Raw genomic sequence first — 64,493 nt, 5'->3', positions numbered from 1 at the left:
AAGACAATCTCTAAAACCAGGGCAGGAGCCCTCAGGATCCCTGACTCCTCTTTGCTCTCCATTGCCATTTCTGCTTTCCCCAAACAGACCCTCTAGAAGGCACAGAATCCCCCTCACCAAACCGGGGGATGGATCTCTAGGCTCTTGGCTCCTCCTGGAGACTGGTCTGGGAATTGCATCTTGGTCTGGAGCTTTGGGAGACTACTTTTTTTTTTTTTTAAACCCTGACCTTCTATCTTGGAGTCAATACTGTCTATTGGTTTCAAGGCAGAAGAGTGTTAAGGGCTAGGCAATGGGGGTTAAGTGACTTGTCCAGGGTCACACAGCTGGAAAGTGTCTGAGGTCAGATTGGAACCCAGGACCTTCTATCTCTAGGCCTGGCTTTCTATCCACTAAGCTACCCAGCCACCCCTGAGAGAACTTTCTGGAAGAAATAGATTTTTGTGAGAGACTGAACCAAGGTGGCATCAATTGGCAGAGCCCGGCATGCAGTTTGTGGTCTCATGGACTGACTCCTCAGCTCCCTGGGTCACCCAGACGGAACATACAAGACCGAGGCCTTGAAACCAGGTCATCCTGCCTCTCTCCTGCCTTTTGGGTTGACCCTTTCACTTCACATTCGGTATTCAAGGCTGGGGATGCTGCCAGATGAATGAGGATCGAGGGGATTGGGCTCCCATCAGAGAAGACTTCATGGAGGAGGTGACTCCTGAGCTGAGCTCTGACAGGGAGGGAGGCAGAGTGGATGCCAAGCATGGAGGATTGGCCAGAGATTGGGAAGAGCAGGACGTGGAGGGGGATGGGACAGGATTGCCTGAGTTTCAGCTAAATTGAAGCAAGGGGCTGGAGGCAGCCTCACCCCTGCTATCAGGTCTCAGCTAGGTTTCTTCTGCAGCTGCTCTTTTTTTTTTTTAACATTATTTTATTTGGTCATTTCCGAGCATTATTCATTGGAGACAAAGATCATTTTCTCCCCTCCCCCCATCCCATAACTGATGCTCGATTCCACTGGGTATCACAAGTGTTCTTGATTTGAACCATTTCCATGTTGCTGGTGTTTGCACCAAAGTATTCATTTAGAGTGCAGCTGCTCTTACAGAGGCTGCTAGGACAGAACTTTGAGAGCTTGGGTTTGGGGCAGAGCTAGAACCCAAGCTTGGGCAAAGCCTCGGTGACCGAAGGCTATTCCTCCCCAGGCTCTAGGCTCTGGACTCTGGCTGACGAGTCCTATCTGTGCTAAGAGATCAGCAGGAAGCTGTTTATTTATGTGACCCGGAGCCACTACCTCCTGCAGAAACAGCATCAGGGGTCACCCACACCCCAGGAGGCCCAGGCTGGCCTGGCTCTTTCCATGATGTTGGGCCAAGAAAAACAAAAACAGAGGCACCCCTGGAGACAGAGAGAAAAACACTGACTTTCAAAGACCTCCTTCTGCTGGCCCTTGAGAGGAAAAGGAAGAATCTGCTCGGAGGGGAGAATGAGGCTCCAAGGGGCAAACCCATCACACCACCATCGGACAGGTTCCAAGTCAGGGTGACTTGTCCCACTCCTCCCCACAAGTCCCCTCAGATTTATTCAAGCAAACAGATCATAGGAACACATTTCACAATGGACCCCAGAGCCCATCTAGTCCAACCCCTGGTTTTCCAAATGAGGAAACTGAGGCCCCTGTTGAAGTGACTTGTCCGGGTCACCAGCCTCTGTCCTCTGGTAACCTCTGCTAAGCTGGACATTTCCAGCACTCCTCCCTCTGGCCTCCCTAGCCCTCCCCACTAGCCCAGATCTCTCCTTCCTGACCTACTTACTACAACTAGGGGGCCCAGCAGATAGAGGTAGATCTGGAACAGGGAAAGACCAAGTTCAAATCCAGTCTCAAACACTTACTAGCCATGTGGCCTTGAATAAATCATTTAACCTGCCTCAGTTTCCTCATCTGTAAAATGGAAGAATAATAGCATTTTTCTCCCAGCAGTGACCTGGGATCAAATAATATTTATAAAGGGAAAGTAAATGCTAGCTAACATAAATAAACAAACAAACAAATAAATAAATGTCCCCAGAAATTAGGATCATGACTTCCTGGCACAGAGTCTCAGAGTTGGACTAAATCTCTCCTCAGCCAGGATGCTGAGGTGGGGGGTGGGGGCGGGTCGGCCTGGTCTTTGCTTGAAGAATTCCAGGGAGGGAGAACTCTTCTAGAGGACAGCCCAATCGATCTCCCCCGAGTAGGCCAAATGTGGCTCCCTTCCACCGGGGGAGCCTCCTGGCTGCCGTGCCCTGGACACTGGGCCTTCTCCAGCTTAGTCCTCCCTTTCTCTTCTCTTTTCTCAAGCCTGACCCTCCATCTTAGAATCGGGACTGGTTCCAAGGCCGATGAGGGTGACACAGCAAGGAAGCTGAGGCCACACTGGAACCCAGGACCTCCCATCTCTAGGCCTGGCTGTCCATCCACCGGGCCTCCCAGCGGCCCCTATCCCTGTCCTTCTTAAGCACGGGGCCTCCGGAGGGCAGGGGTCAGAGAGACCCTCGCTGCCCCTTGCTCTGGTCTTTGTGCCAAGGCTTGGCTGCGCCCCGTGGGAGCGGAGGAGCTCCCCTGCAGCTTCTCTGGGGCCTCGCCCCCACCGCTCTGAAAACCTTCCGGCTCCCCCCGTTTGGATGTCCAGCGTCGTCTCCGAGCGGCACGGCTGGAGTCTAGGCAGTGGGGCGGCAGGGGAGCTGGGAGCTGGGCCGGGAGGATGCTGAGGGAAGAGTAGGCCTGAGCTGGGGACCAGGCAGGCCTGACCGCTCCAGTATCTGGTCCCATCCGCACATGGAGGCATCTGCGGGTTGACCTACAGGCCTTCACCGGTGTGTGCCAGCTCATCTGTGTTGGGGGGGCCAGGTGGCTGTGGGGGGAGAGGCAGCCTTGGAGGCCTCAGATGCTCCCTAGCCAGGTGACCCTGGGCAGGTCACTTCACCCTGTTTGCCTCAGTTTCCTCCTCTGTAAAATGAGCCGGAGGAGGAAATGGCCAACCAGCCCTGCATCTGTGCCAGGAAACTCCCCCAAAGAGTCAGAAAAGAACTAAACGAGGCAGGCGCTTGTGTGTGCCCTCTGCCCTCTGCCTTCTACTTGGGCCTAGGACAGAGCCCTGAAGGACACCTGTGGTCAAGGAGGAGGCAGCCAGCAGCTGGGTGGCTCAGTGGGGCCTCAGACACTTACCAACTGTGTGTGACCCTGGGCAAGTCACTTACCCCTGGCCCAACCTGAACCATTGATTCCCAGATGGAAGGTCGGGTTATAAATGGCCCAGAAAGCAGATGAGGATACTCATAATACACATCAGCACAGGATTTCACTGAAGTCAAAGAGCATTTATTCAATTAATCAATACACGTTTATTAAGAGGCAAAAGCCAGTCCCTGCCCCCAGCAGCTGGCAGCCTAATGGAGGGAGCCATATTCAGGATAAGAAGGAAAAAGTGATCAGAGGGGATGAAGGCAGCTGGGTGACTTGGTGGGTAAAGAGCCAGGCCTGGAGTTGGGAGGTCCTGGGTTCAAATTTAGCCTCAGTCACTGATTAGCTGGGTGACCCTGGGCGAGTCACTTGACTGCCTCATTTTCCGCACTCATCAGGTGAACCGTAGAAGGCAACGACCGGCCAGTCCAGTATCCTGGCCAAGGAAACCCCGAATAGAGTCGGACACAGCAGAATAACAACCGTGAAGGGGGAGAGGAGTTGGGGGGGAGGAGAAGTCTTCTCAAGGGGTTGAGCCCAAAAGAGGGAAGAGCCCCGAGGCCACAGTTAGCTGGGCTGGAAGGTCGGGACAGGGAAGACCTGGGCATGGGTGCAGGCAGGCCAGTTTGTCCCGAATGTGGGGCCTGTAAGATATGAGTGCATTCGAGGACTTGGGGGGAAGGCAGGAAGGGAGGAAGGAAGGAAGGAAGGAAGGAAGGAAGGAGGGAAGGAAGGGAGGGAGGGAGGGAGGGAGGGAGGAAGGAAGGAAGGAAGGAAGGAAGGAAGGAAGGAAGGAAGGAAGGAAGGAAGGAAGGAAGGAAGGAAGGAAGCAAACAAGCAAGGAAGGAAGGAAGGAAGGAGGGAGGGAGGGAGGAGGGAAGGAAGGAAGGAAGGAAGGAAGGAAGGAAGGAAGGAAGGAAGGAAGGAAGGAAGCAAACAAGCAAGGAAGGAAGGAAGGAAGGAGGGAGGGAGGGAGGGAGGAAGGAAGGAAGGAAGGAAGGAAGGAAGGAAGGAAGGAAGGAAGGAAGGAAGGAAGGAAGGAAGGAGGGAAGGAATTGGTTGAGTTTAAGGCCAGTCTTTGCACTTGGTCCTGGAGCCTGTAAGCTGGGTCAGTGCCTGTTCTGGCAGGGCTGGAGGCTCTGGGGGCCCCCAGCTCTCTCCTAACCTCCCTGCCAAAGCAGACAGGGAAGCTGCCCCACCTCAGGGAGCTGGAGGAGGCTGGTCAGGCGCAGCCCACTCCCCAGTCCACACTGGCCCTGGCGGGTCCTCCCCATGTGGGCATTGAGGCGAACATACCTGTGACCTATGGAATTGGCAGCCAGAAGAAGACTTGGGACTGGCTGTCAATTCATAGGTCAGAGCCCTGCGCACTCGGTCGGGGGAGGGGCCCCAGCAGCCCCTTCAGGGGTCCTCCCGGCCCCCGGTGTCCTCTTCTCTGTCCGGCGATCCCGGCGGCCCGCCCAAGGTAACAGCACCCCCACTGGAATCCAGAAGTGTCCCACATGGAGTTGCTGTTACAGGGAGTGGGCGCCACGGCTGCTCTCAGGCTCCTCTTCCATCTCTGCCAGGCCCGGGGTCAGAGTCTCTTTATTGCAGCTCTTATCGCCTGCCCTCGCCCGTGCCAGCGCTCCTTCCCCGGGCGAAGTCCGTGCTCCGGCCCCGTCGGCCTCAATAAACTGGGGAGCGGCTCTGATTTACAGCCCCCCCCCCCCGCCCTTGGCCTCTCTTTGTCCTTTGGGTTTCCTGCTCCCAACGGCTGCCCAGCCCCCCCCCCCCCCCGCCCTGCCCTCAGCCCTCCCAATGGAAGGGGCCTCCCCAGCCCTCCTGGAGCCTCCTGTGTCCCCCTCCGCAGGGCTGTGGGCTGAGGGAGCACCCCGAAAGGGGGACACTAAGCAAAGGCCGTGGGGGGCGGGGGCTGGTTCTCGGGGACCTTCTCCAAAGAACTTCAAAGATGGGGTGGCACCATGCAGAGTGCCAGCACTGGGGGGAAGATTCTCTATCCCAGCTTGGCCGCTTGGCCACCACCGCCTTGATGGGCCTCGGTTTCCCCCTCTGAAACATGGGAGCTTTGAACTAAACGACCTTGAAGGCCCCTCCTCCGTCACCTCAGGCTCCTCCCCTGCCCACTCAGTCCTGCCTGTGGCCTCAGTTTCCCCATGTGTAAAACGAGGGAATTGGATGGGATGATTCTTGAGTCTCCCAGTTAAGAATTACTCAGCATGGGAGGCTCTACAGGCGTCCCTCATGCTGTTCAGCCAACAGCGAGGAAACAGACTGAGAGGGCGAGTGACTGGTCCAAGGTCACACCGGAGGTATGGGCGGGACAGCCTGACCAGGAGCCCCACTCAGACCCCCAGAGCCCAGCAAGAAGGTCGGAGGGGGGAAAAGATACCCCCCGAAGGGGCGGCGGAGGGTTCTAACCTAGCCTCGATGGGCTGGGTGACCCTGGACGAGTCCCTTCACCCCACAGCCTCTCCACACTCTTCTTCGGCCTTGGAACCGGCACTCAGCCTCCATCCTAAGAGGGAAGGGCAGAGTTTGAGCGGGAGACAGACAGGGACGGACAGACAGATGGTGTGGGGAGAGGGACAGAGACAGACAGACAGACAGGAGCTTGGGGGGGGCACAACCTGCCCAGAACTCCTGAAGGCGGCCATGACGGCCTTTTCTCTGTCAAGGCCTTTCCGGTCCTCCCGGGAGGGGCTCGTCTGCCGCCGGTGGCCCCTCCAAGGCCAGCCTCCTCCCCACTACAGCCTGGTCCCGAAGCAGGCCCTTCCCTGGATACAGATTCGGATCCTGCCAGGCCTCCACAGCACTGGGCCCTTTGCTGCCTGACTAAGCGCTGGGGCTGATCCCAAAGCCCGGGCAGGGCAGGGCAGGCCTGAGGCTGCCCCCAGGGTCTGGCCTCTGAGTCGTATGACCTTGAGCCAGTCCCATTTCTTCTAGAAAATGGAGGGTCTGTGCTAGGGCTGGGTGAGGGGAGGGAGCAGGCAGGCCCGGCGGCTTCCTTGGGTACGAGGGCGCTCGGGGCCCTTCCCGGCTGCTCCCCGGCCTGGGGATGGAGGCGGGGGTCAGGCTGCTGGGGGAGCCCCGGGGGCTGCGGGGGGCACCTTACCTCGCCGGCCTGTCCAGGAGGGCCGCACGGCTGCCGGAGGAGGGAGTGAGCCCGCCGCCTCCCCGGGCCGGGTGGCCGCAGCCTTTTGAATCCGCGGCCCAGCCCAGCAAGGCCGGGGTTAATGATTAGCCCGCCTCAATAGGGGATCACAAGTACGGTTCGAAGGGCAACCTGGGCTTGTCCTGTGCCCAGGAGGGGGTGGGGAGGGCCTGGCCCGGCGCACCCTGGGTGGGGTCTCCCCCTGGAGTGTCTGTGGGGGTGCAGCCGGTGGGCAGGAGGGGGCAGTGGTCAGCGCCCGGGGCTCTGGAGCCTGGAGTCGGAGTTCAATCGGGCTCTCCTCGGCCACTGTGACCCCCCGCCCCCATTTTTTTCTCGCTGGGCCTCAGTTTCCTCATCTGCAGAAGCGGGCCTGAGCCCAGGGGCATTGTGGGAAGGCCTCTAATCTTATCTGTCTCCTCAGCATCCTGCCCTGTCAAGGAGTCCTTGGCAGGGACAAAGGTCCAGCCTGGCGGCCTTTACCCTCACCCCCCCACGGGGTGTCCTAGGCATGAGGGGTTCAGGGGACTTGTCCAGGGTCACCCTGTGACTCTGGGCCTGGCTCTCTCCCAGGCAGCCCCCACCCCTTCTTCTAGCCAGGGCCACAGCTGGGCTCAATCTTTCTAGAATGTCCTGGTTTTGGGGGGCCTTCCCTGCTGTCAGCCCCCAGCAGCGCCTCAACCTTCCTCTCTGGCTCATCTGGGAAATGGGCCCCCCAAGTGTCCCGAGTTCCGAGGAAACCCTCAAAGGCTCTAGAAATGTCGCTCATAATCACGAGGGCCCCCGAAGGGCTGTCGCCCCCCAATCCCATGAGGCACTGAGCCTGGCACACAGCGGACACTTCCTCAACCTTAGGGGCCAGAGCAGGGCAGTCCTGGGTTCAGATTTGGCCTGACCCTTCCTGACGGGGTCAGTCCACAGCCCGGGCCCGGCCGCTCTTCCGCTTCTGACCCGTCCAATGCCGGGTCCAGGTCAGAAGGGATGGGCTAGAGCCCGATCTGCAGCCTGCTCCGGCCCCTGGACAAGCGTGTGCTGCAGGGGGGCCCAGGCCAGAGCCCGAGGTCTGACACCCCCCCCCCCGGCCGCCCATTGCTCAGCCAGCTGTTTGGGGGGGCAGACCTGAGACTGCAGCGTCAGGGCCTTGGGGGGAGGGAATGAGTGGAATCGGGTGACCCCGACTTCTCGGGGTGGGGGGGGCAGACCTTTGAGATCACTAGAGCTCCCCCCCCCTGCCTCCACCCTCTGAGACCTTTAGCCTTCCGGCCACATCGTCAGGGAGTGGAGGCAGCCCCACCCTGGGAGGGGAACGAGGGCAGAGGACTCCAGGATGGGCCTCAGCCGGCTCCCCCAGGGGCTCGGGGACCCCCGAGGAGGCCCTCAGGCCACCCCCTGAATCCTGCCAATTCCCTTTTCAGTGACTTGAATGGGCAAAGCAGCTTCCCTGGGGCAAGACGAGTCCTGGCCCCGTGGGGCCGCCTTCCAAGGGCTCCCCAAAACGGCCAATCGCTACTTCCCCAGAGAGGGGGCTCGGGGCGCCCCTGAAGGCCTCATCCCTGACCTCAGTCCTCCAGCGGACCCCAGCCAGACGTCCCACAATGGCAGGGATGGCACTTGGTGCCCCCTGGTGGGGACATAGCCAGGCACAGGGCTGGGTCAGTCCCCCAACTTCCCCCCAGAAGCCCCCCAGTTCTCCAGGCCGGCGCTAGCCCAGGTCAGGCAACAAAGGACAGGGTGGCGGCTACGGGCACAATTTATTCCACATCATGCAGAAGCCGCGGCCCCCAGCCCGGGGGGCTCCGAAGGGGTACAGGAATCACACGTGTGTCCCCGGCCCCGGTCCCCCCTTGTAACACAGAGACACGCTTGGCCGGAGGAGCGCTGCCCCAGAAGTCCCGGGCCAGGTGGCAGCAGCAGCAGCAGCGGGGGAGCGGGGGGGGGCGCTTGAACGCAGGACGGACCCCGAACCCCATCTGTGCCCCCCGGCCGGGCCCCGAGGATGGGCCAGGGATTGGCGGGGGGCCTCGAGGAGACTCGGTTTCGAGGGGGGCCCATGCCCGCCCCGCCGCGAGCCCCGCAGCCGAGGACCCCGATGGCCAGAGAGCCGAGGGGCGCGAGCGTCCTCCGAGGCCCGGCGGGGCCTGACCGCCTCCAGCCCTCAGTCCTGGGCCTCCTCCGAGCGCCACTTGAGCGCGTGGTCCTTGTGGGCGTCAGGCAGGATCTGGTTCCGCATCCCCCCCAGCAGGTTGGACGTGGCCTCCGTGGCCAGGATGAGCGGCTTCACCACCGTGGGGGGCAGCTGGCGGATCACCCCCCCGACGGCCCCCGTCAGCCCCTTCTGCTCGTGCCCGCGGGACGCCACGTCGCAGATGGTCTGAGCCGTGTCCAGGATGCCCTGCAGAGGGGAGCGGCGGGCGTGAGGAGAGGGGTGCCGGGGGGACCCGAGAGGCGGGCGTGAGGCGAGGGGTGCCGGGGGGACCCGAGAGGCGGGCGTGAGGAGAGGGGTGCCGGGGGGACCCGAGAGGCGGGCGTGAGGAGAGGGGTGCCGGGGGGACCCGAGAGGCGGGCGTGAGGCGAGGGGTGCCGGCGTGGGGTATCTGGGGGGTACCTCGCGCACAGTGTCGTAGGCCTTGGCTACACCTTCCCGGAGGTCGGCTGGCTGTTGGCCGCGGCGGAGCCTGCGGGCCGAGCGCTTGTCCTGCAGGGAGCGCGACACGGGGGCCGCCGGGGACAGGATGTCGTACACAGTCTCGGCAGTGGCCTGGGCGGTGGGAGGCGATGGTGAGCTGGAGGCCACGCAGAGGGCCCCCCCGGCCCGCCTGCCCTGCCCTGGCCCGTTGGAGGGCCAGGCCCGGGCATCAGGGCAGCCCCTTCCCTTTCCTGGGCTCCAGGTCTGCCGGGGGTCCTCCTTACACAGGCTCTGCTGGCCTTGAAGGCCCCCACCAGGATGCCCAGCCTCCCCTGGAGGCCCGAGGCCATCAGCCCCCCCATCCCAAGAGGCTCCCCACAATGGAATGAGCCCCTTGGCTGTGGTCCCCTCGGCCCCAGCCCAGTCACCTGGATGGCCTGCACGAGGCGGTTACTGAGTTCCAGCGCGGCGGAGGCCGTAGAAGACCCGAAGGAGGCAGCCCCCCGCTGCAGCCCCCGCATGAGGCGCCCATCCCTCCGGTACTGCTCGATAGGAAGCCACAGCAGGTCTCGAAGGCCGTGAACTGGGACCAGGAGGAGCAGGGCAGGGTCGGCTCCTGGCCCAGCTGCTGCCCCATCGACAGCTTCTACCCTTTTCTTGGCCCGTCAGCAACCCCATCCCCCCTCGGGGCAGGCCCACAAGGACGGTTTCTAGACTGCCTTACAGAAATGGCAGTTTCAAGCCCCCCCCCCCCCCCCCCCCAAGCGGCACTCACAGAGCTGGACCACCGAGTGCATGGGGCCCACGCCTCCCAGGAGCCCCGGCAGCTGGTTCTTCCGGATGTCCTGCAGCCATTCGTTGAGTGCGTAGCCCAGCACCTTGTCCACGCCCAGGAGCCTGTGCAGGAGGATGGGGGGAAGGAGGTGAGGGGGGACCCCAAGAGGGGGAGGAGGGGGGGGGGGCATTGGAGAGAGGGAGGGGCTGAGGTGGGGCTCACCCATGCCGGCAGCAGAGACGCTTGAGCTTGAGCTCTGAGCAGTTGAGCTGGGCCAGGCCGATGAGGATCCCAGCGAAGGTGCCCTGAGAGGGAGAGGAGGGTGGCTCGGGGGGCCTCAGGACACCCCCGACCCAGAGGGACACCAGGCCGCCGGCCTCCTCCCCGGTCCAGCCTGGCCTCCCCCCAGCCCGGGCCCACCCCCACTTACCACCTGGTCCATGGTGACGTGCTTGCCGTGGTAGTCCAGCCAAATGGGCACCTCGGAGGTGAAGCGGAACTCCCTGGAGAGGCACAGGCAGGGGCGTGCCCGTCAGCCCTCCTGGAGGCCGCCGGCCTCTCCCGGCCTCCTTCCCTCCCAGCACCCGGCCCGGCACCTGAAGTAGATGGGCTGCTCGGCCGACGCCACAGATGTAGACGAGGAGCTCTGCTCGCTGGTCGTCGTCTCCACAGAACTGCTCATCTCCGCCTGCTCCGGCAGCTTCTCCTGGGAGGCGCCACTCCGGGCAGCGGGCTCTGGGCGAGCTGCAGGGAAGAGAGGGAGGTGGGCCCAGGCCGGAGGGGGGAGGGACAGGGGGGCCCAGGCTGGAGGGGGGAGGGACAGGGGGGCCCAGGCTGGAGAGGGGAGGGACAGGGGGGCCCAGGCCGGAGGGGGGAGGGACAGGGGGGCCCAGGCCGGAGGGGGGAGGGACAGGGGGGCCCAGGCCGGAGGGGGGAGGGACAGGGGGGGCACAGGCCGGAGGGGGGAGGGACAGGGGGGCCCAGGCCGGAGGGGGGAGGGACAGGGGGGCCCAGGCCGGAGGGGGGAGGGACAGGGGGGGCACAGGCCGGAGGGGGGAGGGACAGGCGGGCACAGGAGGCCCAGGCGGGGGAAAGGGGCAAGGCAGGCACAGGTTCCAGGACTGCAAACTGCCCTTCCAGCTCTCAATCTCCGACTTCCAGGTCTTTGTGCCCACCATGACCCCAACCTTTGTTCTCATCCAGGCCCAGCTCAGGGTCTGCCCTCCCCAGCCCCACGACGTTGGCATTTGTCCCCTCTGCCAGACTCAAGGAGCGCCGGGACGCCCCCCAGCACTGACTGCCCCCAGGTAACCCCCCCAGAGGCCCAGCCCTCACCTTCCGCCCCCGTCTCCATGGGAATCACCGGCGTGATGCCCGCAGCCAGACTCGTGAAGAAATCCTTCAGGAAGAACAGGGCGTCCTGGGAAGGGGCGGGGAGGCACCTTGAGCCCGAGGCAAGACAGCAGCCGGGCCGGGGCTAGCGGGCACCAGCCCCCCCGCAACCCCCCCCAGAGCACACCCGCACGTGCAGAAGACAGCCCTGGAGGCCAGAGCAAGGGCCGCCCCTTCCTGTCTCACCTGGTCGATGTTGAGCCTCAGTGGCATGAGGGAGACGCGGAGACAGCACTCGGGGCCCCCCAGGCCCGCCTCTGGGGCCACATGGAGGGCCTTAATGGTCAGCTGGGGGGGCACAGGAAGAGGTCACCCCTCTGGACCCTCCTCTGCCCCCCCAGCTCCACAGGGCCCACAAGGCCTCCAGCAGATCCTGCCCTCAGACCCCGAAGCCCAGGGGCCTCCCCTGGAGGCTCGCCTGCCCCCTCCCTGGGCCCCTTGGCCAGGAGACCCTGGGCGAGTCCCCCTTCCCCGGCGGGTACCATGTTGGAGTGGGCGCGCCGCGGCATCTTCTCGCTCGTGTACAGGTAGAGGAACTTGTTGATCTGGGAGGAGGCGAGGCGGTCGCGGATCTCGAGCTCCTGCACGATGAACACCTGGCGGGACAAGGGCTGCTCGGCCAGCTCGGCCCCAGGGGCCGCCGCTCTCTCTGTCGGGTACGTCTCGTGCTGGAAGCTCACCTGGGGGGATGGGCACGGAGAGCCTTACTGGCCGTGCCCAGACGTACTGAGCAAGCAGGCAACGTTGGTGCCGACCCGGTACCAGGCACTGTGCCAAGCCTGGGGGGTGCCAACGGGGCCAAAGACGTCGCTGGTCCTCGGGCTCTTGCCCGGCCCTCCGGGCACAGGTGGAGCCCCACAGTTCCGGGACCTTGGGCAGACCAACCCCACCCTGGGACTCGGTTTCCCCATCTGTAAAAAGAGGGGCTGCGCACCCCGGCCCTCGCTCCTCTGCCCACACCTTGCTGAGTTGGATCTCCATGAGCACGTGGTGCTGGCGGCCGCTGCCCCCCTGGGTACGCCATGAGTTCTGGGGCCGATTGGGGCCGGAGCAGCGCGACGGGGAGCCGCGGGGGCCGGAGAGGCTGGATTTTGTCCTGCCGGGGAAGAAGGGGGGACACGCTCGTGGCTCCTTTGTTAAGGGAGGCCCCAGATGCACCCCAGGAGCTCTGTGGTAGAGGGGGGCCCCCCCCAGCAGTAACAGATTGTGGGAATGTCACTGGGACCCTTGGGGTGACGTGCCTGGGCTCCCCTGTCCTATCCTTGGCAACAGACTTCTCGGAGGAGGTGGCATGAGCAGGAGGGATGGAGGGAGACAATGAGAGGAGAGAGACAGAGGAGGGGGGAAGGAGGAAGAGGGAGGGGAGAGAGGGGGAGGGGGAAGAAGAGGGGAGAGGAAGAAGGGGGAGAGGGAGGGAGAAAAGGGAAGGGGGGAGAAGAGGAAAGAGGAGGAAGATGGGAGAAAGAGGCAAAGGGGGGAGGGAGGAGGCGGGCATTTCACAAGGCCGCGGCAGCCAGCAGTGTGTGGGGCTGCTGGTGGTGGCGGGCACAACGTGCAGACTGGCTTGCCTGGCCAAGAAGGCTGGACAGCTCGGTGGCTGCCAGGGCAGGTGCCGTGAGCTTCCCTGGTATCTTGGCAGCCTGGGGTGGTCAGGCATTGGGAGACCCGGGTTTCGATGCCGGCCCTGAGTGCCATCCCAGCCGGCCGATTGTGGGCTTGGCAAACCCCGGGCAGCCCCGGATCAGCCGCTCCCTCCAAGGGAAGGGCCCGGCGCAGCCGCCCTCACCTGTGGCTGTGGTGAGGCCCCAAATCGCGGCCGCCATAGAGGTGCCAGACGAGGGAGACCTCCCGCAGCACCAGGCGGCTGGTGGGCACGGGGAAGTGGGCCGGGGCTCGCAGCAGGTCCGTGCTGCCTAGAGGCCGCGAGAAGTGGCCGTCCCGGACTGTGATGGGCCCCGTCTGCAGCTTCGTCACCACCGGCTCGCCGTCCCGGGGCTAGGGGGAGACAGAAGGTGGGTGACGGCCCAGATGACGCGGCCCTCCCTGAGAGCCCAGCTCCCTCCTGGCAGGCACGTACCGGAATGCCGAGGCCGGGGGCATCGAGGATGCAGAACTCGTCGCTGTCCAGAGCGTCCGCGTCCCCCTCCTCCTCTTCTTCCTCCTCCTCCGCCTCCTCCTCCTTGGAGCCGGGGCTGCTTTCACAGGGACCCCTGGGGGGCGGTGGGGGCTGGCCTCCCCCACGCTCCCCTGGGAACAGGTAAACGGACACGGGAGAGGCCTGCCGGAGGGGCCCGCCGCCTGCAGGAGGGAGAAAGGCGGGAGGTGGCGGCAGAGCCTTGGGGAGGCCCAGGGCAGCCCCTGCCACCCTTCACCGGGGCCGGCCGGTACCTGGTGGCAGGGCCAGCTCCCGCAGGCTCCGCTCCGTGTCGATGAGCGCGTCGGTCAGGTCCCGCTGGTTGATGAGGGCGGTCTCGGCCGGGGGGCAGGAGGGCAGCGAGGCCGGGCTCTCGGAGAGCTGGGACGGGGGAGGAGGAGGAGCCGCTGAAGCTCTGCCCCTCCGCCAGAGGGGTGAGCAGCCCCCCCCCCCCCCCCGGGCTCCCGGGCCAGTGCCCTGCCCTCACCTGCACCTTCTGGCTGGCGATCTCGGTGGGGCTGGGGGGCCGGGGCGGGGGGTGCAGGTCCCCTGAGTTGACCACATACTGGAGCAGGTTGGCCAGCAGGGCGCAGGAATCAGCGCAGCTGTGCAGGTGGACCACGTTGTTGGAGCAGCGCAGCTCGAAGAGGGGCTGGCTCTGGGGGAGCAGAGGCCTCAGAGGGCGCCAGACACTCCCTCCCTGCCCGGGGCTCCTCCCAGCCACGGGGCTGCGCTGCCCACTGCCCCACGGGGCTGCTCACCAGTTTGCCCTCAGTGCTGCCTTTCCAGGTCCGGATCACCAGCTCGAGCAGATCCACGTCCAGGACGCAGACGTAATCTGCAGGGGAGGGCCGTGGGGAGGGGCTCAGGCGGCTGAGCTGGACAGCCGCCCCCCTCCCCCCCATTCAGTGAGCAAACATTGGCCTGGGGACCCTCTGTGCAGACCCCCTGAGGCCGGGCTAAGGGGAGGCTGTGTTTGAGCTGAGGGGTTGCTGGGGGAGGGGAGAATGCCCCCCCCCACTCTAAAGCCTCACCCTTTCGCAGATCGAGGGGCTCGACTCCACACTTGTCAGACAGGTAGACGGCAGAGTCATCGAGGATGAACCTGGCAGGGAGGAGGCTCGGTGAGAGGGGAGGCTGGAGGAAAAGTGGGGGGCTGATGAGGGGGCCCAGCCTACCCGCCTACACTGCTGACACCTCTAGACGCCCGGCTTTTGCCCTGGCTGTCCCTCCTGCCTGCAAAGCTCTCTTCCAGTCTGCAGGATTCTGTCTAGTCTGGGGGGCCGTAAGCCACGACAGGGTAGCCTGGCACAGTGCTTGGCACTCCCATCCTTGGGAGCCCTCCCTGCTGGGCCCCCACGAGGACCTCCGGCGTCCTCAGGGACCGGCCTAGGCGGAGGGGTGGGGATGACGGATGGAGAAGGGGGGCATCCGCTCGGCCCCAGCACTCCTGGGGAAGGTCTGCTTGGAGGCCCGCCTTGGGCCTCTCTCCTAGGGACACCAGAGCCCAGAGCAAACCCCAATCCTTCCTGAAACCCCACCCGGACATCTAGAAGCTCGGTGAAAAGAGGGGCTGCGCACCCACAAGCCCCATCCTCCCTGGCTGCTCTCAGCCCACCCCTAAAGGACTCGGGGCTGCCTGGGGGAGGCCGCAGAGCTGGGGGGGGGGAGGGGGGATCGTGGTTCTGTCTGCAGGACCCCATCTGGGGCTTTCTTGGCCATTTCTGTCCGTAGCCCATTTTAGAGGAGGAAACTGAGGCAAAGGGGTTCCAGTGACTCCACCAGAGTCACTGCTAATAAATGTCTGAGACTGAATTGGCTTAGAGTTCTGACTTAACTGTCCTAGAAGACCAGGGGAAGGGGAAGGGGGGCAGGAGGGAGAAGGGGAGGCCGTGCGGGGCAGAGGGGCCCACGCAGGCCCACCTGAGCAGGAAGGTGGAGGTGTCCATGATGATGTTACTGGAGAGCGTGAAGGTCTCTGCAGTGATGAGGACCCTCGCGGGGAGGTGGAGAGGCCTGGGGGACACAGGGCAGTTAGGACCACAGCCCGAGCCCCAGGGGAGGGTCCCTGCCCCCCCTCCGGCTGCCCCCTCCCCGCAGGCACCTGTAGTCCACGGCGCAGGAGAACAAGTGTGTGTGGAGGACTGTGATGACTGTGGGCGGCAGGAAGCCGAGGATGGGGTCATCCAACACGTCCAAGAAGTCCAGCAGCTGCAGGGGGGTGGGGGGGGGGGAAGAGGATGAGGAGGAGGAAGGCGGGGAGCAGCAGGCCCAGAAGAGCCCCTCGCCAGCTCCCCGCTCACCTGGCAGTGCCAGCTTTGGCTGGGCTGGGCCATGCGGTGGCGCAGGGTAGCTCCGTGCAGCCGCAGAGTCACCAGGAACTCCTGAGGGACGGGAAACACGGGGTCAGGGAGGAGCAGCCTCCTGGGCACAAAGCTGTCGAGGTGCCCCGCACCGGGGTGGCACGATACCTTGACATTCTTCTGGGGGTCCAGGTGAATGCGCACCGCCGTGGACAGCATGCGGGGCCCCTGGCCCTGGCCCTTGCGGCCTGCGGCGCCCCGATCCGTCATCCCTTCCTCCGAGGGGTAGATGGTTGGTGCCAGGTGGGCAGGTGGGGTGAAGCTGGGCACCTCGAGCCGGGAAGGCAGTAAGTAATCGTCCACCACAGCTGGGGGGAGGGAGAGCCTTAAGGAGGGGGCCCCCAGCCCCCCCCACCCCGTGAGGCCCCGGCTCCCCCGCATCCTCGGCCCCCTCCCCGTACCTTGATGATAGAGGGCCACCTTCTCAGATTCGAGGCACAGGTAGCCGAGCCCGGGCTGGCCCAGGTACTGGGAGACGCTGAAGATGGTGCCCTGAGTCACATCGAGGACCAGCTCCCCGTGACAGTCCTCCAATTTCTTCCCCCCCTCCCCCTGGGAGACACAGACATGGCCCTGATTGGCACGGGGGGCCACGCGCTGCGGCGCCATCCCATCCCCGGCCCGCCCTGAGGTCCCAGGGCCTCCTCTCCGGCCTCAGCTCATCTTTTCTTGTTTGTTTATTAGAATTAACACGAAGGAGGGGCAGCTGGGTGGCTCAGTGGCTAGGTAGCCAGGCCTAGAGGCAGGAGCCCTGGGTTCAAGTCTGGTCTCAGACACTTCCCAACTGGGTGACCCTGGGCACTGGCCAGCTCTTCTGCCTTAGAACTAATACACAGTACTGATGCTTAGCAGAAGGTAAGGGTTAAAAAGAAAAAAGAATTAATATTAAGTGTCTGAGGCCACAACTGAACCCAGGACCTCCTTCCTCCAGGCCTGGCCCTAACCACTGCCCCGTCCACCCTCCCACTGGTCCCTCAGCCCAGAGAGCTCCTCCCACACACTGTGGTGTCTTTACTTGGGCCATTTCTTGGCCAGGAATGCCCTCCCATTTCCCCCTTCCTTTGGCTCAAGCTCAAATGCCTCCCTTTGCCGTTTCCAGTGAGGGTGGCAGCCCTCCTCATGGCCTAATTTGGCAGTCGGGCTGGGCTGTCCACAGCAGTGGCTCCTGCTCCGTGGAGGCCTTGGGGGCACCACAGCCACCCCAAGATCATCAGGGAGGACAGGGACCAGGCGACGAGTGTCAGTAAGTCAATGAACCGGAGGGCTGAAATGTCAAGGAGGAGACAGCACCGAGGTCCTGTGTGGGGCTGCCCTCCCATCCTTATGTGACATGGAGGGCAAGTGAGGCCCTGGGCTGGGGCGGCAGGGAGCCAGGTTCAAATCCTACTCAAAGCTGTTTGGTCTTGGGCCTCTGGGCCTCAGCCCCCCGGAACCATCTCCTGGGGCCCCTACCTGGTCCAGCTCCTTCCAGGGAAAGGCCGCCAATAGTCCCTTCCCACCACGCCTCCCTCGCTCACCTTGGTCTCACACAGGATGGTGATGCGGCCCTTCAGCACCGTCACCAGGGTGGAGAAAGTGCTCTGGGCCCGAGGACTCCGGGGCTCTGGCGCAGCGGGCTGTGGGACCCCTGACTCATTCACTGAGAAGAAGTGCACGTCTTCGTCGTCAGAGTCCGAGTCTGGGCAGAGGGGAGAGGGCGGCGTGGTCACCAGAAGCTCTCCCCAGCCCACCCGCCCTTCCCAGAATCCTCCGCCGGGAACACTGGGAGCCGCGGCCCTCGTACCCAGTTTAAAGGCAGACTTGCACATCTTGAAGTTGTCGTGCCAGAAGGAGGAGGGCCCGGGGAAGCCGGGGGCAGCCACAGAAGCGGCAGGGCCCAGGTCTGGCAGCAGGTCTCCAGGCTCCCACATGAGCAGGTCATTGTTGATTCTGGGGGGTGAGGAGAACAGTCGGGTGAGAGGAGCGGGGGCTCCCAGCCTCCTCTGCCCTGCCCACTGGGGGCTCCCCTCCACCCACCTGTTGTAGATGCTCTCGTAGACTTCCTTGCTAGGCAAGAAGATGTGGGCACTGGGCAGGGTCAACTCCAGGCTGCATCTGGACAGGGCCAAGGTCCGGCTCTGGAATTCTCCCATCTCCTCAGGATCACCAGGAATCACCATCTGGGGGAGGGGCCCCCAAAGGTCAGAGAGGATCCATATGATTGACCGCCCTACACTGGACCAACCAGGGCTGCCCTCCAGAGCCAACCTGGGGCGTGTGGTGGCCGAGGTCAAAGGTGAAGCCCCAAAGGGGGAGGGATTAAGTGATTTGGCCCTGGAGGGTGGCCTGAAGAGGCAGGTGCAGGCTGGATGTCAGGAGGCATTGCTTAACCCCACAAGGATCCCAAAGTGGACTGTAGGGCCAGCAGTAGTGAGCTGTTTGTCACTGAATGTCCAGCGGTGGAGGTCTCCCTTCCCCACTGCCCTCCAGGAGTTATCCCAGACTCCGCCCTGGCTCACCCCCGAGCAAGCTGTAGGCAGGGCCTGTCAATTTCACCTCTCTGGCTGCTCTTGTTAATCTCTCTCGCCTCAATTTCCCTTCCACACCATCTCCTGTGGATTTCAGTCTGTAGCATGGCTCAGCCCCCTTCTCTCCCGACTCTCCCCTATCTGGGGCAGGCCTGGGCTAGAGCCACAGGTGGTGGTGGGGGGGCTGCCTGCCTGCCTCAAGACTCTCCCACCACTCCTTCCACCTCAGCTTCTCCTACTTCCCTGGGCCTGGAATGCCCTTCCTCCTGATTTCCTTTAGGCCCAACACCTTCTACTGGAAGCCTCTCCCAGGCCCTCTTTCCACTATTTCATGACCTCTAACTCATCCTGCCTATACTTTGTTCCTGTATTGGCCTTGGTCTCCCCAGTAGGCGGGAAGCTCCCTGAGGGTAGGTTTCTCCTGAGTCCCTGGGGCCCGGCATTTCCCAAATGCTGACTGAGGTGAACCAGGAGTGGGAACAAGAGAGGGTAGAAGAGGGGGGCCTCACCTCCTCTGTCTCATACATGGTCCTCTTGGAGGAAAAGGGCGAAGGCTCAGGCTCCCGCAGCTCGCAAGGGCTCTCGGCCGACGACAGCTCCAGGTCTTCTCCCTTCTCTAGCACCAGGTCCCACTGGGAGCTGCTGTACTGGGGGTTCAGGGTCACCACTGCCCTGCCAGGGAGTGGGGCTGTCACTGGGGCATGGGAGCTGATCCTTCCCCAGAACAAAGGCTTTTATCCTGCCCCCCCCAGCTGTGACTTCGAAGACCCCAATCTGCTGGGGTGGAACCCCAAACTTACTTGGGTAGGATGTACTTGAGGCCAGGGCCCCGGGGGTCCAGGGTTTTGGAGACTCGAAGGCAGGGGACAGCTGGCTTCTCCCTGTCCTCGTAAGTCCCTGCATTGGGACAAGGGTAGAAAGGGTGGATGGTCACTCCTGTGCCAAGTCTGGGAGAGGCCATGGGGCAGGGCTCTGGGAGGGCTCCCATACCATGGAGGTCACTGCAGGTAAGCTCCAAACGGGTGGGGGCCTGCGGGCCAGGGCCATGGCTCAGCTCAGACTGGAACTCGAGGTCGTTCAGCTCCAACCGGAGAAGCTCCTCTCGCACGGCCCGGCCTGCCCAGGGATCGCGCTCCGGGCGCAGGTCAGGGATGGGGAAGCGTAGCTGAAGCGTGGCCTGGGGGGCCACGACCCGCACAGCTGTCTGCCGTTCTACAGCACAAGGAGGCTCCCCCTGGGGGAAGACTATGCTCAGAGGGACTCGGGCCTCACCTGAGTGCTCCCACTCCTGCAGAGGGAGCCTGGAGCTGGGCTGGCTGCCGGGGGCCTCAGAGGCTCAACTGAGGCAGCTGAAGGGCAGCCTGAGGCGCAGAGCCAAGGCCCAACACACTCTGGGCTCCCACTGGTCCCACACACACACTCACACACTCACACACACTCTCTCACACACTCACTCACACATTCACACACACACACACACTCTCTCACACACTCACTCTCTCTCTCACACACACACACACTCACACACTCACACACACTCACACTCACACACACACTCACTCACTCACACATTCACACACACACACACTCTCACACACACACACTCTCACACACTCACTCTCTCTCACACACACACACACGCACACACACTCACAGATACTATCTCCTGCATTCTAAGGACAGATGTGGAGACTGAGATGCCCAGAGAATGAGAATGGGAGTGGGGAGGGCAGAGGGGGGGTCTCAGGGCTCAGACTGGAGACTCCCTGAGGCCATAGTTCAAACACCATTTCTCAGAGGAGGAATCGAGCCTCAGACACAGGAAGTAACTGGCTTGAGATCATGCAGGATAAAAGTGACAGAAACAGGATTTGAATCCAGATCCCAGGACACCAGAGGCATTCTTTGCCATTGGACCTGTGCTCACATCCCAAACAGATTCTTCCTAGAACTGGGTGAGTCCTCTTTGTGCCCCCTGGGTCAATGTCAGCAGAAGTCTGAGGAGGGGGTAGCAGGGCTGCTCAAGGGAGATGGTGCCTCAGTCTCCCCACCTGCATAATCAGGGTTGGTCTCGGTGGCCTCCCCAGCTTTAACCCAGGACTCTGGTTGTGACCCGCGCCCCCACCCCCCCCAGGCCTCAAGGAGGATGAGGACGTTCTCGATACTCATGAAATCCTAACATCTGGCACAAAAACAACCAACAAAATCTGGAAATGGAGACTTCCCTCCTCCTCTCCAGCTCCTGGGCAAAAACCTGCTTCTTTGCTCATGAAAAGCTGCCTCTCTGCCAGGGCCTGGAGACCTTCCTCCTCCCCCCTCCCCAGTTCCCTCGCCAGGCCAGCCTCTGCCTCCCCTCAGGAGGTGACTTCATTTGGGCCTTGGTGTCCCGGGGGGGGGCGCCTGGCCCAGAGTGTGTGGACTGACTTACTGGTTTGAGCTCTGGCTCGCTCCCTTCCTCGCCACCCCTCTCCACTCCCCATCCCGGAAGCCATCCTCCCAGAGCGGCTCACCAGCAGGCCCTGCTCCCGGTCCACTGGGGTGGTGGCGAGATGGAACAGGGCCACGAGCCTGTCCAGGGCCCCCAGCTCCACGTCGGACTGGAATTCGGCCAGCTCCAGGGACAAGTCGGAGGTACAACGGCAGGAGACTGCCCGCCGGGGGTGGCTCTGTCAATGGGCAGAGGGAAGGCACGGGGTCGAGCCGGGGCGAGGGCTGGCCACCCCCCCTCCTTCCACGACCGAGGTGCCCCCCCACCCCCGGCTGCCCAGGGAGCCCTCCGGCCCTTACCTTGGGGACTCGGCGCTGCGTCTGCAGGTACCGCAGGTGGGCGCAGGGTCGGGCTGATGCCCCGAAGCCGGAGCCGTTGGGGAAGCTCAGGAGCTGGCAGGGTCAGAAGGGGGCACGTGAGGCCCGGCCTCCCCGGGCACCCCCCCAAGCGCCCCTTCCAGGCCTCGCTCACCTCCGTGTACTCGGGCTCGGCCGCCCCTTCGGGCCACAGACACTCTAACACCTCCAGCTGGCCGAAGAGCAGGTCGGTGCTAAACGTCCGGCCCCTGCCCCCGGCCCCTCCACGCTGCTCCCAGCTCAGCTGCACGGCCGAGCCCGTCAGCCTGCAAGGGCCAAGGCACGCGTCACCCTCCGCCCGGCCCCCAGCGCGCCCCGTGCAGGCCGCTGCCCGCCCTGTTACCTCACGTGGCTCCGGGGACAGGCCTTCTGGAAGCGAGGCCGGAGGTGCTGGAAGTCCCGGGACCCGAAGGGTCCCTCTTTGGCAGCGTCAAACTCGGCGAAGAACCGGGCGGCGAGGTCGGGGGGGCATCCAGGGGGTGCCCCGGGGGGCTGCTGCAGGGCCGTCAGCGTCATCCCACCAAGGGTCACCTTCAGCAGGGACTCTGGGCGGAGGCTCTCGGGGGGGATGGGGGCTGCCGCCTTGCCTGTGGGGGAGGGGAGCAGCTGGCATAGCGACCCGGGGCAAAGCCCTGGCGTGCCTCTCCTGCCCCCCAAGGGCTTGTTCGGCGCTCGGGAAGGACAAAACCTAGCCCGGGTGAATGGGCAGCGCACGGGGGACCATCGAGACCGTCCGCCTCCTCCTCCCCACCCGCTGCGGGGAGGCTGGCCAGGCCCGTCCCCGGGCACTGCTTCCTCGCCCTCTCGGGGACCTCCCAGCTCCCTTTGTTGGGGGGGGCGGGCGGGGCCTAGACCGGGCCGGGTCCCCCCTCACCAGGCAGGCGGCTAAGACCGTGGAGGGCAGGGTGGATGTGGGGGCGCCGGGGGGTGCCATCGCTGTGCACCGAGGAGTTCAGGTCCACGTCGGAGAGGGAGAGCTCCGAGACGGAGCGGGCGGAGGTCACGCTGCTGGTCAGGGCGGCCATGGAGAAGAAGAGATCTGGGCACGGGGGAGAGGGACCCGACTCAGAGGGCGCCGGCGCGGCCCCCGGGGCGGCCGGCGCGGGGCCCCGGGCCCTACCTGTGCTGTCCGTGCCCAGCAGAGGGTCGGAGGACAGGGCCGGGGCGCCCCCCTGCAGCTGCTGGCTCAGGTCCTGCTCGATGAGCCTCAGGTCCTCGGCCCCGAGGGGGCGGCTCTTGTTGGCCTTCTCCGACAGCCCCTCCGTCTCTAGGAGGGAAGGCAGAGAAGCCGCTCAGGCACCCGCCCGGCCGCCCGCTCGCTCTCGGGCCCAGCCCGGCCCGGGCCTCACCTGCTAGGCTGAGGGCGCTGAAAAGGTCCTGAAGCTGCAGGAGCTGTTGGGGGGCCAGAAGCAAGTGCAGGCAGCCCACCTGCCCCGACACTTCCATCTGGGGGAGGCGAGAGCCCGGTCAGAGAGCCTGGCCCGTGCCAGGATGCCCAGCGCCCCCTCCCCAGGCCAGGGTGCCCGGCGGGCAGCCCCGATCCCTACCCTGGGCCCAGGGAAGGCCTCGTTCTGCTTCAGCTTTACTGTCAGCTCCATGTACCCCGAGCAGCTGCCGATCTGCAGGGGGGGGGCCGGGGGGCTCCTCCTGGAGGGAGAGAGCAGAGGTCGGGGCGGCTCTCCTTGTCCCTCCTGCCCCCGCGCCCCCCGCCCCCAGGCGCACGCCCACCTGCCGGGGGGGACACTCCTCATAGTGAAGTCTCACGCCAGACAGCTGGAGCAGCTTGTGCAGGAAGGCGGGGGGCTGGTGCACGTCCACGGGCAGAGCCTGGCTCGGGTCCCGCACAGCCTCGTCACAGTACTCCAGCCTGGGGATGAGGGTGAGCCTCAGGCCAAGGGACCGACGTGCCTGGCACCCGCGAGGGGGGACAGAACGGCCCGGCCCCAGCCTCGGGGGCTCCTGCTCGCGCCTCGGCCTCGGCAGAGCAAGACGGGCTCCGTGGAGGCGGCGGCCTGCAGGCTGGGCACCCCAGGGCAGAGGTGTGGAGGTGGGAAAGGGCTGGGCACGGCTCCCCACCTCTGAATGTGGACCTCGAGGGCCATGTTGCTGTCGCTGCCGCCGCCGGGCGTGTGCTCCACCCGCACGATCGTGTCCAGGAAGGTCACTTTGATTCTTCGAAGAACTGGGGAGGGGGGAGACGGGGTCAGACCCGACTCAGCCCCCCAGATGGGCCCAGCCCCCCCCGCCCACTCACCGGTCTCAATGGTCTGGGCGAACATCTCCAGGCCCTCCAGGGGCTGGGGGGGCTCGGTGGGCTCGGGGGCCCCCTCCCGAAGGCACTCCTGGGCTAGCTGCAGGCTGGTGGTCATGCAGGAGGTCCAGCTCTGAGACTCGGCCATCCCGGGCCCTAGGGGAGGCGGGGGTCAGGACCGAGGCCCCCCACAGCCCAGCATCCCGGGCCCCTCCTCCCTCCTGCCTCGGCCTCACCTTGCCCGCTCCGTGGCCGCAGGGTGAGCTGCAGGCCAGACACCTGCATGGTGCAGTGGTCAGTGAGGAGGGCAGCCCAGGGCACCGCCACCTCGATGGAGCCCACGAAGCCATCCACCAGTTCCAGGGGGGATTCCACGGATTCCAGCAGCTCATTCACCGACTAGGATTCAAGGGCCAAGTGGGGGTCAGGGGGCGGCCCCAGGGGGCCTCCCCTCACCGAGGGGGCCTCGTGGCTCCTCCTCCCCAGCAGAGCTAACAGTGACTAAGGGGGGCCAGGCAGGAAGTTCAAATACATGCTCAAACGCTTAGCGGCAGGACCCTGGGCAAGACCTTTCACCGGCCTGCCTCAGTTTCTTCACTTGTAAAATGAGCTGGAAAAGAAAATGAAAACCTGCCCAGGTGGGCTCATTTGCAGGAGTCTGGGGGTGGGGCAGGTGGGCTGAGCAGATTAGGAGAGGGAGCCTGAAGAGATTAAATGACTGGCCCAAGGTGAGGGTGCTGCTGGTATGGGGCAGCACAGGCCTAGCAGCAGAGCCTGAGGCAAAGCCAAGCTCCTCTTTTACAGAGCAGGAGATTGAGGCTCCCAGAAGCCCCTGCCTCAGGCCCAGAGGTGCAGGTGAGGGCCCTGGCAGAGCCCCCTGCCCTGCTCCGGGCATTGTGGCACACGGGGCCACGGCTGCCTCCCAGGGGACCTTTGACACCTGCAGTTCCCAGTGGGGGGGAGGGGGGACAGGGAGGGGGGAGATGAGGGGAGCCCCAGCCAGGGAGGGGGCATTGGGGAGCCCCAGCAGGGAAGGGGTACGGCGAGTGTCAGCCCTTGTTTTGTTAGGCTCCAGGGGAGGAGAGGGGGTGTGGCTGGGATGGCGGAGGAGGAGCTGGCACAAGACCAGCCCAGCTGCTGAGGTCACAGGTCAGAGGTAGAAGTCTTCCTCCCTCCCCTTCTTGGGAAGCCCCTTCCTCTGCCCTGGCCCTGCTTTTTCCCTGACCTCTCCCAAGTCTGCCCCTTCTGCCCAGCCTCCCAGGATCCCTCAGGGCTGAGCCTGCCTTTCTGCCCTGCATGCCCCCAGCTCGAACCCCTTCCCACTTCTCCCGGCCTCCCCCAGGTCCTATCCTTAGGGACTGTGCCAAGGAGCCTGGGGGGGGGGGGGGGGGACTCGGCAATCGGCCTCCCCAGACTTGGGGGCCTTGGCCTCGGGGCTCAGGACAGGGCCCTGGTCAGGGGAAGAGTCCCACATTTGGGTGTCAGTTCCTGAAAGCTATAATTTGTAGTTCCTGCCATGAAGGTTTAGGTCAGCTGAGCCTGAATCACCCTGACTGGCCCATCCCTGCCCCCTGCCGCCCCCCACCCCGCAGGACCCCCTACCCTGGGCACCTGCCTTCCCTCCCCTGCTTCAGGGTCCCTGGCAGCCTGCTCCCCCCTCGCTCTTCCCCCAGAACCAAGATGCCACCCCCATCCCCTTCCTCTGCTGCCCCCCCTGCGGCCCCCTGGCCCGGGCTTTCCCCCCACCCTCTGCCGCCCCGGGCCCAGGCCTTCCCTCCTCCCCTCCCCACTCTCTGCTGGCCCAGGCCCCAGGCCTTTCCCCTCTCCCCAGCCCCCCTCCCCTGCCCCAGGCCCCTGCCGGAAGTGACAAGTGTTGCCAAACAGTCCCATGGCATGTTGATCAACACACCATGACTGACGTGGGTTGTTGACATCAGGGATGCCAGGCAGGTGGGTGGCCCAGGGCACCGACTCAGCAAGTGGCTGCCTCTCTGGGCACCCCTCAGCCCCTGGACACCCCCACCTGGTTCCTCATCCTGCCCAAGGGCAGGGGGGGGGGTCCCACTCCAAATCTGAGCCCCTGGGCTCCAGCTCCATCCCTGCTGAGCCCATGGGGCTCTGGTCCTGTGCCCTGGGGGCAAGGGGCTGCCCTGCCACCCCCCAGCCCCAAAGAGACTCTGAAAGCCTCCCTCCAGCTCTCTGCCCCTCCTGCCCCTCCTTCCCCTCCAGCCCTAAGAGCCCTCTCCCCAAAGCTCTCCCGGTCAGTGGCGGGCTGGATGGAGGGGATTCCCCTCCTGAGGGCTGGGGGCTGCCTCCACCCACTGCCCCTCCCCCTATCGAGGGGGATGGGGGCAACCCGGGCCTCGCTTTGCCCAATCTGTGCAATGGGAGCCCTCGAAGGCCGGAGGCTGGGGCCTGTTGTCCTAGTTGCCCCCTCAGCCCCGGCCGTCCCTGCCCCCTGGCTGTCCCAGTCCCAGCCCCGGCCCCGGTCGCTCACCCACACGTCCAGGTGGATATCCCGTAGCCCGCCGCTGCCCTGGTATAGGTCCAGGCTGAGCTGCTCCAGGCTCAGCCGCTCCTGCAGGAAGTGGCCCAGGTAGTGCTGCAGCAGGTAGCGGCAGGCTCGCTTTTTCATGCAGCTCGACCACGGCCACAGCCAGCGCGACATGGCCGGGATTCACCTTCCCGCCCGCCAGAGCTCGCCGCCGGCCCCGCCGCTCACTCGAGTCCCCGGCTCGGCCCGCCGCTTAGCCCGGCGCCAGGCCGCGCCCCCGCTGCCTGACCACGCCTCCGTCTCGTTGCCATTGGCGGGTATGGAGAGTGAGGCTCGCTGATTGGTCGTCAGGGCGGGGCGCCAGAAAGAGCCCCGGCTTCTCGCGGAACGACATAGGTCCCACGATGAAGAAGTGCGCCTGCGCTTTACGCTCGGCCACGGATGCCTTGATCCCTCCGGGATGAGGAAAGAACATGTGATGGCGGGGAGTAAGAAATAAGTCCCGAAGCTCAATGCGCATGTGCAACCCCGCCCCCAACAACTAGGTCGGGAATTAAAGGGACAGTGTCGGTTCAATTGCCTCTGAAGCTCGAGAGGGCTGTACCCTCATTATGGTGTCCAGCCCCCTTGTTTTTACAGGTGGGGAAACTGATGCTCTGGGAGAGGAAAAGAAGAACTTTATCGTGATCACCCAAGTAATAAGGGGCAGTCCTGGGGCTTGAGCCACACTCTACCCCAGAAAGTTTTGGGGAACTATTCGAGACAGAACTAAGGGGTCCCAACTGGGGAGAGACCCTACTTGTGGGGAACTCAGGCTGGTCAGAAGGCTAGTCTGGTGTCACGTGGGAAACAGGGCGGGGCATTGAATGCCAAGCCAAGAACTTGACCTTGGAGGCACCAGGAGCCCAGGGGAAGGGCAGGGCAGGGCAGGGCAGGGCAGGGCAAGACCCTTGTTGGGGGCTGGGAGGCATCTCCCTTGGCCCAGGACAGGAGTGGGCTGGGCCCCTTATGTGCATCCTGCCTGACTCAGAGTTCCATCCTAGGAAGGAGGGTGTGATATACTGAGAAAGGCTTCTGGAGACAAAAAGAGCTACTTGACTCCAGATGGGCTCTGCCTCCCACCTGGAGTGGATGTCTATGTCCCGTGAAGAGGGACCTTCCCTCAGGGGGAGCCTCTCCTGTGACAAGGTCAAAACCTGGCTCTCTACCTCCCAACTAAATACACGGGGGATCTCTAGATTTCCATGTGGACAGGGGCAAAGGCTCAGAGGTGGGAGATGGCCCTTGGGAAGTGAAGGCTAGCAAGGAAAACTCCCATCATAGAGTATGTGTGTGAGAATACTGAAGAGGGCAGAAGGGGCTAGATGTCCCCAGCCCCCTGGTTTGCTGTCCGAGGTAACAGGAAACCACTTTTGTCCTTGGATGTGGACCTGGGACAGGGGCTGAGCTCCTGGGAGCTCATTGGATCCTTGCCGCCATCTTGGTATTATGCCCACTTTAAGGGGGAGGAAACCGAGGCACACAGTGACCTGTCCAAGGTCGTACAGCTAATAAATAGTCTGAGGCAGGATTTGAACTCTGGCCTTCAAGACTCAGGGTCCGGAGCTCTACTGCCTGTTGGGAAGGCTGTCCTTTAGCCAATGTCGCCCAGGAGCTGGGCTGCTTTTGCTGACCTCTAGGAAGATAAGAGGAAGGATTTGTGAGAGGCCTTCAGAATTGAACCCTGGGCCAGAGGCCCAGAGGCGGGGGCACAGGGCCCGGGTCCAAATGATTTTGAACAAGGGCACGGGAATGTGCGTGTAGAACATGACTGACAGCAGGAAGATGCCTCTTCCAAGGGTCTACACTGGCATCTGAAAACTCTGTTCTTTCCCTCTTAATCGTGGCTGTTTCGTGCGGGCTTTGAGAAGCGGGTGTGAGAAGGGCTTTCCTCGGCCCCGCGGCCCGGCACAGGCCCAGAAAGGCAAAGAGCTCTGGTTCAACGTCTTCATTTTACAGATGAGGAAACTGAGGCTGAGGAAAGGGGCCAAGGCTTCCAGGAGGAGAAGCCGGGCCTCTCTCAGCCAGGCCAGAAAGGGGTTACTCCAGGAGGTGTTCACCGAGGGCTTTAGGAAGACTGCAGGGCCTGGAGCCCGAAGAGGGGGAGGCCAGGGAGGTAGCCAAGAGAGGCGGGCTGGGAGAGCCCCCCCAAAGGGCCTTAATGGCAAAGAGCGCCAGCCTCCGTGTGGAGGCTTCCAGGGACAAGGGACTCCCTCCCTCCAGAAGGACCATCCAGGGTCAGGCGGTGGGGCAGAATGCCAGGGCCTCGGAGCGAGGAGGGCCCTGCTTGGAGGCCCAGCGATGGAGGATGAGGAGGCCCGGCAGACTGCGGAGGGTCACCGAGTCCAACACGGGCCCTCCACGGCGTGTCCTGCCTCTCGTCCGCTCCTCCACAGCCCTCGTGGCTGAGCCCGCGGCTGACTCGCAAAGAGCAAAGGAATGACCGAATGAGCGAGTCAATGTGTAATAAGAGGCCCCTGACTGAGCCTCGACCCCCCCCCAGCTGGGGAAACTCCCCGCGTGAAGGAGAGCCTGGGAGGCAGGACGAGACGTGGCGCTCCTCCGGGGCAGATGCGGGCTGTCGTCAGAGCTTGGTCTGCAGGGCCCCCGGCCACGGCGTCCTCAGCAGTCGGCTCCAGCATCTCCGCACCCTGGGGACGGGAGCTCCGTTTCCCCCTTGTTCCCGGGCGTTCCCCTCCCGTTTCCCCCATCGGGGAGCTCCCGGGAGCCAGGGGGCAGAGCAGGCAGTTCTGGGGTGTCGGGGTTGGGCAGGGGGGGACAGAGAAGAGGGGGAGGTCACCTACTGGCTCTGGGCTTGCTCCAAGGTGTCGGGCAAGGGCAGACCCTTCGTCTCAGGCAAGAAGACAACTAGGAAGCCGCCCGCCAGAGCAATGATGCCAAAAAGCAAGGGGGGCAGCAGGGCGTTGGCGGTGCCTGCCAGCAGGACCAGGGGGGCGACGGCCCCGCCCAGGTGGCCCACCATGTTGGTGATCCCCAACCCAGTCAGCCTGCAAAGCAGCAGAGAGGCGAGATCAGCGGCCAGGCTTGGGCCCGCGGGAGGGCTCGGGGCCCTGGAGAGGGCCTCCTCCCAGCCTTTCTTGGAAGGAAGGCCTTGCCAGGGTCACCCAGCTTGGGGCAAAGCCAAGGCCGGCATTCGCTCTCGGGGTGTCCTGCTCGTGCAGTAGGCGCCTCCCAAGTGCTCGCTTCGCAGAGCCCCCCACTTGAAGGCCACCCCCCCATCCCGCCAAGCGTGTGGCCCCTGGAGCCGGGATGGGAGGTGCACCGAACCAGGCACTCACCGGATGGAGGTGGGGAAGAGCTCTGAGGCGAGGAGCACGGTGCAGCTGAGGGAGGCGGACATCAGCCCCTTGGCCAGCACGGACAGTCCCATCCGAAGGCGGCCCAGCTCTGTGGTGGGCACAAGGGGGCAGAGGCTGGAATCAAGGCGGGACACTGGACAGCTCAGGGGGAGTGCGGATCTAGGGCGCTGGCTGGAAGGCCAGGAACCCAGGCAGGGGAGAATTGGGGAGGATGGAGGCGTCACCCCGGCCCAGGGATCCAGGAGGTCAGAGTGGGGGAGGGCCAAGCCTTAGAACCCAGACCATCGGGGCTGGGAAGAACCCCAAATGTCTGAGCCAGGAGAACCGTAGAACATCAGAGGAGAAAGGAACCTTAGAGACCATCTCCTCGTAGAGAGGAAGAAGCTGAGGTTCCCTGAGAGGAGGATGTGTCATGGCTGGGACTAGAGTCCAGGGTTCCCTCGTCTGCCCAGCTTTCCTTCTCGGGGCCCTGGCAACCTCCCCCTCCCAAAGCCTTTTCCCACCCAAGTTGCCCCAAGTCCTTGTCCCAGCTTCTAGTCCCAAGGAAGGGGAGGCTGAGGAGTTGAAGGTCCAGATCTGCCCTTCCATGTCTCCCCCATTTCTGCAGATGGCCCGTGACCCAATGCACCCAGACCCACCCTGTGGCACTGGGGTGGTCCCCAGCACGAGTCCTGCTCCGAGCATCAGGCAGGAGACCAGGGTAAGCTTGCGTCCTAGGCAGTTGGCCAGCTTGGGCACCAGCAGGCGAAAGGGGATGTCTATGACCCCCAGGATAATCTGGACTAGGTAGGGGTTTTCCCCAGGGAAACGCTGAAGATTCAAGGCCAGGGAATACAAGGAAAGGCTGGCAGAGAACCTGGGGATGAGAGGGGAGAGGAGGGGGGCGGGGGGTTCACACAAAAGCTTCCCGTTCCCATTCCTGCCTGACTCGCCTTCCCTACAAAAGCACCTCCCCTGAGACATGCCTGCAGCCAGGAGCCTGGGCACCCAGGTTCACATCTTCTCCTGCCACTTACTCTGGGCAAACCTGGTCCTTACTACTTGGAGCTCCATCTTCCTCATTTGTAAAGTGAGAGAGCCAGGCTAGACGGCCTCAAACATCTGAGCTCGGACGTTCTATGTTTGAAGACCTCTCCTAGCTCTGATGTTCTAGGCTCTAGGATCCCTCCTAACTCAAATGTTCTGTGTTCCAAGGTCTCTTCTGACTCGGATATTCCATGTTCTAAAGATCCTCCAGCTCTGTTCTGCATTCTATGTTCTAAGATCCACTGAAGCTTTGATGTCCTGTGTTTCAAGGTCTTTTTTTAAAATCTCTGATGTGCTATACTCTAAGGTCCCTCCTAACTCTAATGTTCTATGTTCCAAGGTCTCTTCTAGCTCTATTCTGTGTTCTGTTCCAAGGTCTCTTCTAGCTCTATTCTGTGTTCTGTTCCAAGGTCACTTCTAGCTCTATTCTGTGTTCTGTTCCAAGGTCTCTTCTAGCTCTATTCTGTGTTCTGTTCCAAGGTCTCTTCTAGTCTTAATATTGTATTCTGTGTTCCAAGGTCTCTTCTAGCGCTGAAGTTCTATGTTCCAAGCTCTGGTGGACGTTCCAAGGTGTCTTTTTATGTTGTGTCCCACAGTTCCTAATGTCCTAGCTCAGATGCTCCATGTTCTTTGTTCCATCCCTCCTCACTCTGATGTCCCACGTCCCAAGGTCCCCTTTATCTCTGCTGTCCTATGCTCTAAGGTTCATCTGTGCTGTGATATTCTGTTCCAAGGTTCCTTCTAACTAATGTTTTGTATTCTGTGTTCCAAGGTCCCCCCTAGCTCTGATGTTCTGTGTTCTATATCCCGAGGTTCCTCCTGGAGGACTTCCTTCCAGCTTTGCCACCCCATTTCTGTTCCCCATCCTAATCCCCAACTTTCCTGGTTTCTCTCTGTGTCCGCATCCCCACTCACCAAATGCACATGATACAAGCCAACAGGACCAGCATCTCTCGAGATCGAAACAGGTCCAGGGCAGAGGACCCCTGAGTTCTTCCTGCCTCTTCTTGGGAATAGTCTGATTCCAGCATCTGTGGGAAGAAAAGGGGTCTTAGGGGCCAGACATGTCCTGGAGCTAGTGGGAAGAGGGGCTCCTGAGCGGCCAGCCCCTTCCCTTCCTCACCTCCACGGAGAGCTGGATCCCGGCTGTGGGCATCCTGTTGATCCCCGCCACCAGTCTCAAGGCCCGCAGGGCCCCTGGAAGGTGCCGCCTCACCATCAGCCACCGAACAGATTCTGGAAGCCACCTGCAAAGTCAGAGGTCAGGCCTCAGCCTAACCAGGCCTGCTCCCATCCCCCAGAGCTCAGTGGCCCGAGTTCGAGTCTTCCTATGACCCGCTCCACAGCAGGTGGTCGGACCCAGCCCCTGGGGTGCTCACCAGCTACAGAGGAAGCAGAGGGCAAAGGGTGCTCCAGCAACCAGCTGCAGGTGCCTCCAGTGCCGGAGGCCAAAAGCCAAAAAGGCCAGATTGAGCTGCCCCAGGCTGAGAACGACGGAAAGGAAGCCAGACACTGCTGCCCGGCGAGACGGTGGCGTCCACTCCAGAACTGGGGAGAGGCAGAGCCGTGTCACTGCCACGCCTGGCAGCCCCCGCACACGGCCCCGCAGGGCGGCCATCGTCACCCAGCCGGACCCAGAAGGGCAGACTTCGAGGAGGGGCCGCGAGAGGCTGCCCGAGCAGGGAGGCCGCAGCGTGTCAGCGCCGGGAGGATCCTTCAAGTATACGTCTTGGAGAGTCAGAGCTGGGGGCCCCCATGGGGGGCCCCCATCCACCCGGCTGCCCCAGCCTCGAGTTCAGCCCGCAGAGCCGACCCGGAGCCGGTCCGGGAAGCCTCGTCCCTCCGGCCTTACTCACCCAGGCCCAAGCCGTTGAGCACCACCCCGGACATGCCCGAGCCACACAGGCAGCGGCAGACGCAGTAGATGGGGAAGGAGGGGGCCAGGGAGGCGCCTGTGCTCAGAGAGGCCACCTGAAGGAGGCACCAGAGGAACACGGCCCGGCGGCCCAGCCTGCCGGGCAGGAGCCAGGTCAGGCCCGGCCCGGAGGAGCCCCCCGAGAGCCCCAGGAGAGCGCAGAGGCTCCGCCAAGGCCGTCGTCTGGCAGGGCCAAGCCGGGGAGCTCGGGGGACCCAAACCCCACGGCCCCCCTCTGGGAAGGGCTCCGGCCCTGGACGGGCAGCCGGGCCTCACCTGTCCGCCAGGCCCCCGAAGACGACGGCCCCCAGGAACACTCCTGCCATGTAGACCGACTGGGCCACCCCGTGAAGGCTCTTCAGGCTGCACACCAGGTCCCACTGCGGGGCAGAGGCACAGGATGGGGAAGGGCCGGCTGGGCCCCTCCTGCACTTCCCAGGCCTGGGGGGGCGCAGGGCACCGAAGCCCGGAGGGAGAGGAGAAGGGAGTCTAGAGGGCAGCAGGAGGACTCAGCCTTTGGTGACTAGCTCCGGACGTCCCGGGCCTCCTCCGTCAGACCAGACCCCACAGACGAGTGCTGAATTCAGTCCCTCGTGGCAAGACGCATTTATGAAGCCTCTACTGTGTGCCTGTCCTACTTCCCCTCCCCCAAGGGGGGCCTCGTCTTTCAGCTTCTGGCGTGACCTCCTGCCTCTGCGGCCAGATTCAAACTCAGGACCTCCTATCTCTAGGCCTGAGCCACTCAGCTGCCCCCATTTCTCTCATCTTTTCTCAGGTCGGTTCCCCAAGCATTTCTCTTCTTCCTAAAGTGTGAGCTCCAAGGCACGGGAGTTTTTCTTCTCACAACCTTCGGAGCACTAGGCAGGGGCTTCACACACAAGTAGGCAAGACTCAGAGTCAGAAAGCCCTGAGTTTGAATTCTGCCTCAGACACTCTAGCTGTGGGACTCCAGCCCAGTCATTTTTTCCCTTTTAAGCCTCAGATTTCTCCTCTGCCAAATGGGGAAAACAGCAGACCCTCCCTCCCCGGGGGTGGTGAGGCTGTGGCCCCAGCAGAGCCGGCCTTCCTCCTCCTCCTCCTCCTCCTCCTGGGCTCTCCTGGCTGGTACCTCGGTAACGATGGTGCTCTGAACCGTAGAGAGGTTGTACAGCCAGCCCTCCACACAGGTCTCCGTCTCGTTGGTGGCATTGCCTCGGAAGCGAAGGCACCTCTCCCGGCGTCCCTGGGCATCCACCGGCCAGCGCTCGCCCGGGCTCCGGCAGTGATGCTCAGGAATGGAGGCCGTAAAGTTCTGGAGAAAACTGTGGGTGGCCACAAAGGCAAAAGGCACAGTCACGATGGCCAAGTGGACCATCTGGAAGCGACCCCATCCTCCCACCTGCACCAGCAGGCCTCCCAGGCTCTGGGGGCTCTTCCCTGGCCCCTCGGCCTCTCGCAGGCCCCTGTCCCGGCCCATCCTGCTCCCCCAGCCACGAGCCGCCCTCCTCCAAAATGACCACACGGCCGCTTCCAAGGAGCAAGGTCCAGTGCATTCAAGCGAGAGGGACTAAGGGCCGGGGACCAGAGGGCGGCAGCCCGCAGGGGATGCTGGAAAGGCAACAGGGCAAAGGGCACCAGAGGTGGGCCACTTGGCGGCTGCAGAGGCTTCTGGGGCATGGGGCAGCCATGGAGAAGAAGAGATGGGGGCATTGGGGACAGGGCCCCCACTCTGAGGGCACAGAGGATGGGGAATGCATGGGGGGATACAGCAGGGATGGAGAAGCCCCAGGGGGAGGGGAGAAAGGCTTGGGCACGGGGGTCCTTGCTTGGGGGCAGAGAGGCTGGAGGGCTCTGGATGCAGGCCATGGGGGTGGGGGAAGGGGGTCTGGCCGGTTGGGGGGTGCTGGGAAGGGGGCCAGGCTTCAGGAGGGACACTCCGAGCTCCTGGCCTCCAAGAATGGCCCTTCAGGAGGAGCTTCCATTAGTTTCTTGTTTGTTTTTGTTCTGTCACCCCCAGGGTGAGTCCCCATCCTTTCATGGGGTGGGGGGGAGCGAGTCCGGCCCGGGGCGGGGTTACTCCTCCTCCTCTCCATTCCAATCTGGCCCTTTAATCCGGAGACTATGATGTCACCCAGACTGTGCAGAAGGGAGGGGGACTGCAGGACTCCGGCTGACTTCATTTCCCAGCAGCCTCAGGAGAACTACATCTCCCAGCGGCCCCTTGGTTTCATCCACTCAGGTTAACCCTTTTGGTGCTGGCTCCAGGAACTCTGAGAAGGCAGGTGGGATGAGGGTAAACCGGCTGCCCCAGCTCCCCCCTAGTCCAAATCGGGCCTCCATTCAACCAAGCCATCTTTGACAGGCGAGCCTGCCCGGGGCGCAGAGAGAAGGCATGAGGGGAACCCCCAGAGCCTACTGTCTAGTAGAAGCGAGAAGACACCCACTCGGGGCCCTAGAACACGAGGGGCCCTGGAATCCGATGGGGCTGGGCGCTGGGTGGGGGAAGAGGGGAGGGGGATTCTTGGTCTCCCCTCCATGGGCCCCTGGGCTCCCCATCTCTAAGGTGCGGGGATCCCCGCACCAGGCAGGGCCTTGAAGGACAGCCAAAGTCCCCAGCTGGGTCCTCGGGTCATTCCTCGGTCCCTGGGGCTGTCCTCCGCAAAGGGAGACCCGGGTCCTTCCTCCGGACACGCTCCGGCCTCGGGGCCGGCCGGGCTAGTTCCTCTGGGGGCAAACCAAAGGGTGATCGGATTCGGAGCTGGGGGGTAGCTGCCTCCTCTTCCCGACGGGGAAACCCAGAGGCCGGGGGCCCCGGAATCGGGCATTTCCACTGAGCTCCTAGTCGGAGGCTACTACAAAGAGGGAACCGAGTCCCGGAGCGAGCGCGGAAGGCGTTTGCCTAAGCTGGCAGGTGGAGTTAAGCTTTGAATTCCGGCTCCCTCACTCCGACGTCCAGCCGCTCTCCGCCGGGGCTGTCCAAGGACAGCGATCTCGGAGCGCCCGGGCGCGCGTGCTGGGGAGCGGGGGCGCCTTTAAGCCGAGCAGGACTACATTTCCCGGGGCGCCCGAGCCGCGCTGACGCAGCCCCCTCCTTGTCTCCCCCTCCCCCGCGGGGAGGCGCAGGGCGGGCGGGGGGAGGTGACTTGATGTCATTCTGAGCAGCTGGGGCGGCCGGTGCAGGCAGGCAGGCGGAGCGCACGGAGCTCCCGGCCCCCTCCCCGCCGCCCGCCAGCGCCCCCCAGAGCCGGGAGCGGGGCCCCCGGAGTCGCAGGGGCCACACGGGAAGGGGGGACCAGCAGCAGCTCCGGGGAGCGCCCCTTCCTTCCTCTGCCTGCGATTGGCCCCCAGGACCCAGGCGCTCGGAGCTCCCGGCACGCACCCCGATCCCGGGCTCAGCCCCAGCCCTGGCCCCAGCCCGGCCCCGGGAGGGGGCGGTGTGTGCCGTGGGGGATGCCCCAGCGCTCACAGGGGACCCCCGGCCTCGGGTTTCCCCAGCTGGGGCGAACACCCAGGGGTGCTGCCTCTCTGCTCCCCAGCCCAGGCCAGAGTGGGGCCAGCCCCTCGCCGCCCTGCACCCCCCGCCTCTGAGGGGGGGTTCTAGCTAAGGGGCCCACCCAGCCTCAGGGGGCCCCCCACACCTGGGTCCCCAGGAGGTGAGTGGCCTGGCCTGGGGTTGGGGGAGAGAATACAGGAGTCCTCCCCATTGGGCACACTGACCTCCGGGGAAGATTAACCTCTTCTCTCCCGTCTCTCTCCCCACTCTGCCTTTCTACATCCAGGATCTTTCTACCTCGACTTTCCCTCAATAAGAACTCCGTAACCAGCTTCTCCTGCCCCTCCCCCAAGGGCCGGACACCTGAGGACCCCCCCTCTTCCAGCTGCCCCCCAGGGACTGACTGGATTCCTGGTAGGGCCCTGGGGGGGCAAGGGGAGTAGCACTTGTACCAGAGCCCCCTTGCCTGGTCCATCCCCTGGCCAGGATGGGTCAGCCTGGGGCTCCTCGTTAGCCAGGACTTTACCCAGCATCCTCTTGGCAGAGTGGGCATCTGGGGGAGGGGGCCCTGCCGGCCTTCCCGCGGCCCGACACCGCTGCCCCCCGGCCACCATGGACACCAAGCTGCCCCCGGCGAGCACCCCGACCAGCCCTTCGTCCCCCGGGCTGTCTCCAGTGCCCCCGCCAGACAAAGTAGACGGCTTTTCTCGGCGGTCCCTCCGGCGTGCCCGGCCCAGGCGGTCCCACAGTTCTTCCCAGTTCCGATACCAGAGCAACCAACAGGAGCTCACGCCCCTGCCACTGCTCAAGGGTGAGTGGGCCCCGGGCCGGGAGGGACGCCCAGCCAGCCACCAGCTCTCTGCCCTTCTCCTGGCCGGGCTCTTTCCACCTCCGGCGGCCTCTGCTGACGCATGTTCTGTTCTGCCTGTCATCCTGGGCCGTGGGGGCGCGTCCGGCCTCGGGGTGACCGGTGGGGCGCCCGCTGGCGGGAGCCCCAGGCCTGGGCTTCAGCTGCTTCTGCTGCTGCCAGGGGCCGAGTCCTACTGAGCTGGGCCCGTCTCTGGGCCCCGTGTGTGTGTGTGTGCCAAGCGGGGATCCCCAAGGCCCTGTTCCCGGCTCTCCTGCCCAGCCTCCCGGGAGACGGCTCAGACTGTTTACCTGCTGTGGCTCCTGGCCTCAGAGGCTGGGCTGGGCTGAGGGGAAGAGCAGCAGCTTCTGCCATTGCCCTCCTGCTCGACTCCCGAGAAGGAGAATAAGAGAGGCAGAAGCGGGGCCCTCGGAACCCCGGCAGGGCCCCCGGAGAATCAGGGAGCAGGGCTGGGGCTAGGCCAGGGGAGGCCTCGGGAGCCCGGCCCAGAGAGGAGGCAGCGGGGCCTGGCCTTGGGGGCGTCCGCCTGTCTCCCCGGCCATGCCACCGGACTCCAGCCTCCAGGGCTCAGGCTGGCCCTCGTTTCTCCCTCAGACGTGCCAGCCTCGGAGCTGCACGACCTGCTGAGCCGGAAGCTGGCCCAGTGTGGGGTCCTCTTTGACTTCCTGGATTGTGTGGCTGACCTGAAGGGGAAGGAGGTGAAGCGAGCGGCCCTCAATGAGCTGGTGGAGTGCGTGAGGGGCACCCGGGGCGTCCTCATTGAGCCCGTGTACCCCGATATCATCCGCATGGTGAGCAGGCCTGGGCCCCCGGCTCTCCTCCCAAGGCCCTTGGTGGCTAGACTTGGGGTCACACCACTTGCCTTTGGTGGGTCACTTGACTATCGACTCAGGCTGAAAGAACTGAGGAGCCATCCAGTCCAGTTCCTGCATTTGACAGATGGGGAAACTGAGGCCCAAGAACTTATGTTTAGGGACTTGTCCAGGGTCACACAGCTGGGAAGCCTTTGAAGACTCCTAGCCTAGCACTTTCCTAGCCCCTGGCTAGCTGCAGCGAAGGCCAGCTTTGCCCCCTTCCTCTTAGATCTCCGTGAATATCTTTCGAACGCTGCCACCCAGCGAGAATCCCGAGTTCGACCCAGAAGAGGATGAACCCAACCTAGAGCCTTCCTGGCCCCACCTGCAGGTACCTGGGCCTGGGGCAGATGAAAGAGGGACAGCTGCCATGGCCTAGCAGCAGAGCTCCCTGGGGGCTGGGGGCTAAGGGCTGGGAGTTGGGGGCTAAAGGCTGGAGGGCTGGGAGTTGGGGGGGCTGGGGGCTAAGGGCTGGGAGTTGGGGGGCTGGGAGTTGGGGGCTAAAGGCTGGGGGGCTGGGAGGCTGGGAGTTGAAGGCTAAGGGCTGGGAGTTGGGGGGCTAAGGGCTGGGGGCTAAAGGCTGGGGGGCTGGGAGCTGGGGGGCTAAGGGTGGGGGCTGGGCCAGGGGCCTGGGCTCATGTGCTCTGTATCCCCCCCAGCTGGTCTATGAGTTTTTTCTACATTTCTTGGAGAGTCCAGACTTCCAACCCTCAGTGGCCAAGAGATACGTGGATCAGAAGTTCGTGTTGATGGTGGGTGAGGCCTGACAGATGGATGCTCGAGGCCCTGGCTGGGAGGGGAGGGCCGGGGCCCAGTCCTGGGGTCAGCACGGAGGGACCCTCGGCCACGGGAGGGGGGCAGAGCGGGCCTTGAGGCTGCCTGGGGCCTCCGTCCGCCAGCCCTGGCCCTGACCTTGGGCCCCACAGCTCCTGGAGCTGTTCGACAGCGAGGATCCCCGAGAGCGCGAGTACCTCAAAACCATCCTGCACCGGGTCTACGGCAAGTTCCTGGGCCTTCGAGCCTATATCCGAAAGCAATGCAACCACATCTTCCTTCGGTGAGTGCCCACCCGGGAGGGGGCAAGAGTTCTGGGCAGGCCGAGACCCCCAAGTGGGGCCTGGCTCTGGGAAGGGGCGGGGCTTTGGGGGCCAAAACCCATCTCATGCCCTCCCCCTCCCCCAGGTTCATCTACGAGCTGGAGCATTTCAATGGCGTGGCCGAGCTGCTGGAGATCCTTGGGAGGTGAGCCAGACCTTCCTGGGCGAGGCCAGCCAGTCCCCAGGGAGCTGTCCAGCGTGTTGGGGCAGGGCCAGAGCCTGGAGATCCTCATTCTTCCTTCCCCTTTCTCCTCCCCTTCTTTTCCTTCCCTTCCCTTGACCTCCTCCCTTCCTTCTTTTCCTCCTCCCTCCCCTCATCTCTGCTCCCTCCCCTCATCTCTGCTCCCTCCTCCCTCCCCTCCTCTTCCCTCTCTCTCCCCCCTCATCTCTGCTCCCTCCTCCCTCCCCTCCTCTTCCCTCTCTCTCCCCCCTCATCTCTGCTCCCTCCTCCCTCCCCTCCTCTTCCCTCTCTCTCTCCCCTCATCTCTGCTCCCTCCTCCCTCCCCTCCTCTTCCCTCTCTCTCCCCCCTCATCTCTGCTCCCTCCTCCCTCCCCTCCTCTTCCCTCTCTCTCTCCCCTCATCTCTGCTCCCTCCTCCCTCCCCTCCTCTTCCCTCTCTCTCCCCTCATCTCTGCTCCCTCCTCCCTCCCCTCCTCTTCCCTCTCTCTCCCCTCCTCTGCTCCCTCTTCCCTCCCCTCCTCTTCCCTCTCTCTCCCCTCATCTCTGCTCCCTCCTCCCTCCTCTCCTCTTCCCTCTCTCTCCCCTCCTCTGCTCCCTCTTCCCTCCCCTCCTCTTCCCTCTCTCTCTCATCTCTGCTCCCTCCTCCCTCCCCTCCTCTTCCCTCTCATCTCTGCTCCCTCCTCCCTCCCCTCTTCCTTCCCTCATCTCTGCTCCCTCCCCTCATCTCTGCTCCCTCCTCCCTCCCCTCCTCTTCCCTCTCTCTCTCCTCTCTTCCTTCCTCCCCAGCATCATCAATGGGTTTGCTTTGCCCCTGAAGACGGAGCACAAACAGTTCCTGGTCCGTGTGCTGATCCCCCTCCATTCGGTTAAATCACTGTCCAACTTCCATGCCCAGGTGAGCCTTCCCCCACCTAATGCTGCCCCCTCCCCCAGTTCCTGGCCTGGTCCAGGGTCCCACATAGGGCCTGAAAGGACCTCTGAGGCCTCCCCTCCACTTCACAAGGGCCACCCAAGGCTAAACAAAGGGAGGAATTTGAACCCAAGCCCGCCCATTTGCGATTTCAGGGCCTATCCTGGGACAGTGGAGAGGTGCTGATCTGGGGGGTTCATACCGGCTTTATTTCCTCTCTGGGCCTCAGTTTCCTTATCTGTACAATGGGAGGGCTGAGGTTTCTTCCAGCCCCAATTCTGTGATCCTGTCATCCCTCCCAGCGTGGCATCCCTGAGTCTAGGGTGCCCCTTTACACTGCCTGTGTTCATCCCACCCTGTTCTTTTTCTCCTGTGCGGCTGTCCGTCTGGCTGTCTGTGGCCCTCTGCAGCTGGCATATTGCGTAGTACAATTCCTGGAAAAGGATGCCACCCTGACCGAGCATGTGAGTGCCGGGGGCACCGGGGCTGCCCAGCCTCCTTGGGAGAGGGTGGGGCCTTTGCTCCCTCCCTCTGACCCCCCTTTGCTCCGCAGGTGATCCGGGGATTGCTAAAATACTGGCCTAAAACCTGCACGCAGAAGGAGGTACCAGGGAGGTCACCGGAGGGGCTGGGGAAGGGGTGTCCGGAGGGGCGATCCTGAGCCAGGGGGCCGCGGCCCTGCCATCTTGGGGGAGCGCCTGATGCCCCTCTCCTCCTCTGTGTGCCAGGTGATGTTCCTGGGGGAGATGGAGGAGATTCTGGACGTCATCGAGCCCTCCCAGTTTGTCAAGATTCAAGAGCCCCTCTTCAAACAGGTTGCCCGATGTGTCTCCAGCCCCCACTTCCAGGTGCGGGGAGAGAAGGGGGGAGGGGAAGGAGAACAGACAGACAGACAGACGGGCCCCCAGACATCCCTTGGCCCTCACACTTCATGTGTGGTGAAACTGGCCGTCCTCAGGTCTCGGGATTTAGAGCAGGAAGAGGCCACTGGGAGGAGCGCCCTTGTTTTGTAGGTGGGGAAACTGAGGCCCATCCTTACTGCTCACTGCCTTGGGCAATCACTGACATCTCAGGGCCTCAGTTTCCCCACCTGTAAAGGGTGACCTCTAAGCTTCCTTCCAGCACTAAAACTGTGTAGTTTCCCCTCGGCTCGAGGCATGGAGCCTCCCCTTCCAAGTCCCTACCCAGACCATGGATGCTGACCTGGGCTCTAATCCCTCTCTGTGAGTTGTGGACAGCCCCTTACCCCTTCTGGGCCTCAGTTTTCACAACTGTAAAACAGGAGAGTTGGACCGAAGAGCCCTGAGATCCCTTCAGGTTTGGAAAATGAGAGAGAGCTGGCTTTGGAATTGGAGGAGGGTCTCAACTCCGGCTCCTTGGGTTCTCTGAGCCTCCGTTTCCTCTTGTGTAAGACGAGAGCCCTGCGCCCGAGGACTCTCCCCTGCCCTCCTGGTGGTCAGCGGAGAGAGCCCGGCTGTGTTAGGCCGAGACCAGAAGGAAGGGCGGGGGTCCCGGTCTGAGTCTGGGGGTCCCGTGTTCGCAGGTTGCAGAGCGGGCTCTGTATTTCTGGAACAATGAGTACATCCTGAGCCTCATTGAGGACAATTGCCACACTGTGCTGCCCGCTGTGTACGGGACCCTCTACCGAGTCTCCAAAGAGCACTGGAACCCGTGAGTGCCCACTGGGGAGGGGCTGGGGGAGGGGGAGTCTGGCCCGGACCAGCCCCACTGGCCCATTGTCATTCCTCCTCAGGCCGTGCTCCTCCCTTGGTCCAAGGAGGGGATGGAACCTGCTTGATCTCCCCCAGCTTGGACCTTTCAAGTTCTAAAAATGTTTATTTGGTGCCTACTGTGTGCCTGGCAAAATCGGCCCCTGCCCTCAGGGAGCTTAGTCTGATTGCAGAGACCGTGTGCCAATACGTGGGTACAGACGAGGCAGAGACAGAATCAGAGAGCACAGGGAAGGCTTCTTGGAGAGGGAGGATCTGAGCTGAGGCTCAAAGGAAGCCAGGAGGGGTTAGGGTTAGGTTCTAGGTCCCTCTTGACTCTGACATTCCCTGTTCTAAACGCCCCTCTTGGCTCTGACATTCCCTGTTCTAAGCCCCCTTCTAGCTCTGACATTCCCTGTTCTAGGTCCCTCCCAGCTCTGACATTCCCTGTTCTAAGCTCCCTTCTTGGCTCTGACATTCCCTGTTCTAAGCCCCCTTCTAGCTCTGACATTCCCTGTTCTAGGTCCCTCCCAGCTCTGACATTCCCTGTTCTAAGCTCCCTTCTTGGCTCTGACATTCCCTGTTCTAAGCCCCCTTCTAGCTCTGACATTCCCTGTTCTAGGTCCCTCCCAGCTCTGACATTCCCTGTTCTAAGCTCCCTTCTTGGCTCTGACATTCCCTGTTCTAAGCGCCCCTTCTAGCTCTGACATTCCCTGTTCTAAGCCCCCTTCTAGCTCTGACATTCCCTGTTCTAGGTCTCTCTCAGCTCTGACATTCCCTGTTCTAAGCCCCCTTCTAGCTCTGACATTCCCTGTTCTAGGTCCCTCCCGGCTCTGACATTCCCTATTCTAAGCCCCCTCTAGATCTGGTTTTGTCTTCTAAAGTCCTCCCACCTCTCTAGCCCCATCTTGCAGAGAATCTCAGAATCTGGGAGTCAGAAAGGACCTCGACACGTGCTCATTGCAGCGTGGTCGAGCAGTGGTCCTGCGCCCCTTGCTTGGAGACTTCCGGGGATGGGAAGCTCATCTCCTCTCTAGGCAGCCCCTTCCGGCTGGGAGAGCTGGATCGATCAGGAGGCGGATGGGCGGCCTCGGTGGCCCTTTCGTCCTCCCCTCAGGGCTCCCCTTTTGCCCTGGGGAGCTGAGCAGGACAAGCCCACTCCCCTCCCTTCACCCACCTTGAAGCTGCTCCGTGCGGGTCCTTCGGGGCCTGAAGCTGCCCCCGGCAGCCCAAGCCGGTCACGGCCCTTCCCCATCGCTGCCTCAGCGACCGAAGCCAGCGCTTCCTGCGGCTCCTCGCCAGCACCCTCTTTTCTCAGTGGATCAGCTTTGCCTCCAAACTCTAACCTTGGGCCTTGGAAGCCTCCCTGAGCAAGGGTGCTGGCCCGAGGCTGCCTGGGCCGGCCCAGGGTCTGCTCTGTCCTTTTTACTTATTTAGTCGTCTTCTAAGCCCCGAGGCTGCGGATGGGCTCCAGGCAGAACAGTCAGGGCTGGCCCGTGGGGGTTAAGGGACTTGCCCAGGGTCTCCCAGCCGCACTGGAACCCAGAACCTGCTCTGCCCCCCATCGCTAGGCCTGGCTCTATGCACCAGGCCACCCGGCTGCTCCCCGAGCGTCTGGTCCTGTCATGGGGGTGGGACAAGCTGGCCTCCGAGGTCCCTCTTTCTTCCCAGCACAGTGCTGGGCCCTCCGTGCCCCTCTGCCCCGGCTCATCCCCCTCTGCCATCCCCAGGACCATCGTGTCCCTCATCTACAACGTGCTCAAGACCTTCATGGAGATGAATGGAAAGCTCTTCGACGAGCTCACGGCTTCCTACAAAGTGGAGAAGCAGCAGTGAGTCCGGCGGAGGAGGGCGAGGGGGGGGACCTGAGGGGGGGGCACCTGCTGGGAGCGGGGGGAGGGACCTGCCGGGAGGGGGGGGGCACGGCCTGCCGGGAGCCCGCGGGGGGGGGGGGGGAACCTGCGGGGGGGGGGGCACCTGCCGGGAGCCCGCGGGGGGGGGGGGGGGACGACCTGCGGGGACCCGCGGGGGGAGGGGCCTGCCGGGAGGGGGGGGACCTGCGGGGAGCCCGCGGGGGGGGGGGGCGAACTGCGGGGGGGGGGGCACCTGCCAGGAAGGGGGGATCTGCCGGGAGCCCGCGGGGGGGGGGGGCTCCTGACCCCCCGGGGCGCCGCTCTCCCCTCGCCCTGCAGGGAGCAGCAGAAGGCCCGGGAACGGCAGGAGCTGTGGAAAGGCCTGGAGGAGCTCCGGCTGCGGAGGCTCCAGGGGGCGGACGAAGCCTCGCTGCATCGGCTGGGGGCCAGGCCGGCTCCAGGAGGGGAGCAGAGCTAGAGAGACCCCCCACCCCGCCACCTACACACCACACAGGCACTTGAACCATTCATCCCAGCCCCACTGCTCCCTGCCCCCTACCCTGCCCGCCCGCCCGCCGCCCGTGGGTGCCAGCCCTGGGGGGAGGGAAGGCCCTGGGGCATCTGGGGGGCAGAGCTCTCTGGCCATCCCCAACGGACTTGATGGGCCAAGGGCCCCGGGAGCCGGCAGCGAGGGGTTGGCACCCCCAGGCTGGGCTCCGGTAGCTTCACCCCTCCCACGTCACCCCCACAGACCCCGGACCCCTCCCCAGGACCCTGGGAGCACCTCGTGCCAGCGCGAGGGCCCTCCCTCTCCCTGCCCAACCCACGGCCTCCGGGATATATTTATTGCCCTCCCCCAGCCTCAGTCTTGGGGTGCCCCCTCCCCCTGCAAAACTTCTTCCTCTTTTTATTTATGGGCAGGGAGAGGGGGCTCCCGAGGTCCTGGGGAGGGGGTCCCACACCAATCACGCCCTGCTCCCCCTTCCCACTCTTGGGGGTGGGTTGAATAAAGAGAGAAACTGCAGAGCTGCTCGGTTTATTGGGGCTCCCCCGGGGCCGGGACAGGGCTGGGGGGCTCCGGGGCCCTTCAGTAGCGGGACAGGCGGCACATGTCGCACTGACAGGCGCGCGCCGTGAAGATCTCCAGCCGCTCCCGCCGGCTGCCCGAGCACTGCAGTTCCACCTTCACCTGGGCAGGGAGGAAGGGCCGGCCTCAGCTGGCACCGCCGCAGGCGGCCCCCGCCCCGGCCCCGGCCCGGCGGCGCCCCAGCCCCGCGCTCCCGACCTTCTGCAGGCGGCTGATGGTGCAGCACTGGGAGACGGACGTGATGTTGTGCTGGAAGCCGCTGGCCGCCAGCACCGAGTGGCGGGAGGGGAAGGCGCTCGACTCGCAGTAGCCCACGCAGGCGTGCGCTACGTGGGAGCCCCGGCAGGTGCCCTGGCGGTCACTCCGCACCGTCACGTTGATGGCTGCAAGGACGGGCAGGGGGCTCCGTGGCTGCGCCCCGCCCGCGCCCCGCCCCCGCCCGCCCGTCCCTCCGTCCGTCCGCCCGTCCGTCCGTCCGTCCCGGTACTCACGGTGCAGGTAGCAGCCGGGCACCCCGGCCTCGGGGCCCTGAGCCCGGGCGGCCGCCAGGAGCAGCAGGGGGACGAGCCAAGCGCTGGGCACTGCCATGGCCACGGGCTTCTGAAAGAGCCGGACGGGAGGCTCGTGGGGAGGGGCCGCGGCGCCCCTCAGGGCCGCCCGCCCCCGCCAGGCCCCGGGGCGTCTCACCACTCCCAGAAGCGGTCCGGACGCGGCCTCGGTCCTTCCTCGACGGTCTCCGGAATGGGGCCGTGATCGGCTTTTATCCCTCCCCGGCTTTGGGGCCACACCCTCCAGCAGGGCTCGGCTCCCCGCCCCCTCCTCCCCGAGGAGCCCCCTGAAAGGGAGGAAGGGGGGCCATTGGCTGAGGACGGCCCAGGGGGCGGAGCCGAGGGGGCTCCTGTTACACGTGGGGAAACAGAGGCCTGGGGCTGCCTGCTGGGATGCCTCCCGGAGAAGCCCGGAGCAAGGAGCCGGGCCGGGCCAGCAGCCTCTGGAAGAGGTCGGGGCTTTCCCTTTAATGCCAGTGCAGGGAGGAGCCGAGGAGCCCCGCCGCCACTACCATGCGCAGCCCTTTCTGGGCAACCACTGCGGAAGGCCAACTGCAGGCATCTGGCTCCGGAGAGCCCCGGCCGGAGAGGGAACCAGGAGTCAGAGGCAGGACTCTGCCTCCGAGGGGGACACTGAGGCCCTCGGGAGAAAGGGCCTTTGCCCCAGAGCACCGAGGCGGGATCTGAACCCGGGCCGGGAAGGCTGGCGGTCCCACCGATCGGAGGACAGTTCCAGGAGGGCACAGGCTGGGGGACCTACACTAAGGATGCATTTCCCAAAGGAAAGCCGAGGCCTCTAAGAGGCAGGAAGGCCTGGAGGACAGGGGCTTGGGCTTAGGGGCAGGAAGGCCTGAGTTCAAGTCCTCCCTCTGACAGTCTCTGTGATTGGTGTCTTAATGTCTAGACCGTCCTAGTGGCCTGTGAGCCGATGGGTGGCCTAAGTGGAAGGAATGTCCCCTGTGGGAGTTCCATGACCCACTCGGCTTGGATGAAATGCTGGGTCTGGGGGGGGGGGAGGCTAGATGGGGGGGGCCCTGCAGGAGCCCCGGGGAGGCTCCTCCCCCCTCCCTTCCTCCCTCCTTTTACCCCGCTAAGTTCAGTCACTAATTCTTCATCAATAAGGTGTCGTTGGACCCTGAGCGCCACAGACGAGACCCAGACTGGCAATAAAAACCTCCTCGAGAAGCACCAGAAAGGAACAAATCTCTTCATTCATCTGCCCGCCGCCCGACTCGGAACAAACATGGGGATGCCAAGGACAAGTGGGGAGACACGTGCGGCTGCTCCGGCGCGCCCTCGGCCTTCTCCTCCCTCCGGGCCGGGGAGCAGGGCCGAGGCCCGGCCAGGCGGTCCTCCACGAGGCTCACTGGCTGCCTCTCCTGCTGAAGAGGCTGAATGGGAAGATGGAGCTAGAAGGAAAAGGAAGAGAAATTCATGGCAATAATAGACTTGGGCTGGGAGGGGGCCTTCAAGGCCATCTGCGTGGATGATAGAGAAGGGGCCGAGGCCTGCAGGCCGAAGGATGGAAGCGGGACTCAAACTCAGGTCCTCAGACGGCTCCTCCCAGGATATTCCCCGGTGTATAGGCAGCCAGATGGCCTGGAGCTGGGAGCTGGGATCAAATCTGGCCTCTGCCACTTTTGAGCTGGGTGACCCTGGACAAGTCACTTAACACTATCGGCCTCGCTCTTGCTCCTGTCTTCAGAGCCGTTACTAGGCCAGAAAGTAAGGGTTTTAAACAAGAACACTATCCAGTCTCCCAAGAAAGCCCTTTCCACTCCCCCTGCCCCTCCTGCAAGGCTCAGGTCTGTCTTTGTTCCAGAATTCAGGGCTCTGAGCAAGAGTCGAATGGGAGTCAACACAGGAAGGCGAGGAGGTCAGCTCGGCATCCTGCCCAGGCTCGGGAGGGAGGTGGGAGGTCCGCTAGCTGAAAGGAGGCAGGTGAGACAGGAGAGGACTCAGCGGTCAGTTGTCAGGGTCATCCACATGCAATTAAGAGCCCAAAAAGACCTTGGCACCCTCCTAATCCAATTCCCTCCTGTTATAGCCCAGGAGACCTAGGGGAGGCCTAGCGTGGGAATATGAATTGCCCACATTATATAGCTAATAAGGGACAGGAGTGAGATTCGAATCCAGGTTCCCTGACTCTAATTCCAACAATCATTTATCCATTCAACAAAGACAGCTTAAAACTGCATCAAGGCTTTTGAGCTATCTGTATTTTAAAGAGCCTACTATGTGCAAAGCAGCATGGGAAATCCTGGGAACCCTGCCTTTGGGGAGCAGGTAGTCTAATACCAGAGGAAGATGTTTGCGAACAAAGGAGAATGAGGTCGGGACCAGAAGAAATCTGGGGAGGGGGAGACAGGCTTCCCCTGGGGGAAGGAAGAGAAGGAAGGCTCCGTGAGGCTCTGTGGCCACAGCACTAAGCCTTAAAGGAGTGCAGGCCCTGAGGATGGCGATGCAGGAGAGGACCTGCTAGACCCAGGGGCTGAGGGGAGCAGAGGCCAGCACCCAAGAGAGCAGAAGAATGGTGGGTCTCCAGTCTGAGGGGGATGAAGAACACATGAAGGTTTTTGCATGATCACACATGTATAAGCCAGGTCAAATCACTTACCATCCCTGGGAGGGGGGAGACTAGGGACAGAGGGAGATAATTGGGATCAGAAAACTGGGGGGAATTGTTATTAGATGGAATGGGGAAAATAAAGTCTCTTTTAAAGTTTTAAAAGAACATAGGAAGGGATCAGCATGAAAAAAGGAACAGGCTCTGCACTGTCATGAAGGAGAATAAGCTAAGGAGCCTCTGCCTTCTTTGGTTGGCAATAGGGAGCCACTGAAGGTTTTTGGGTAAGAGTGATGGGATTGGAATAGCAGGCATACTTTGAGATTTCAGATCTAAGTTCCATTTCTAGGATGTTTTCCATAATACAGAAGGCTCTTGAGTTGGGACAGGACTCTCATTTTGGTGGAAGGGGAGCATCTACAAGCAAATAATAGAGATGCCCCTTCTTACCTCAGAAAGCCAAAAAATCCAGTATGGCCTTGCTTGGGGGGCTCCTCGGGGGGAGGTGGACTGCTTGGCTGAGGTGGGCGCACCTTTGGGTCTGCCGGAGTAGACCCAGACTCCTCCAGGGCACCTGAAGCGAAGCCAAGGAAAGGGCATTAGTTCCAGGGGAGACGCTGCTGGGCAAAGAGAAAGTGAGCCTGAGCTCAGCCCATCCAAGTGACTGTGAGCTCAGGATAGCACGCCAACTAAGGAGGCTTGTGTGGGCACCTTCCAAGGGCGTGAGCTTCTGCTCAAAAACATACACTTGGCCAAGGGCATCTCCTCCAAAATTTCAGCCCAAGCTGGGGCGGAAGGTCTCTAAGCTCAGATGGCAGCCCCTGGGGATGGGGTGGGAGGAAGCTTTGAAGGAGCAGCCAGGTGGCTCCGTGGATGGAGAGCCAGACATAGACATGGCAGGTCCTGGGTTCCAATCTGCCCTCAGACACTTCCTAGCTGGGTGACCCTGGGCAAGTCCCTTACTCCCCATTGCGCAGCCTTTACTGTTCTTTTGCCTTAGAACCACCACACAGTATGGATTCTAAGAGGAAAGATAAGGGTTACTAACAAAAGAAAATGCCCCCCTCCCGCAGCAACAGGAAGAAAAGCAGGAAGAAAACAGGAAGAAAAGAGGCCAAACTAGGAATGGAGCAGCCCAGTGGAAGGAAGCAGCAGCATGGATTTCATTGAAAGGTGGCCTTCACTCCCTTTGCCCCTTTAGGCAGGTTCCGTCCTCAGGATGGTTCCCTCCCGCCATGTGCAATGAATAACCTGGATTTTTATGCCTATTTTCTATCTCAGAATCATCTCCCCATTTACCATCCCCCCACCAGTTCTCCCTCATAACAGAAGAATTTGGGCAAAACCCAACAACTGTGTCGGTCAGAATTTACAACAATCTGTACCCATAATCCCCTGCATCTCTACCAAAAAGAGAGAAGTGCTTTCTTTTTTATTTTTCTGGAACGAGATTAGTCACTGCAACTCATCGGAGCGGGCAGGACGTGAGTGTTGTTTCCCTGGACATTATCAGGACCCTTGTAGAGGGTCTCCTGAGGACGAGCCTCCCCGTGATTCTTGAATTCCTCACATCCCCATTTCTTCGGGGACCCGAATAGTGTTTTTTAAACCCTTCCCTTCCGTCTTAGACTCAATACGCTATTGGCTCCAAGACAGAAGAGCGCTAAGGGCTAGGCAATGGGGGTCAAGTGACTTGCCCAGGGTCACAAGGCTAAGGAGCCATAATATTCTATGACATTTGTGTCCCACAACTTGTTTGGCCATTCTCTAATTGATGCTTTTTTGCTTCCACAAAAAGTCCTGCCGTGAATGCCTGATATTGTGACTGCTTAGACCGAAAAGGAGGAACGGGTTTAGGACTTTTCTTATGTAATTCTAAAGTATTTTCCAGAATATTTCGACCAGGGAGCAGCTGGGTGGCTCAGTGGATGGAGAGCCAGGCCCAGAAACAGGAGGTCCTGGGTTCCAATCTGGCCTCAGACACCTCCTAGCTGGGTGACTCTGGGCAAGTCACTTGACCATTGCCGCTCTTCTGCCTTAGAACCAATACACAGTATTGATTCTAAGATGGAAGGGAAGGGTTTAAAAAAAGAGAGACTTTGATAACATGTACAGACCAGTCTGCAGTCTGTAAGTGCGCCTGTTTTCTCATAGCCCCTGCAATACTGATTTATCTCCACTTAAGAGCACTGATTCCATTGCCAGAGGCCCCGGGTTCAAATCCTACCCCAGGCTCTTACTCCTGGGGAGATGTTGGTAAAGTTGATTAACCTTTCTTGGCCTTCGTTTCCAGTGCTGGAAAATGTGGAGTTGGAGGTATAAGATAGTCTGTGAAGTTCTTTCTAGCTCGAGACTTAGGACTCCGTCTGCCACCCTTTGTTGAAAGGAATTGAATTGGGGCAGCGAGGTGGCTCAGCGAATAGAGCGCCAGGCTTGGAGATGGGGGGATCTGAGTTCAAATCTGACCTCGGACACTGTCTAGCGGGGTGACCCTGGGCAAGTCACTTCACCCCATTTGCCTCACTCTTCCCCTTCTGTCTTGGAGTTGTTATTAAGAAAGGAAGGGTTTAAAAAGCAGGAACTGAATCCTGGCTCGTTGGCTGGGGCGGGCTGAAAGCTGGGAGCCCTTCCAGCCTGGATCCATCTTACTCTTCGCTGGGGAGCCATTTTTCATAGGGTTGTTGATGGTTCGCATTTCTTCTCTGGAGCCCCGACCCGGAGGATTTCTTGGGGCTTACCGGGGTCCTGGAGCGCCGCGTCCGAGCCCTCTGCTTCCAGGGCAGCTTCTCCGGGCTGGTTCTGATCAGAAGAGAAAGGAGGCCGTTAGCCTGCTGCGGTCTGGGCCGCAGGCCAGCCCTGGGGTTCGGCCGCCTCCTCTGGCTCCCTTGGCTGTCTGCAGAGCCGCTTAGCACTTGGGTCTCCTCCCGCCTGAGCCGCCCCAAACCCGATAGCTTGCGGTTGGAGCCCCAAGAACGGAGCGGAGCTGCCAGGCCGGCCTCCTTCCTGCTGCGGCGCTCGCTCGGAGGATCCGATTCCCCAAAGGCCCGGCCCGCCGACCCCGCCATCAGCATCTCTTCCTGGCCCCGCCAGAGGCCCGCCTTGTCTGTTTCTCCAGCCAGACACAGACTCAGCATCTGGCAGCCCTGGGGGCTGGCAGGTGAGAGAGGTCTGCCAGGGGTCAGGGACAGGCGCAGGGCGAGGCAGTCAGGCACCAGCCTGCCCGGGGTGGAGCAGCACCGCCCTGACCCCTCTCGAATCACAGCTGGGCCCTGCCGCATCGCTTCTGCGGGCTCCCTGCCCGGCCTCCTCCCCCTTTGAGTACCTCTAAGATGCTCCAAACAGAACCCAGAATGCTGTCACTCACATATATAAAGTATGGGGCCTGGGTTCAAAAGTGTCCGCAGACCCTTCCTAGCGGGATGACCCTGGGTAAGTCACTTTACCCAATTGCCTAGCCCCGGCTACTCTTCTGCTGCCAAACATACTAAGGAGGAGAAGGTGCTATTAATAATAAGGTGAGGGGAGGTAGGGGAGCCCTCAAGTCAGAAGGGAAGGGTTGAAAAGATATTAATAGGGGCCATGAGGCAGCCCAGTGGGTCCATGCCAAGCCTGGAGTGGGGAGGTCCTGGGTTCAAATGTGGCCTCAGACACTTCATTCTAACTGCCGGGCCCTTAGCCCTCTTCTGCCGTCGGGTGACAAAATAACAATTAGGTGGGGGGTGGGCTTGGTGATCCCCCCAGCAGAGCCTCAGCTGGGACAGAGCAGCCTCCATTTTCCAGAGGGGCAAACAGAGGCCCCAGACAGACACGAGGGTGTCTGCTAATGTTCTCCTTCCCAAGGCCGGAACCCCGGAGGACTCGCAGAATTCCCCGGCCGGCCTCACCCCAAAAAGGAGAGCCGCTGAAGCGTGGCTGCCAAGCTCTCCCGGGATCGGCTCTGGTTCCGGAGGAGGCGGCGGCCAGACCTGCCCCCTCTGCTGGGCCGGGCCGGGCTGGGCCAAGCCTTTTATTCTGAGCCAAGGGATGGGTTGAAAAGGTGAGCCAGCTGAGTAAGAGGATGTGGGCACCGACAGCAGAAGGGCACGAAGCGTGGAAACATTCCCATCAGTCCCTCTGGGGCTTGGTGAACAAGGGGCCTTTGTTCTCCTCACTTGTGCCGGGGTGCTGCCTCCCTCAAGCTGACCCTAAATGGGGGACAGCCAGAGACAGGATGGGGGCCTGATGGAACTCCTGGATGATGGAGGGGGACGGCCCTGGGGCCCCTCCTCCCCCACGGGGATGGGAAAGGTCTGGCTGTCCCAAAGGACTCTGGGAATATCTGGATGGGGCTCCCAAGGGATGGAGAAGGGAGGCAGGGGCAGGAATTGCATTGTTTTGCTGTGGGTCCTAGATGAGCTGGCCTCTCTGACCCTCGGTATCTCTTCTGTCAAAGAAGGATAATATCCCTTGCGATACGGGTCTCCCGGGGCTTTAGGGAAGCAAGTCCACCCAGGAACCTCAGAGATCAGTAAGCTGACTCCTTACTCTACAGAGAGGGAAACTGAGGCACAGTAGCAAGCAAGCTTATTGAGGTTGTTTTTCCTTTTTGTATTTGTACCCACAGCACCTAGCACATAGTAGGCACTTAATATATCCTTATGTAGTTTAAATGAATTGAAGGGACCTGCCCAAAGTTCAGAATTCGAACCCACGTTTTTTGCCTCTGGCCTCCATGTTCTTTCGCCTCCCACTTCCAGATGGTGCCCACGCCAGGCCAGACAACATTGTCATCCCTGGCTTTCCCACCCCGACTCCTCGGGCTTCTTCTGGTCCCCATGAATCAGACCTCGGCCTGGGGAAACGTTTCAGGAGCCTCCAGAGGTATTTCTCGGGGAGGGACTTCGGAGAGGGCCAGGGCTGCTCTGGCCCTCCCCAGCCCACATCTATAATGCAGCTCCTCCTGGAGCGGAGCAGACGGGCCTTGTGAGCAGGCCCGGCCAGGCACGCAGGCCTGCCATGGCCCCAGGGAGCCAGGCAGGAGAGGACGGGAGCTCACCCTTCTGGTGCGAGTTGGGGGCTTCTTCCTGCTGGAAGCTCCCATCACGGCCCTGAAAAGGAACAGGTCAACAGGGTGTCTGAGGCGCCAGGCACGGAGCCCCCAGCCGCAAGCACACCCCAAGGCTCCATGAATATTTCAGCGGGCAGCTATTTTTACTCCAGAGAAGCCCTGCGCAGTGCCAGCGGACACTGCAAATCGAGGCAGGCTGCGCCAGGTGACTGGAGACAAGCCATCCTGCTGGAAATCGGTTTCCTGTCTCTCATCCTCCTCTTCTCCAGCCCCAACTCCACCCCGCTACCAAAGGAACATTCCTTACGCAGAGACTACCCCCTCCTCAAAAACTTTCAGTGGCTCCCTATTGCCCCGAGATAAATACGAACTCACGAGCCTGTTATTAAAAACCCTCCCTGACGCAGCTGCCACCTACCTTTCCAGCCTCGCCTCACATTACTCCCCATTCCAGTCAAAAAGGGGTGCAAACGGTTGCCTGTCACCTCCTGCTTCCCTGCCTTTGTCTGGGTGTGTCTGTGTGCCTGGCATGCCATCCTTCTTCACCTCTGTCTCTTAGCATCCCTCCCTTCCTTCACAGCACAGCTCGGCTATCTCCTCCTATTGGAGGCCTTTATTTCCTCATCTCTCCCACTGGCAGTGTGTTCTTCCTCTTGAAATCAGATCATACGTGAGTGGAAGCATGGCCGAGGAAATAGAAAGCTGGCCTTGGAGGAAGGAGGACATGGGTTCAAGTCCTGCCTCTGATATCTACTCGCTAGGTGGCCCTGGGCAATACCTGAGTCTCTCAGGGATCTGAGAAGCCTCCAAGTTACAGAGAAGGAAGGAAGGAGGGCAGGAGGGAGAAAGGAAGAGAGGAAAGAAGGGAGGAAGGATGGAGGAAGAAAGGAGGGAGGAAAGAAGGAGGGAGAGAGGGAGGAAGGAAGGAGGGAGGAAAGAAGGAGGGAGAGAGGGAGGAAGGAAAGAGGACAGGAAGTAGGGAGGAAGGAGGAAGGAAGGAAGGAAAGGAGGAAGGAAGGAAGGAAGGAAGGAAAGGAGGAAGGAAGGGAGGGAGGAAGGAAGGAAGGAAGGAAGGAAGGAAGGAAGGAAGGAAGGAAGGAAGGAAAGGAGGAAGGAAGGAAAGGAGGAAGGAAGGAAAGGAGGAAGGAAGGAAGGGAGGGAGGGAGGAAGGAAGGAAAGAAGGAAGGAAGGAAAGGAGGAAGGAAGGAAAGGAGGAAGGAAGGAAGGGAGGGAGGGAGGAAGGAAAGGAGGGAGGAAGGAAAGGAGGAAGGAAGGAAAGGAGGGAGGGAGGGAGGGAGGGAGGGAGAAAGGAAGGGAGGAAGGAAGGAAGGAAGGAAGGAAGGAAGGAAGGAAGGAAGGAAGGAAGGAAGGAAGGAAAGGAGGAAGGAAGGAAAGGAGGAAGGAAGGAAAGGAGGAAGGAAGGAAGGGAGGGAGGGAGGAAGGAAAGGAGGGAGGAAGGAAAGGAGGAAGGAAGGAAAGGAGGGAGGGAGGGAGGGAGGGAGGGAGGGAGGGAGGGAGAAAGGAAGGGAGGAAGGAAGGAAGGAAGGGAGGAAGGAAGGAAGGGAGGAAGGAAGGGAGGAAGGGAGGAAGGAAGGACGGAAGGAAGGATGGAAGGAAGGAAGGAAGGAAGGAAGGAAGGAAGGAAGGAAGGAAGGAAGGAAGGAAGGAAGGAAGGAAGGAAGGAAGGAAGGAAGGACTTTACCCCCACTTCTTAGGCCTGACCACTCTTCTGGCTTGGAGCCAGCACCCAGCACTAAGGGTTTAGGAAACAGAGAAGGCAGGCCCATAATGGGCGCAGACTGCAGGTGGCATGAATGTTGAATGGGGACAGCTTCCCACGTTGGAAGGATCTCCCAGGGGTGCGGATGTGCTTGAACAGAGCGGCCCCACTGCCCTGCACGTGTAGCGGAGGGCAGGAACCACTGAGCTACCTCCGGATTCGCAGCCCATCAGTGGCGCCGCCGCCGGGAACCGAGCAGGAGGTTCCGTCTCCCCGCTGGCCCCGGGGGTCCACACCACGTACCTGCCCCGCTCTTGTCCTGAGGGGAAGTTGCCCCCTTCCAGTCTTCTCCTCTTGACCGCCACGGCTCCCACTTCTGCTTCCTCGTGGGTGCCCTTCAGAGAGGAACCAGACCCTTGAGATCCTCCTTGCCCCGGGGCGGATGGAGGGGGCCAAGGGGAGCCCCCTTTCTTTAAAATGTGGACCCCAACCTTGCTCCCAGGGGAGACGCGGCATTAGAAACAGGCAGATGGGATCCAAGATTTAGAAGTGACCTCCGAGGAGTCCGACAACCCTGGGCCCAAAGGACTTGTCCAGGGTCACACAGCTAGTAAGCAGCAAATGCGATGTCCCCCCCCCCCTCTATCCCCCAAACCAGGGGCCTTGGTCAGAGCGTTGGTTCTGTGGAGAAAAGGCAAACTCACCGCTCGTGGGAGCTCATGGCCTCCTCTGGGGGTCCCTAGAAAAGGACAGTGGACAAGGGGTGTCAGGATCCGGGGTCCCCTCCTCTGAGCAGGGTCTGCCCTCAGCAAAACTGCCAACTGAGTCCCTTCTGCGGCCCTTCCCTGAGGCCGTGCACCCAGGCTTTGGCTTCCTCCAGATTCGGCCCCCCTTTTTGTTGCCGTGTTTGCAGACTCACATCACAGACACGTAGACGTCGGGCGCCTCACCCCAACCCTAGCGGAAGGTGAGCTCCCGGAGGATGGGGGGACGGCTTACTTGTGCTTCGCCTCTCTGGCACCCAGAGCAGTACTCGGAGCAGAGCTTAGTAAAGGGCAGCGAGGGGGCCCGTGCTGGCCAGCAGTCAGGAAGACTCCTCTTCCTAATCTAATCTGGCCTCAGACACTTACTAGCTGGGTGACCCTGGACAAGTCACTTGCCCTGTTGGCCTCAGTTTCCTCCTCTGTAAAATGAGCTGGAGAAGGAAATGGCCCAAACCTCTCCAGGGTCTTTGCCCGGAAAACCCCAGATGGGATCGAGAAGTCAGGCTTGACTGGGGAACAGCAAAAGGAGCTTAATAAATGCTTATCAAATCGAATTGAATGAAACCCGGAAAAGTTCTGATTCACTCCCTCACCCCAAACTGGAGAAAATAAGGGCGAACCTTCGACCTGGGAAGGCCACGGAGAGAACCTACCCCTCCGCGCCTCCCTTCAACGAGGGTAGGGGTGGCCAGCCCCGTTTTGTGAAAGGAACCCGAGGCTCACAGCCCAGAACTGGGTGCGATCTTGGGAACTACCTAGTGCGATCCTCTCGCCTTACAGAAAGGGAAACTGAGGTGACAGGCAGGGAGCAGAGCACCAGGCCTGGAGATGGGAGAGGAGAGGCTTCAAACCTGGCCTCAGACACATCCTGGCGAGGTGACCCTGGGCAAGTCACTCATCCCCAACTGCCTGGCCCTTGCTACTCCTTTGTCTTAGAACTGACACTAAGAAAGGGGAAACTGAGGCCCAGAGAGAGACTAACTTGCCCAGCATGTAGGTAGGAGAACTAGGACCCAGGAGCCTGGGCTGGTCCTTGATCCTTCAGGAGACTGAGCCATCCTGTGGTCCCACCCGCTGCTCAGATCCAGCAGGTAGTGGACCCAGGGCACCTCATTTTGGAGCGGGTGCCGCTCTCCCGGGGGTCCTTGGGGCACCTCGTTTTGGAGCGGGTGCCGCTCTCCCGGGGGTCCTCGGGGCACCTCATTTTGGAGCGGGTGCCGCTCTCCCGGGGGTCCTCGGGGCACCTCATTTTGGAGCGGGTGCCGCTCTCCCGGGGGTCCTCGGGGCACCTCACTTGAGTGGGTGCCGCTCTCCCGGGGGTCCTCGGGGCACCTCGTTTTGGAGCGGGTGCCGCTCTCCCGGGGGTCCTCGGGGCACCTCACTTGAGCCTCGGTCTCCCCATCCTCTTCCCTCGCACTCACCAGCGGGCACCCACTTCATCTCCACGTAGAGGGTGCACACGAAGGGGTAGGGGTCCAGCAGAGCCGCCCCGTGCTTGAATCTCAGGTGGGACACCCGCTCCCATTTGCTCTTATCTGCTCAGGGAGGGCTAAGGAGCTCGCCGGGGAGTCGGCAGCCCCCCCACCCCCACCCAAACAGACCCAGCTCGTCCCTGGCCTTTGCTGCTCTGCGACGTCTCAGACACGGACTTAGAAGGAGGAACCCCGGCGGTGACCCGCCAGCCTGGGCCCGGCCGCGCGGCCGCTCACAAGCGGCGACACCTTGAACCCGCGTCGGCCCCTTTTCCCCAAATAGGGCCCCCAGAATAGGCGGCGGCTCTCGGGGGTCTGAGCAGGCACCCCCCGGCCCTTCGGGCTCCTCCACGTCCCCCCGACGGCCGTCTGGGCCGCCATCTTCTCTGCGGACCCCCCGGAAGGAAGGATACACGGGAATATGATGAAGTGCTCCGTGGTGAAGGGCTGCAGGTGGTCCAGGTTCCCCAGGACGGCCCGAATGGAGTCCTGGAAGGGGGAGAAGCGCCCGCTTTATCGGAGGCGCCTCTTCGGGGTTCCCCCTTTGTTGCTTCCGCTCCGCTGGGGCCCTCGTGGGACCCTCCGCGCGGGCGGGCGTCTGCAGGGCCGCCCAGTGCGGGACGAGCCGGGCCACCGCACAGGGAGGGACGGGGGAGTCCGAGGAAAGGGAAGGGCGGCTGCCTGGGCTGCGGAGGTCCGTTGGGTGTCCCGGATGGTCAGGCCCCAGGCGGGGGCCGAGCCAGGGAAGGTGGCCAGAGCCGTGGGAGGCTCCCCCCTTCGGAAGCGGGTCTTCCTGCCGGCCCCCCACGAGGCCCCCTGACCGCGGGCACAAACCAAAGGGCTTCCCCACCCGAGGGAACGAGGAAGGTATAAAGGCACCAGGAAAACGGGGAACGCGCCCAAGCCGGGCCTTTTCCAGAGCGAGCGAGGCCGGCCTCCCCGCCTCCCCTCTCTCCCTGAAAGGCAGCAGGCCTACCTCCAGCTCCAGGCTGACGACTTTCTTATCCGCTATCTCCTCCCCCCTGGAAGAGAAAAAGGCAGTCAAGGAGCCGGAAGGGCCCGGGGAGAGACTCGCTCCGGCCAAGGAAGACGCGATCAAGGGGGACGAGGAGACGGTGTCGGAGGGCTTGTGGGAGGGAAGGGACGCTCACACCGTGCTGGGGCAGCTGCCCACTCCCAGAACCGCTCTGGGAAGGGAGCAAGCTGGAACGGCAGGACAGAAGGACGCACTAAGCGACTGGGCGGTGCTGCGGACAGAGCACCAAGCCGAGAGTCGGAAAGCCCCGAGTTCAAATCCAGCCCCAGAGAGCTACTTGTATGACCCCGGGCAAGTCACTTCACCCTGTTAGCCTCAGTTTCCCCATCTGTCAAATGAGCTGGAGAAGGAAGTGGCCCACCACTGCAGCCTCCCTGCCAGAACCTCCCGAATGAGGTCCCAAAGAATGGCCGCAACGGAACCACAAGGAATGAAGCTTTGGGGGCTTGGAAGCTCCCTAACATTTCTGGAACTCCGCGCGGCTGCTGGAGAGGCAGGATTGGAACCCGGGTTCCCCGGCACGTCCTGTGGCGTCTAGCGGGAATTCTCGGCTCTCAGACTGCCATTCTGGGGCTCCAGGCTTGTCCCCCCAAATCTCCCTCCTCTCCCCGGGGCCCCCGACTCGCCTGATGCTGCTGCCGTATCTGATCTTGAACTTGTACACGTTGGTGCCAGCGTGGAGAAACCTCGTCTCCGGGACGGGGTAGGTGAAGTCTTTGAGACTCATGGCTGCGGCCAGCCTACGGAGACCAAGGGGGGCTGAGCTCCCTCCTGCGCCCCCAGGCTGGGCCCCGGGGCGTCCCGGCCGTGAGAGCCGAAGCGCCCCATCCCAGAGGGAAACCGAGGCCCAGGGGCCCCCGGGAGACGAGGGCCAGCCTGGCCCTTGGGAGCGTCGGGGGTGGGGCAGGGAAAGCGCCCGCGGCCAGCGGCCACTTGATGGCTTCTGGGCCGCGGCTCCACCCGGGGAACGCCCCGATGGAGCCCCAACGCCCCGGCCCGGCCTCGGTGGGCGCCACGATGGCGCTGCCGGCTCTGCTCTGAGACGCTGGCCCGGGGGGGGGGGGGGGCTCAGGCCGGGGGCCCAAGGGGGGGAGAAGGCGGCGGCCCTGGGCCTCTGGCTGTCGGCCCGGCGGTGGTGACGGCTGGCTGCCAGGCTCTGAGGCCAGCGGCTGCCGGGGAGCCCCCGGGAGGCAATAGAGAGCCCCTGGGGTGCCCAAGACAGCCGGACCCCCAGGGAGAGGCGAGGCGCCGTGGCCCAGAACGAGCGTCCAGCTCGGGCCCAGGGGATGGCCGTGGCCGTGGTGGGGCCCAGGGGGGAGCTAAGGGGGGGAGAAAAGGAGGAGGAAGGGGGTCCCCCGGGGGGCTGCCGCCATCTTTTTTTTTGACCCTCCCTTCTAACTTCGAATCAACACTATAATATTTATTGGTTCTGAGGCAGAAGACGCAAGGGCTGGGCCACGGGGGTAAGTGACTTGTCCAGGGTCACCCGGGAGGAAGGGTCTGAGGCTGGCCTTGGACTCAGAAAGCCGAGTCTTGCAATGCCAGGCCTGGTGCTCCGAGGCCCCCCAGAAGAAGTCGGGGCTTTTCAAACATAAATGTTGACTATCATCATTCACTTGCCTCTAGCACGGTCCAGGCTCTCCGAGCTACAAGGGGTCTGTGAGGGGCGTGAGGGCGCCCCGCAGACCCCCAACCTGAGAGCCCAGAGAGGGCCCGAGAAGGTCTGCCCAGGGCTCAGGCACGGCCTCATTCGAGCCTCGAGAGGGGCAGGCTCTCCCCATTCCCGTTGTCCGGACCAGGACACGGACGGAGGCTCTGCGGCCCGTCGGCCCCACAGCGAGAACAGGAAGTGTGTGATGGGACACACTCGCTCCCGGTGGGGCCTGGGCACGTTCCCGTCCGAAGTCCGGCCGTCAGACTGCTGGTGTGTAAAATGTCGGGGCCGCGGGCGTCCCCTCCGTGCCTGTGCGGCCATCGCGGATCCGGCTGGGGGGCCTCACGGAGGGGAGACGGAGTCCCGGCCGTGGGGGCAAGCCCAGAGGCCTTTGCGCTCCCTCTCGGGCCTTCTCAGAAGGAGGGCTTTAAAAGCAGGAAATGCCCCAGATTCAAAGGAGAACCATCAGGGTGACCCGAGGGGAGCAAAATAGTCTAGACACGGAGCCTCGAACCCAGGGCCAGACCGGATGCCTCAGAGGTCACTTCCAGCCTCAGTGTTCTAAGCTCCATGTGCTGGGATAGTCAGGCTTGACCGCCCGGGTTAGAGGAGGGCTCTGGCCAGGCCTTCCAGGCCGGCTGCCCACTCCAGGCCCTCCGGCCCAAGTCACCCCCCCTTCTAGGCCCTCCGGCCCAAGCCACCCCCCCTTCTAGACCCTCCGGCCCAAGCCACCCCCCCTTCTAGACCCTCCGGCCCAAGCCACCCCCCCTTCTAGACCCTCCAGCCCAAGTCACCCCCCCTTCCAGGCCCTCCCGCCCAAGCCGCCCCCCCTTCCAGGCCCTCCCGCCCAAGCCGCCCCCCCTTCTAGACCCTCCGGCCCAAGTCACCCCCACTTCCAGGCCCTCCGGCCCAAGCCACCCCCCCTTCTAGACCCTCCGGCCCAAGTCACCCCCACTTCCAGGCCCTCCGGCCCAAGCCACGCCCCCCTTCCAGGCCCTCCGGCCCAAGCCACCCCCCCTTCTAGACCCTCCGGCCCAAGCGCCCCCCCCTTCTAGACCCTCCGGCCCAAGCCACCCCCCCTTCTAGACCCTCCGGCCCAAGTCACCCCCCCCTTCCAGGCCCTCCGGCCCAAGCCACCCCCCCTTCTAGACCCTCCGGCCCAAGCCACCCCCCCTTCTAGACCCTCCGGCCCAAGTCACCCCCCCCTTCCAGGCCCTCCGGCCCAAGCCACCCCCCTTCTAGACCCTCCGGCCCAAGTCACCCCCCCCCTTCCAGGCCCTCCGGCCCAAGCCACCCCCCCTTCTAGACCCTCCGGCCCAAGTCACCCCCCCCTTCCAGGCCCTCCGGCCCAAGTCACCCCCCCTTCCAGGCCCTCCCGCCCAAGCCGCCCCCCCTTCCAGGCCCTCCCGCCCAAGCCGCCCCCCCTTCTAGACCCTCGGGCCCCAGCTGCCCCCTAAGCTGCCCCCCCCTTCTAGCCTTAGGGCCCTCCCCACGCAGGCACAGGCCCTGGGGGGACGCCCTTGCAGAGCCCTGTGGGGGCGCCCAGCATTTCTGCCCCTCTCAATGCACCGCTGAGGCCTGGGCCGCGCTGGGCAGTGAGCAGGCTCTGTGGCTTACTAGGGATAGCAGTGCGGGAGCTACTTCGCCTCGCTGGGCCTCCGGGTCCTCATCTGTGAAATGGGCCTGAGTCCGGGTCCGAGGGGGCCTGGCCTGTGCAGCAGGCACAAACCCAGAAAGGGCCTGGAGCTGCAGCTGCAAGCTCAGGCCTGGCCCTGGGGGCGGGGCTCACCCCTTGACCCCCTCCCCTCCCCCCTCCTTCCTGCCTCTGGGGGAGGAAGAGCCTCAGCCCAGCTGCAGAGGGCAGCTACAGTCCCTCAGGACCCAGAGGGAAACTGAGGCTGGGACGAGAGAGGGGAGCTCACTGCGGCCTCACAGTGCCCCTGGGGGGAGGGGCACGACTGCCTGCTGCCTTGCCAGGGGTCACATGACCCACCGAGGTCAAGGGTGAGATTTGAACCCAGGGCTTCCTGACTGGAGCTCTCCTGACTTTCTAGACCCTTCCCCAGCCCCTCCCTCAGCTAGAAGGGACCCAGGCAGGCCCTCTGTGCATCCTTGTTGTTAATCTCCCAAATTAATCCGTCGATTATGAATGTCAAATGAGAATTAAATTAGAAATAAACTAAATGGAGGGCAGAGTGAGAAGGCCAGCAAAGGCTTCACAGCAACCTCAGGGGAGTCCTCCATGACCTCTGACCCCAGTCCTGGGATCTGTGAACTTGTGGTCCTGTGGGAGCCTCTGTTTCCTCATCTGTAGGATGGGCCGGAGCAGGAAATGGCAAACCATTCCTGTCTCTTTGTCAAGAAAACTTCATGGGGCAGCTGGGTGGCTCAGTGGATTGACAGCCAGGCCTAGAGATGGGAGGTCCTGGGTTCAAATCTGCCCTCAGACACTTCCTGGCTGTGTGACCCTGGGCAAGTCACTTGACCCCCATGGCCTAGCCCTTACCACTCTTCTGCCTTGGAGCCAAGACAAAAGGTGAGGGTTAAAAAAAAGAAAAGAAAACTTCAACTTTGGGCTCAGTCAGGTGCTTAGTGTATTAAAGAGCCAGGCCTTACTCAGTCCTGGGTTCCGATCCTACCTCGGACACTTTCAGCTATAGGTGTGACCCTGGGCAAGTCACTTGACCCCCATGGCCTAGCCCTTCCTGCTCTTCTGCCTTGGAACCAATCCAGATATTGACTCTAAGCTAGAAAGTGAGGATTTAATGAATGAGTGAATGAATAAAAGTAATAAAATAATTAATTAATTAAAATAAATACATGAATGAATGAATGGGAACTTCTTGAACCTGTGACAGGAAGGGAGCTCTTATTTATTGAGTGATTTTTTTCTGGTTTTTAATTTCTTTCCTTTTTAAAAAAAAATCTTTACTTTCTCTCTCAGTGACAACACTAAGGCAGAAGAGCAGTAAGGGCCGGGCCATGGAAGTGAAGTGACTTGCCCAGGGTCACTGAGTCTGAGGCCAGATTTGAACCCAGGACCTCCCATCTCTGGGCCTGACTCTCCATCCCTGAGCCTCCTGGCTGCCCCCATTTTGGGGTTTTCTAGACAAAGACACTGCAGAGGTTTGACATTTCCTTCTCCAGACCATTTTACAGACAAGGAAACTGAGGCAAACAGGGTAAAGTGACTGGTTTAGGATCACACAGCTAGGAAGTAGCTGAGATACATAGAAAGGCAGAAACAGTCCTTGCCCTTAGCTCACTTTCCAGGGATGCCCATCTCATGCCCTCCCTCTCTGTCAAAAGTCTACCTGGGCCACCACTCACCCTGGGGCCACCAGGATCCACCATAGACTCGTCTGTTTGGCATTGGGAGGTCTTCCGTGGCTTTTTTTCTCCCCTCTGCCCTCTGGTCAGGGGGTCAGCCAGCACTGACTGAGTGCCGCCCCCCACCCCGTGCCAGCCCCCAGGGCTAAAGGGGCAGAGGAGAGCCATTATTACCAATTACTAGGGGCAGCCGGGCGACTGAGCATCCAGAGGGCTGGACCGCACCAGTGAGCAGACTTTTTCCCTTTAATCTTACTTCAAGTCAAAACAAGGAAATAAACTTAATTGGGACCAGACTTAGGGCTGGGTTTGTCCAGGGCCACGTCAAACATTTCAAATTTTTCTCAAATTTTAAAGGTCCAACTTGGAAATGGCTTCAACGGAACGATTGTGTTACAGTAAACGTCTTCCAAGTTGGGACGGGTTGAATGTCAGAGGTTTTTATACTCCCCAAAATTCACCAAATAAAGACATTTATCCGAAGCCTCACGGATGAGAGTCTGCCCAGGAGCTCTTGCTGGAGTCTTTCTTTCTTTCTTTTTAATTCAGAGAGATTTTCTTTTCCCAATTGCACATAATAACAATTTTCCACATACTTTTCCAAAATTATAAGATCTAAATTATCTCCGTCCCTCCCTTCTCTTCCCCTTCTCAGAGATGGTGAGCTGTTTGATCTGGGTTATCCATGTATTATTCTGCTTCCAGATCAGTCACTGTTGTAAGAGAAGACTCAGATAAAACCAAATAAAACTGGTAAATAAATGAATGTGAAAGAGAGTAGCTTGTGATCTGCATCAGACTCCAATGGTTCAAACCCTTCCCTTCTGTCTTAGAATCCAGACTATGGGAGTTAAGTGACTTGCCCAGGGTCACACAGCTTGGAAGTGTCTGAGGTCACTTTTGAACCCTTGACTCTCCATCCACTGAGCCACCCAGCAGCCCCCTAAAAAAACAAAAGTTAAAAAAAAGTCTAAGTCCTAGACAGGAGTACACTGACTTGCCTTGGTAAAGGGAATTTCCTGGTGATCAAATGTGTCATGTACTGATGTTTCTTGCTGCTTTCTAATGATGGAAGGAGTCCTCCCAACTCCCTTCTCTGCCTCCTCCCACAGAACCTGTAAGTCATCTCTTTCCTTTTCTGTGACTTCCCTTTTCCTCCTCATTTCACTTATAGTGCAAAATCTCCATCAGTGAGATACGGGACTCCACCAGCATGACTTCTCATTGGCCATTAGACCAGGCTCTCAAACCTAGAGTATCAACAACTAAGTCAATGTTGCTGGCCTAAAACTCATGTTTCTTGGCATCCTTTGCCCCCCTCTTGCTACAGAGTAGAAGGAATCATTATTTTATTTGTTTATTCTTTCTTTCCTTCCCTCCCTCCTTCCTTCCTTCCTCCCGTCCTTCCTTCTTCTCCCCTCCCTCCCTCCTTTCTTCCTTCCTTCTCTCCCTCCTTCCTTCCTTCCTTCCTTCCTTCCTCCTTCCCTCCCTTCCTTCCTCCCTCCCTCCCTCCCTCCCTCCCTCCCTTCCTTCCTTCCTTCCTTCCTTCCTTCCTTCCTTCCTTCCTTCCTTCCTTCCTCCCTCCCTCCCTCCCTCCCTCCCTTCCTTCCTTCCTTCCTTCCTTCCTTCCTTCCTTCCTTCCTTCCTTCCTTCCTTCCTTCCTTCCTTCCTTCCTTCTCTCCTTCCTTCCTTCCTTCTCTCCCTCCTTCCTTCCTTCCTTCCTTCCTTCCTTCCTTCCTTCCTTCCTTCCTTCCTTCCTTCCTTCCTTCCTCCCTTCCTTCCTTCCTCCCTCCCTCCCTCCCTCCCTCCTTTCCTTCCTTCCTTCCTTCCTTCCTTCCTTCCTTCCTTCCTTCCTTCTCCTTCCTTCCTTCCTTCCTTCCTTCCTTCCTTCCTTCCTTCCTTCCTTCCTTCCTTCCTCCCTCCCTCCCTCCCTCCCCTCCCTCCCTCCCTCCCTCCCTCCCTCCCTCCCTTCCTTCCTTCCTTCCTTCCTTCCTTCCTTCCTTCCTTCCTTCCTTCCTTCCTTCCTTCCTTCCTTCCTTCCTTCCTTCCTCCCTTCCTTCCTCCCTCCCTCCCTCCCTCCCTTCCTTCCTTCCTTCCTTCCTTCCTTCCTTCCCTCCCTCCTTCCTTCTTTCCCTCCTTCCCTCCCTCTCTCTTTCCTCCTCTCAAAGTCAAACAACAAACCCACAATGAGCACTTAGTAGGAGTGGAGAGGATGCCTGGGCTAGACAACATCTTTAAGATTTGATATAATGGATCATGGATGGAGGGCATCACT

General features: G+C 62.0%; 5 protein-coding genes across 9 annotated transcripts; 1 reads left to right on the top strand and 4 right to left on the bottom strand.

The window, feature by feature from the left end:
* Positions 1–8,097: 8,097 nt before the first annotated feature.
* Positions 8,098–26,862, bottom strand: ATG2A (autophagy related 2A). 3 transcript variants are annotated; one of them, XM_056801386.1, is made up of 41 exons: positions 25,755–26,862; positions 23,494–23,656; positions 23,261–23,413; positions 23,083–23,188; positions 22,739–22,873; positions 22,554–22,653; positions 22,356–22,452; positions 22,127–22,273; positions 21,881–22,045; positions 21,350–21,593; positions 21,122–21,272; positions 20,950–21,042; positions 20,673–20,828; positions 19,153–19,396; positions 18,963–19,059; positions 18,672–18,834; positions 17,672–17,814; positions 17,439–17,584; positions 17,173–17,333; positions 16,057–16,207; positions 15,764–15,963; positions 15,596–15,676; positions 15,397–15,503; positions 15,216–15,308; positions 14,327–14,397; positions 14,054–14,130; positions 13,780–13,950; positions 13,547–13,673; positions 13,236–13,456; positions 12,945–13,153; positions 12,119–12,254; positions 11,641–11,838; positions 11,345–11,446; positions 11,102–11,186; positions 10,363–10,510; positions 10,197–10,269; positions 9,989–10,071; positions 9,767–9,888; positions 9,420–9,574; positions 8,971–9,123; positions 8,098–8,757 (listed from the first exon to the last, which is right to left on the bottom strand). In XM_056801386.1, exons 1-41 carry the CDS (start codon positions 25,923–25,925, stop codon positions 8,521–8,523), a joined length of 5,835 nt encoding a protein of 1,944 aa, XP_056657364.1. In that variant the 5' UTR covers positions 25,926–26,862; the 3' UTR covers positions 8,098–8,520. The 3 variants fall into 3 exon arrangements, with proteins under 3 accessions (XP_056657364.1, XP_056657362.1, XP_056657363.1); XM_056801384.1 differs by lacking the exons at positions 23,261–23,413; positions 23,494–23,656; positions 25,755–26,862 and having other exon boundaries at positions 22,735–22,873; XM_056801385.1 differs by lacking the exons at positions 23,261–23,413; positions 23,494–23,656; positions 25,755–26,862 and having other exon boundaries at positions 13,786–13,950; positions 22,735–22,873.
* Positions 26,863–28,238: 1,376 nt separating this feature from the next.
* LOC103099989 (solute carrier family 22 member 6-like) lies at positions 28,239–35,031 on the bottom strand. Its single transcript, XM_056801387.1, has 10 exons — positions 33,160–35,031; positions 32,328–32,431; positions 31,993–32,147; positions 31,516–31,684; positions 31,260–31,383; positions 31,052–31,167; positions 29,749–29,966; positions 29,090–29,198; positions 28,595–28,798; positions 28,239–28,441 (listed from the first exon to the last, which is right to left on the bottom strand). The coding sequence occupies exons 1-10, from the start codon at positions 33,505–33,507 to the stop codon at positions 28,375–28,377; spliced, it is 1,614 nt and encodes a 537-aa protein (XP_056657365.1). The 5' UTR covers positions 33,508–35,031; the 3' UTR covers positions 28,239–28,374.
* PPP2R5B (protein phosphatase 2 regulatory subunit B'beta) lies at positions 35,030–44,018 on the top strand. Of its 3 annotated transcripts, XM_056801389.1 has the most exons (15): positions 35,030–35,683; positions 35,810–35,937; positions 36,068–36,334; positions 36,986–37,182; positions 37,475–37,576; positions 37,905–37,997; positions 38,172–38,302; positions 38,428–38,487; positions 39,309–39,417; positions 39,843–39,896; positions 39,986–40,036; positions 40,161–40,280; positions 40,976–41,103; positions 42,872–42,973; positions 43,334–44,018. In XM_056801389.1, exons 3-15 carry the CDS (start codon positions 36,136–36,138, stop codon positions 43,470–43,472), a joined length of 1,485 nt encoding a protein of 494 aa, XP_056657367.1. In that variant the 5' UTR covers positions 35,030–35,683; positions 35,810–35,937; positions 36,068–36,135; the 3' UTR covers positions 43,473–44,018. The 3 variants fall into 3 exon arrangements, with proteins under 3 accessions (XP_056657367.1, XP_056657366.1, XP_056657368.1); XM_056801388.1 differs by having other exon boundaries at positions 35,810–36,334; XM_056801390.1 differs by lacking the exon at positions 35,030–35,683 and having other exon boundaries at positions 35,693–35,937.
* On the bottom strand, positions 43,709–45,061 carry GPHA2 (glycoprotein hormone subunit alpha 2). The gene is made up of 4 exons (XM_056801391.1): positions 44,769–45,061; positions 44,573–44,681; positions 44,280–44,464; positions 43,709–44,183 (listed from the first exon to the last, which is right to left on the bottom strand). The coding sequence occupies exons 2-4, from the start codon at positions 44,667–44,669 to the stop codon at positions 44,082–44,084; spliced, it is 384 nt and encodes a 127-aa protein (XP_056657369.1). The 5' UTR covers positions 44,670–44,681; positions 44,769–45,061; the 3' UTR covers positions 43,709–44,081.
* A 662-nt stretch (positions 45,062–45,723) lies between these two features.
* Positions 45,724–58,023, bottom strand: MAJIN (membrane anchored junction protein). The gene is made up of 10 exons (XM_056801392.1): positions 57,861–58,023; positions 57,175–57,220; positions 56,612–56,687; positions 56,148–56,261; positions 54,667–54,701; positions 54,266–54,357; positions 52,231–52,282; positions 49,934–49,994; positions 47,646–47,769; positions 45,724–46,038 (listed from the first exon to the last, which is right to left on the bottom strand). The coding sequence occupies exons 1-10, from the start codon at positions 57,959–57,961 to the stop codon at positions 45,993–45,995; spliced, it is 747 nt and encodes a 248-aa protein (XP_056657370.1). The 5' UTR covers positions 57,962–58,023; the 3' UTR covers positions 45,724–45,992.
* Between the last annotated feature and the right edge of the window lie 6,470 nt (positions 58,024–64,493).

The sequence above is a fragment of the Monodelphis domestica genome, chromosome 6 (genome assembly GCF_027887165.1).
Source record: "Monodelphis domestica isolate mMonDom1 chromosome 6, mMonDom1.pri, whole genome shotgun sequence".
Lineage (NCBI taxonomy): Eukaryota > Metazoa > Chordata > Mammalia > Didelphimorphia > Didelphidae > Monodelphis > Monodelphis domestica.
Note: the sequence above shows the minus strand (reverse complement) of the source record. Positions and strands in the feature narration are given on the sequence as shown.

What these genes read in the sequence shown, in the direction of transcription:
- LOC103099989 (XM_056801387.1), bottom strand. Translation starts at nt 33,507, where the DNA reads ATGGGCCGGGACAGGGGCCTGCGAGAGGCCGAGGGGCCAGGGAAGAGC. An exon ending in GCTTGTATCATGTGCATTTG is followed by an intron (nt 29,967 to 31,051) that starts GTGAGTGGGGAT and finishes TCTCATCCCCAG; the next exon opens with GTTCTCTGCCAGCCTTTCCT. An exon ending in TTGGAGCAAGCCCAGAGCCA is followed by an intron (nt 28,442 to 28,594) that starts GTAGGTGACCTC and finishes TCCCGTCCCCAG; the next exon opens with GGTGCGGAGATGCTGGAGCC.
- GPHA2 (XM_056801391.1), bottom strand. Translation starts at nt 44,669, where the DNA reads ATGGCAGTGCCCAGCGCTTGGCTCGTCCCCCTGCTGCTCCTGGCGGCC. An exon ending in GCCCGGCTGCTACCTGCACC is followed by an intron (nt 44,465 to 44,572) that starts GTGAGTACCGGG and finishes CCGTCCTTGCAG; the next exon opens with CCATCAACGTGACGGTGCGG. An exon ending in CCATCAGCCGCCTGCAGAAG is followed by an intron (nt 44,184 to 44,279) that starts GTCGGGAGCGCG and finishes CTCCCTGCCCAG; the next exon opens with GTGAAGGTGGAACTGCAGTG.
- ATG2A (XM_056801386.1), bottom strand. Translation starts at nt 25,925, where the DNA reads ATGTCGCGCTGGCTGTGGCCGTGGTCGAGCTGCATGAAAAAGCGAGCC. An exon ending in GGTGGCCCTCTATCATCAAG is followed by an intron (nt 15,964 to 16,056) that starts GTACGGGGAGGG and finishes CCCTCCCCCCAG; the next exon opens with CTGTGGTGGACGATTACTTA. An exon ending in CGTCTCTGCTGCCGGCATGG is followed by an intron (nt 9,889 to 9,988) that starts GTGAGCCCCACC and finishes CCTCCTGCACAG; the next exon opens with GCTCCTGGGCGTGGACAAGG.
- MAJIN (XM_056801392.1), bottom strand. Translation starts at nt 57,961, where the DNA reads ATGAGTCTCAAAGACTTCACCTACCCCGTCCCGGAGACGAGGTTTCTC. An exon ending in TCGTCAGCCTGGAGCTGGAG is followed by an intron (nt 56,688 to 57,174) that starts GTAGGCCTGCTG and finishes TCCCCCTTCCAG; the next exon opens with GACTCCATTCGGGCCGTCCT. An exon ending in GCCATGAGCTCCCACGAGCG is followed by an intron (nt 54,358 to 54,666) that starts GTGAGTTTGCCT and finishes TCCTCTCTGAAG; the next exon opens with GGCACCCACGAGGAAGCAGA.
- PPP2R5B (XM_056801389.1), top strand. Translation starts at nt 36,136, where the DNA reads ATGGACACCAAGCTGCCCCCGGCGAGCACCCCGACCAGCCCTTCGTCC. An exon ending in ACCCCGATATCATCCGCATG is followed by an intron (nt 37,183 to 37,474) that starts GTGAGCAGGCCT and finishes CCTTCCTCTTAG; the next exon opens with ATCTCCGTGAATATCTTTCG. An exon ending in CTGCTGGAGATCCTTGGGAG is followed by an intron (nt 38,488 to 39,308) that starts GTGAGCCAGACC and finishes CTTCCTCCCCAG; the next exon opens with CATCATCAATGGGTTTGCTT.